Source organism: Carlito syrichta, unplaced genomic scaffold (genome assembly GCF_000164805.1).
Source record: "Carlito syrichta isolate Samal-C Ts95f unplaced genomic scaffold, Tarsius_syrichta-2.0.1 Scaffold288951, whole genome shotgun sequence".
Lineage (NCBI taxonomy): Eukaryota > Metazoa > Chordata > Mammalia > Primates > Tarsiidae > Carlito > Carlito syrichta.
The window spans coordinates 109330-181042 of record NW_007233047.1 but is presented as its reverse complement, the minus strand read 5'-3'; the positions used below and the strand labels follow the sequence as shown (position 1 = coordinate 181042).

Below are 71713 nucleotides of genomic sequence, written 5' to 3'. Positions count from 1 at the left end.
TGACCCGTTTCACTTAGGGGTCCCTACTTTTTGTCCTGCCCCTGCCTGGGCTGATTCTGGGGGAAAAAATTGTCCAACAGGTCAGATGCATCATCACCTGTGGCATCTTCCTTCCCTGTTGCCTCTGGTCCCCAGGCTGACTCCTGACCTGACAAGTCCCAACCTAAGTTGAAGCCAGCCCCCATTCCCAGACTGATGTGACTGTGTTAAATCCATCGCTCCCCCACGCCATTAGATTGGGACTAACACTTGAGTCCCATTCACAGTTTGCCACCTATGTTTAATCCAGAGGAATGGGGGCATATCTGGGATTCACCATGCCTGGAGGCAGGGAAGATGGGGGCAGAGGACCGGAATCCCCACAGCACCTTCTGTCTGCTTATAAGTGAAGCTTTCACACACAGTCACTCTCGTACTTGGAACCATCTCAACTTTGAGCAGCTGGGCTCAGCACCGATAAGTGCCCTGGCACAGTGGCCAGCGAGGGGTGTCAAGAGGGCTCTGTCTTCCTCTCCATATGCCTTCCTGGAGACCTTGAATCCCACTCAGGCTGCACCAGCTCTGCCCCCGCCTTCCCCAACTTGTTCTTGACCTGCGCGCTGGGGAGGATTACAAATTACCTTCCAGTGTCAGCCCCTGGGAGAAAACAATGTTTCAGTGAAAGGATGGCTGTTTTGGAAAGGCAATGAACAGTGGGACCCTGTGATCTGTTAGGAAGGGAGAGGAGATGGAAGATGCCTCTTCTGGGGGTGAGTTTTCCAAGGATTAAGGAATGGAGAGTGAAAGAAGAAAATGAATTCCATGTGTATTGTCTGGAGGAATAAAACTGAGATTCACTTATCTAAAGCTCTTGATTCCCTTTCTTAGAAAATGAGACTTTTAATGTGGTGGTCTCGGAGGTCCCATCCTGCCTAAGGACTTATATACCATGAAGCGAGGGCAGGGCTTGCTTTGAGGGGATTTGTCTGAGACACACGTCTCTTTTCCTAAGTGATTATTTTCAAAAGTTCTATTTCTGACTCTCTTGCTTTCATTCAGCTGGGGCTGAATGAGAAAAGGAAATGGAGAAAGATAAGTTCTCTGCGAAACACCCAGAGAGTCCTGCCTGGCAGCCAAAAAGTAAATTCAAATTCTAAGTCGGGAATTGGCAGGGGCTTTGGTAAAACAACCCCTAATTAACCCCTGCAGCCTCCCAAGTTTTACAGTCAATCGAACTAAGTTGTAAGCTAAAATCTTCCTCTGATTGTTTCTTGGGCTTTCATCTTGAATGTAACCTCCATGAGGGGGTGTGAGGCATCACTGTCTTGCCCACCACAGTGTCCCCAGAACTGGGCACACTGAAGGCATTCAATAAACATCTGCTGGATAGATATCCTTCCCAAGTCTGTCAAAGCGGTGTTCACACACAGCATCCTTGGGCGAGGCTGAAACTCACAGAGCCTTAGGACAGGAAGGGAGCATAGGGCTCCCCATATAGAAACCTCCCCTTTTTTATGGAGTAAATCTGACACTGAAGAGTAACATCACTTATCCAAGATCACACCCTGGCTGGTTAAAGTCAGGCCAGGCTTGCACAGGTCTCCTCTTTTATAGCTTAAGTGCTTTAGTTCCCAATAGCCATAAAGGAATTACAGAACTCTGGTAAAAGAAGAGGCAACTAGTAATGATAACAATAGCAATCATGACACTGATGAAGGTGATTGTGATGGTTAGCATTTACTGAGCACTTGCTGTAAGCCAAGAGCTGTTCCAAGTGCTTTGTGTGTGGGCACCTTTCATTCTCATGGCAGCCCTGTAGTTGCTTTCTGGTAGCACTGAGAACTTCTATTTGTTGAGCTCTGTGCCAGACGCTATGCGAACCAGTTTGAAGCACCGAAGTCCTCCCAGGTAGGTACTGTTGCTGTCCTCAGTCTGCCGATGAGGAAACTGAGGCTTGGTGAGGTTGTATAACTTGCTAGTGACAAAGCAAGTGCTTGACCCTAGCTGTGTGTGAAGCCAAAACCCATGCTCCTGACCCTTATGCTAGACTGTCCTGTTCTCTGAATTATTTCCTCCCCAGCGCTAATATTAGGGAATGGGTTTTTTCTAACTCGTTTTGGGGTTCTTTCAAAGACCCCAAGTGTTCCTAAGATCCTGGCCTGGCTTTAGTTCCCCCTAAGTAGTTTACAAAGAGGGAGGGTAAATGAAGGGGACTTGGAATTCATCTCCCCAAAATGTCCTACTGATCCGCCAAGTTCAGTGTCATGCCAGAGAACAAAATGATATTAATCTCTATCGGCCACACAAGGTCACCAGCCATGGGTATGAGAATCCCAGACTCTTAGGCAGAGCCTTGGACTAATGCTTCTGGAGGAGGGAAAGCTCCCATTCCATTGAAAACTTGAATCTGATGTCAATCGAATGGGCCTTCCTTGACCCTACATGCCCCATAACTGGAATCCAGGCATCTGAAACAGGGATGAGAGCAAAGAGATATTTAACAACTGACATCAACCTGTTAGAATGGACATCAGACTGATCAGAACTGATGCCATCCAGTGTACTGTGGCTAGGGGTCCTAGTGGACCCCAGCCAAATATCAGGCCCTTTCTGGGAAAGTACTAAACAAGAAGGGACTTGCCCTGCTCATTAGCTATGACCAGATCATAAGCAGGCAGCAACTACAGGCATCAGATGAGAGTGAGGTGAGGTGTGCTGTTTAGTGGATGAACGCAGGTGGATGGGAAAGAAAATGACCTTGAGCAGCTGCAGTCCAGGCGCTCTGTGAGGACCTGACACGTTTGCTCAAGGCGATGCAATTTTTTTAAAATGCCCATTCTTCTCCCAGTCCTGGTGTACTTCACTCAAGTATAAACATGATTGGAGGATAAAACAGGAGTGAAAGAAGGTCTGGTTTTAACTCACTTGCTCCAAGTCCTAGTTGCCAACTGTTCCTAGCATCAAATTTAAATTGTAAATAGATATCCCTCTTAGAAACCAATTCACCACTCAGGGCCTCTTTCCCCTTGTTAAGCGGGGTTGCTAGGTTTTAAAACTGTTTTAGGTTTTACAAACTGAAAATGTTGTAGATTGCAAATTATAAATACTTCTTAGAGAGAGGGGATTCTAGAAAGGCTCCCGTCGCTTTTAGCAGGGCATACAAAGCTATGCACCATCTGGCCCTTGCCCCTCTCTCCATATTTCCTGGGCCTAGTCATTCTGTAGTTCTTGTCATTCCCCCAGAATGTACTGTGATTTCATACCCCTGTGCCTTTGCACATGCCATTCCTCCTTTCCAGAAAACCCTCTTTGCACACGCTATCCTTTCTGCTGTTGTCCCCACTCTTCCCAGGTCCTCCCTTGCTCTAACTGCTATCTCCTCCTTCAAGGATAAGGTCTGGTATTGCCTCCTTTGCAAAGCATTCCCAGACCCCATCCCTTCCTCAGACAGTCTGGGTTAGTCGCCCCGCCTGCCTGCATCCCTAGCACCCCAAGCTTCTTGCCAGCATCCTAGGAGGACAGATTCCACAATTATGTTTGACTTCTCCTTCGTCCATACCCCCTAGTGACACATGTACGGTTTAGTAAATGAAGCCCAGGAAATGGTCTTTTTTTAAATGAACCAACCCAGGCTTGGGATATGTCAAAAAAAAGCAACCAGCCTCTCTGCCTCCAAAGGAACGTGCTATTCTAATAACAATTAAGCACCCTCCTCTTGGCCTGAATGCCCACTGCTTTTCCCATGTGTCTAGTATGGAGGGCACAGCCCAGTGAAGGGCACAGTCTGGCTGTGACATTACTCATTGTCACAGAATGTTGGGACCAATGGAAACACAGGCCCCTGTCTAGTTTGTAAAAGTGATGGATCCAGTAATGTGTTCGCTCACTGCCAGTTCAGATGAAAAGCAAAGATCCAGAGCCCAGACTGCAAGCTTCTGCCTGCTCGAGTCTCCAGAGAGCGCCTTTTAGCCCTCCACTACCATGGTGTTGCTGTGGCTGCCTCCACCCTGACTGACAAGGGTGAGCCAGCTCTTTCTACCTGTATCTCCTTCAGGGTTTCCATACAGGCACTGAGACAGACCAGAAACTTGGGGAAGGAAGCTTCCCCAGGATGGGTGTTGGAAAGTGAGTGTGTGAAACACTGAGAGGGCGAGAAATGTGAGGGCAGGTTGGTGTGTGTCATTGCCAAGGTTTTCTTGTCAAGCACTTTGAAGTAGTGATTTTATTTTAAAGCACTGGTTAAACCAGGGAATCGTGGGGATGGGTCAAGACTTGGGGCAGCTGCATGGACTCTCAACTAGCTCAGGAGTCTCCTCTCTCAGCTGTCTCCAGCCAGGATGAGTTGGAAAGACAGATGGAAAGATACGGCAAAAACCACGGGGAGGGACACCAGCAGGAACACCACCAGCCGGGAGAGTCAGGTGACTGTCTCCTGCCAAGGCGTGGGGCAGACTCATCTCCTGGAGAAGCACCCTGGGGTGAGGCACTGCCCCTGTGGCTGGCTGACTGCCATCTGGGACTCACTTTCTGTCTCTCTGGTGCTGAGTCTTGTCCTTAAGTGTTGAGATTAGTCACTCTCCTGGGTGGCAGCTGGGCTGGTTTTAAATTCTCCCCAGTCTCCTGCAATTCGTCACCCGGCTAGGAAGCCGCCCGATGTCCTGACGGGACCTGTTTGTCCCCGTGTTTTCTCAGCTTCTGCTGTCACTGACTTCACGGTGGCACAGAGGGAATGGTTCCAACTGGGGAGAGAGCAGTGGCCCCGACTTGACATGTGTCACACGCTGGCAGCCCTGCAGCTCCTCTGACACTTTCTAACACTAGGGATGGGTATTTGCTCCCTTGGGAATCCAGTGCCTGCCTAGCCATGTGGTTGTGCCTTTGAGTTTCCAAACTGCTCTGCAAGCATGGGGCTCTGTCAAATGGTTCCCCAGAACTTTTTTGTTGTTACTGGAGGCACACAGAGGCACCCAACTCTGTTTCCTGGGCCCTTTTTAAGGCTCAGGGCAATAATTCCTCCTCCTCCTCATCCTCCTCCTCCTCCTCCTCCTCGTCCTCCTCCTCCTCCTCTTCCTCCTCTAGCCTCTTAGTTGATGGCAGGAGGATGAAAGGGCCCCTAGGTCAGTGGTTCCCAAATGCTGAACCACAGATGGGTGGTGATCCAAAGGGGAAAGAAAAGAAAAAAAAAAACAAGCACAATGTAGCCATGATTATTAATAATTTCAAGTTGCCAGCTGTTGTTGCCTGAGAAGAACTCTTCCATTTTCTGAAATGATGTTCCTCTTTTCTCTGGGGTACTAATATGTCCTTTCTTTTACAAAAGAAGGTGGTGGGAGCTGTAATGTTCTTCCTTAGCTGAAGAGGTTGGTCACCCCATGACTGACTCCCCAACCCCAATTTCTTGGAATTGTTACTGGCCCTTAAAATCTAATAGTCTGAGGTCTGCGTCCTCAAGGTACGTGGAGGGGCTCACTTCAGGAAATAGCCTCACTCCTCACGTGTTTTCCTCCCTCCTTGGATGTGATGCCAGTAAAGAATAACAAGAAGTCATTGTGTGTGTGTGTATGTGTGTGTGTGTGTGTGTGTCTCTTCTGTGTGCTAAAGTATATTCTCAGCACTTTAGTTATATTCACACCTATTATCTACCCAGTCATCCAATGAGATCTTTGTTATTATCATACTCATTTTACAGATTAGGAAACTGAGGTCTCAGCAGTTAAATAACTCGACTAAAGACACACAGCTAGTCAGGTACATAGCTGGGATTTGAACCCAGGCTCCAGGGAGAACTGTCCAACACCGATGCACTACATGACATCTAGTGGGGAAAATATGTGTGCTCGTGTTTTCAAGGGATAAGCCTTGGAAACACAAAGGTGTGTGGGAGAGAGAAACCTGGGATGCAGCAGAGCTGAAGGAACCTTAGGGGACAGCATGTTGGAGCCCAGGCCATAATGGGATATGGCAGCCAGAAAGATCAATACAATTTAGGGTTGCCAGCTCTAAAATACTTCAGTATGGAGTGAGGATGGGGGGACACACCGCCTCCCCTCATTTCCTCGCTCCTACCCAGTCTCATTAGAGTGGCTCTGGAGCATGGCATTTGTTTGACCATCTCATTACGAGAGAGAGAGACAGAGAGACAGACTGAGGAAAGAGAAAAACAACACCAATGATTAGTGCCTAGAGGAGTTTTCTTCTGGGGAAAGACAGAAGGGTTGGTGCTGTCAGCTCCCCCAGGCTGGTGGGGCCGGGCAGGGGAGGGAGGGAGGGAAGGAAGGAGGGAGGGAGAGAGGGAGGGAGAATAACCTGCAGGGAGTAACAAGGCTTAATACAGGGAGATGTTGCATCCTAGGGAGCCCCATTTCATCCAGGAAACACTGGAGCTCACAGAGGTCATCTCCCTCAATCCTCCCAACCACACTGTTTGCCCATTTGCAGGTAAGGAAACGGAAGATCAGAGTGGTTCCAGGATTTGCTAAGGTCACACAGCTAGTAAGTGAGAAACTGGGATTCCAACCGGGTTTGCCGACTGCATGGACCACCTGCTCTTAGCTGCTTCTCTGCACAGGAGTTACCTGGCTGGCTGCCCCCACTCCTCTCACTCCATCTCCCACCCTGGGCCTCCTACACTCTATCCCATTCTCTCATACTGAGAGCTTATAAAGGGATGCTGGGAAATTTTGAGACTATAGCAGAGGCACATTGATGTCACATGGCCTCCCAAATGCATTGGCAGCCATCACCCCTGGAGACAACATTTCAGCAAATGCTAAGGAAAGGACAGACACCCCCAGACTCTGCCCAGCAAGGTGTATGTGCTTGGTGTTAGGTTTCCCCAGCTCTAATTTCAAGAACAAGAATATTGGCTGCACTCAGAGGAGTGATACCTGGATTATTTCTCACCTTCTTTCTTGGTAAAGGCCAACATAGCTTAAATAATGAAGGTGGGAGGCGTACAATGTCCAGAGAAAATGAGCTGGTAAGTTGATAGGGCAGGTGACTTATTTTTTACCATTTTCCTGTAGGCAGTGAAGGCCCTCCTACTGTGCCTTGCAAGGTTCCCAGAATTTGGGGCTTGCCTTTAAGTAGACTCTGGATGGTGCCCAAAAGGTACCCTAATGAAAATGTTTAGTTCCCAAAAGAAGCAAAGAGAAGGGCAAGAGGAAAACTTCAGTGGTGTTTCATCCCAGTCCAGGCAGGAAGCCTCCTTGGCTGCTGGACATGAGGGCCTACAGCTTGGGTTACAGACGGTCTCCTGAAGAGAGCCCATGATGGCCCAGCCCTGGTGGTAGAGCCAGTAAAGGCTCTGCATTCTCTCCACAGCCTGCCTGAGCTGCCTGCCATCACTCAAGCCCCCAGCAGGGTGTCAGAATGACTCTTCTAGGTCTTTACCAGGCACCTCTCCCAGCTGCCTACCTGGGCCTTACTTTTATCCTATTTCTAAGGACTGGCAAGTTCTCTCCCTGCTGGACTCATGGTTTACGATTTGGGACATCAGGCCCCACATTTGGAGCAGCTGAGAGCTACTCGTGAAAGATTTAGGCTCCAGTCCCCAGTGGAATATTTACTACCTGTGTGACCTCAGGCAAGTGACCTCACCTCTGTGAGCCTTGGTTTCCTAATCTGTATAATGGAGTTACTGATATCCAACTCAGTGTTCTGTGTATTAAATAAAGTGCAGATGATAGGAGTGTAAAATGGTGCCACCACTGTGGAAAACAATATGATGGTGTCTCAATACAATTAACACAGAGTTGCCATATGACCCAGAAGTTCTACTTCCAAAAGAAAATGGGTGCCTGTCCCAAAGAATTGAATGTGTCTGTTGGGTATATATCCAGAAGAATTGAAAGCAGGGACTCAAACGGGTATCTGGTACACCCTTGTTCATGGTAGAATTATTTTCAATAGCCTAAAGGTGGAAGCACCAAGCGTCTATCAGCTGGCAAGTGGATAAACACAATGTGATCTATCCATACAATGGAATTTTATTTAGCCCTAAAAGGGAAGGAAATGTTGGCACAGACTACAACATGGATGAACCTTGAGGATATTAAGCTAGATGAAATAAGCCAGTCACAAAAGGACAAATACTGTACAATTCCACTTACATGAGGTGCTTAAAGTGATCAGATTCATAGAAAGTAGAATGGTGGTTGCCAGGGGCTGGGGGAGGGGGAATGGGGAGTTATTGTTTGATGTGTATAAAGTTTCAGTTGTACACAAATAAAAGAGTTCTGGAGACACATGGTGATAAGAGTTGCAGAACAATATGAATGAACTTAACGCCACTGAACTATACACTTAAAAATAGTTAAGATGGTAAATATTATGTTATGTATATTTTACCACAATCTAAACACACACACACAGATACAAATGAATGAAAGCAGCCAGAAGATTGCCTGGCAATGCTCAAGGCATGCTGATTTGTTTTAAGGGCACAGTTGCGATTATAAACAAAGCAACATCAATATGAGTATTATTTAATTTCAAAAATAATATAGTGTCAAAAAGCAGGTAGGGAGGAAATGGAGGTAGAGAAAGAGGGTGGGAAAGAGACACAGAAGAAGACAAACCATGACTTTGTTTATGTTTGGATATGCTACTGAAAGTGGCCCAAACACCCAACACCAGGGATTTGGGATTGTGGAAAATGCAAACATCCTCTTTTTGTGTCCACTCTGAGTACTTGTTGGCCAGCATGTCTAAGTTCAGCAGAGGGGCCTGTAAGGTTTTATAAGAGCCTGGGTTGCATGGAGGGCACAGAGCCATGGGATAGGGAGGTCAAGACAGCCTAGGCACCCCCTTCCTCCTACATCCAGCTTCCTAGCAGTCCCTCTCTTTATCATCTACCTGAACAGTGTTTTTGGCTCAAGGGTGTTAGGTACAGAGGGTCTGGAGGGGGCACAGCACCAGTAACCAGAGATTGTAGTAACACAAAGATTTGCAACACAAAGAGGTGAAGAAAGAAAAGATTTATTTAGAAGAGATCATTTCCCACATGTGGCCGTCTAGGGTGCGATCTGCTGCCTCATGGAAGATGCAAAGAATTGCACCGAGGTTAGATTTAAAAATACAGTTTATTTAAAAGAAAATTAGAGAAAGAGAAAGGAGAGAGAAGATTCACCTCCCCAAGGTGGGGAAGGGAGCCAAAGCCAGGAAGCATGGTGACAGCCATAGATTGAAGAGCACATGGCCACACCAGAGTCTAGCAAGGCATGACCAGTGGCTGCTTGTGGTTGAGTCCTTTTAACCATTCCCCTTGATGGGGGAAGATCATTAAGGTGATTGGGTGGTGGTCTGCTCCATATCATTATGAAGGGGCAGGTAAGCGCAGGTACTAATGTCAGATGATGGACAGCAGGTAGATGGGAGGGTTAGTCGCGTGATTGCTGCCATGGTTGGGTCTGTCTGAGTCACATAGGTCACAAAGGGCTGAGTAGGTTAACTTAGAGGGGGGGTTGGGCCCGGAGGGATTTTTCCTGCAAGAGACTTGTCAGACATTTGCAATCCACAAACTCCAAAGGTGGCCGTATTATCACTTTTATCGCTTTGGCCAGCCAAAGGGTGATCTTTGACTGTCTGCCTGGATAAGAAACCTAAAAGTTTATTAGAGATTACTATGCTAAACCATGAATTGAAAGGTTGGGCTCGGTGGCTCAGCCTGTAATCCCGTGCCTTGGAGGCTGAGGTGAGTGGATTGCCTGAGCTCACGGGTTCGAGACTCACCTGGGCCACTTGTTGAGACCTCATCTCTACAATAAATTTAAAAAGAAAAACTAGCCAGGTGTGTAGTGCACACCTGTAGTTCCAGCTACTTGGAAGGCTGAGGCGGAAGGATCGCTGGAGCCCAGCAGGTCGAGACTGCGGTGGCCGGGAGCGGCCACTGCACTCCAGTCTGGGCGACGGAGTGAGACTCCAACTCAAAAAAAAAAAAAAGAAAGGTTGAGCTGTCCTGGTCTTGCATCTGAGGGAGATTTGCCGAGGGGGGTGGGATAGGCTGCCACTTGGCCTACAGTAGAATGTCTGAGTGCTTTCTAATGGTTATGCTGAGGCAAAAAGACTAAACCGAGAATACGCTAAGTTTCTATAGGTACCACCTTTCAAAGGGTGAACCTGAAAGAGCCACAAAATGCAATCCTGAGATTGGGCTCCTGCTGGGCTGTCTCCTCCCTTTTAGGCTCAAGCCACACAATTCCTATAAGACAGCAGGAATGACCAGGAGGCTTGAAGTGCTGAAACTGGTTTTCGAACTTGAGAGAACATCAGACTTCTAGGTCTACCTCGAGGTTTCTGACTTAGCAGGTCTAGGGTGGGACCTGGGAATTTGCATCTCTAACAAGTTCTGGCTGATGCTGGTACTGCTGGCCCTTCTCAGTATGACACTTTGAGAACCACTGGGCCTTGTTACTCAAAGTGGGGCTCTCAGACCAGCAACACGGGTGTCATCTGGAGGTTTGGTAGAAATGCAGCATCTCAGGACTTACCCCAGACCCAGACCTGCTGAATCTAAATCTGCACCCTAACGAGACCACAGGAAATGTGTATTCACACTCTGCTTTTGGGAATGATTGGTTTCTCTGCCCTCTGCAGAGCCCTTGCCCTAGGCCCATTACACCAGAAGAAACTTGTCAGAGTGTCTCCATTGCCTATCAGAGAGCTGGCTTAGAGTGACCATCAAATTGATGTCAGAAAAATGAATAATTATTCTTATTACAACCACTTGTTGGATGCCTGTGTGTAGGCCAGGAGCTTTTAATACATTGTGTCACACATTTCTAATAAAACCCCTGCAAAACCCATTTTATGGATAGGTAAACTGAGACTCAGGTAAAGTAACTGCTCAGTAAGTAGAAAAAAAAACTTGAACTTTATCAAGGTTTAGCTTGATGAAGTTTTCCTGGGTGCCAAGGGTTTATCCATGTGGACTAGCCCACTTCTATTCCTTTGTTCTCCCAAATGAGGCTCAAGGCCTGAGGTGAGGTGATGAGAAGAAATCTTAACCAAAGTTTGAACTGATTTATTAAATGAGGCAAAGGAGGCTCAGTATGTCCAGAGACAGTCTTGACGTAGGACTGGAGCACTTGAAGGAAATTTCTAGAGAAGCTGGATGGCCAAGCACTCGTCAGCTATGTCATTAAGCCCTCTAATGAGCTTGGCCAGGATGTGATCACAAGGCAAACAGCCCCACTTCACAGTTGGCACATGCAGTAACAGGTCCCTGGAGTTCTGGGGTTCCTGACTGGATTTGGTGGTCTGCCCGGCCTGCAGTCTAATTCCAGGCTTCAGTCACAGTTGTAAAAGGCAGAGGAGTGGAGAGGGGAGGCCTCTAGGGGTGATAAGGCAAGCAGAGGGGCGCTTTTGAAAACCAATCTGCTCTTCCAGATAAAGAGAGCCTCCAGGCAGGCTGGAAGCCAAGAATTTAATTGTATTTATTTTTGCCATTACCTTCTATTTAGGGCAAGGGATATTGGTATTCTATTTTGGGTAGTGATATAAAGATTCCTTTGGTGATAAATTCATTTACGTTTTTAAGTGAGTCAATTTAAAGAAAAGTATTAAGTCAATAAAGTCTAGTTAACAAAACACATGAAGGTAGACGGGGAAGTATTTGAAGTTTATGCAGTGACGGGCCAGCCTTTCTTCTTTGCCGTGGCCATTATCGGCCTGAAGGTAGCAAAGCCATGACAACTCCTTGCAGAACATCTCTACAGAGCCCAGCGAGTTAATCCTCTAGAAAGTACCTACTTACAGAAGCCATTTATCACTGTATTTGGAAATCGCCCACCACACCACAAAAGAATCCTTGAATGAAACAATCTTATGAATGATTTAAACAGTGTGCGCCAACAGTCCTCTGAGAGAGAGTGGTCCCACCAAGAGGAGAGGATGCTTCAGATCCAAGGACCCTTGACCCCTGCAACAGCTCTAGCTTAGACCCTCAACCCACAGCCCCCAGGAGCCTGCTGCTTCTCTTTGGCATCTCTCCACACACTTTGTATTTGCTGCATGGTGTCTTTCCTGCCTGCTGGCTTGAGCCCCATGAAGACTAGGGGCATTTTCGGCTTGGACTCTGGTGTGCCTCCACCTGCTTGCCCAGGACCTGGTAGAGAGTAGGGGCTTGTTTAGAGAATGAAGGAAAGGAAGGAGAGAGGGCAGGAAGAGAAGTGAGTTCGTTGCTTGAGGGAGGCTCCTCATTGATCATCTAGTATCATTTATGTATTTCTACCCATGGCCAAAGGAGAGAAAATGTGGGAGAGGCTATGTTAGCTGAGTAACTGATTTGAAATCCACTGAGCTCCGTCTTACATATTGATGAAACCCACTGTCCTTTTTGCCCCCCATCCCACGAAGAAAGACCAGAACACAGTTTAAGTAAGTATTCCCGACAGGCAAATTCAGTTCTATCTAGGCTCCGTGGCCTCCTATACAGAGAACTGGAGGAATGTGGCTAGAATTGGGAATCAGGCGAGCTGGCTCCTGGCAGGCTGAGATCAAGCTGATAACAAGGAGATTAATAAGGGTCTACAACCTTCTCAATCCTGCAGTGGGGAGGAGGGTTTTCAAATCAATACTGGTCCGGCTGGCTTAATGGTACCTAATCTTACCTTTTGAAGTTCAAACATTTGGTAGTTAAGATCAATTGAGATAAAATAAAGTGAAATCTGTTGACTTTGGGATTTTTAGTCTTCATCAGAGTTCCATTGTGTATGTCATGTTGTTTTTATTTTCTGCCTTGGAAATAGCAGAGATTAGCCACTGGAGAGCGTTGTTCTGTTTGGACTAGGTGGTGATGTATTTACTTTTTATTTAATGTTTTTCCACTAGATGATTCTTCATGTGGGATGGACTCCTTTCTGTCCTGTTCTGTCCTGTTCATCTCCATCTACCCAGTTTGTGACACTTGGTAAATGCTCAATAACTATTTCTCATAGGCAGCAATGCAGGGTCACCAGACTCTGTTCCATGAGCTCATCTGCTGGAAAAGCCAGTCTGCTCATGGTTAGGTACAGAAACAGCAGCCTTACAAGGCACTCACGGTGCCCCTGGAGACAAGTGTCAGGATAGCTTCTTGGTACCTGGTTTCTGTCACGGTTGCCAGGAGCTCTGTGTAGTCATCACAAAGTTGCATGTGATCAAAATGCATCCGACTCATTCTACACGGGTGCTTACAAGCCCTGGGCTGGATCTTGTGACATGCAAGATGAATAGAGCACAGAGAAGGCACTCATGAGTCTGTGGTCTGGAAGGGTGGAAAGAGAGGTCCTATGTGGTGATGAAGAACATGTCTGGAGGTGAGAGTTTGGGTCTAGGCTTCGGCTGTGGATTTGCCACCAGTGGGCCATTGCCCTGACCTTTTGGGGCTTCAGTTTCCCTATCTGTAAAATGTGGTTTAGATGAACCCACAGGTCTTCACTAGTTCCAGAGCAATAGAACTGGACAGCTGTCTCAGTGAGTTTTCCTGTGAGGTGGAGTTTAGCCCCACTGGAAATAGCAAACCCTTTTGCTGTGCCTCTAAATTACTTGCCCTGGAATTTTAGAGTAGGGCAATAAATAGAGGCTAGTGTATTTTCACCTACCATCTTCTCTTCATTTTTTACAAAAAGCCTCTGTAGACCAGCCTGGGCAACTTGGTGAGACCTCATCTCTACAATAAATCAAAAATTAGCCAGACATGTTGGCGTGTGCCTATAGTTCCAGCTACTTGGTATTGGAAGGCTGAGGTGGAAGGATCACCTGAGGCCAGTAGGTAAAGGCTGTAATGGCTGTGAGTGTGCCACTGCACTCCAGCCTGGGTGACAGAGTGAGACCCCAACTCAAAAAAAAAGGCCTCTGTAAAGAAAGAGAAAGACACTAACACATTGGGCATTTGCTCCATGCCCGACACTGCATGTGACACTTTCACATCTCAGTGAAACTGTTTGATATACTTGCGGGATGGGGGTCAGTGGCATCGTCCTTCCCCCACCTCTCAGTTCCACTTGGAGAATCATTACATCACGACAGGATTAGTTAAATGGTGCTCTATATGCCATGTTTTAGAGACGTACATGAGTGTTTGTAACAGGATGCGGAAAAGCTATTTTCAAGCACAGTTAAATTTGGTAATTTTGGAAGCCTTCTTCATCTGGCTGTCAGGAAAATTCATTATCACCAACAAACATCTGTGTGTGTCGTATATCAGCCTAGTTGCCATCCCTGTCCTCCAGGGTGAGCCCTGCCATGTAATAAAAACAAAAAGACAATATTGCACTTGTGGTGCTGATGATTCTTAGTATAAGGGATCCAAAGGGGAGGTTCCCACCAAAGACTACGGGCTGCAGAGACACTCCGGAGAAGGCAAGACCAAAGGGACTTGAAGGAAGGGCCCAAGGACCAAGCTTGAGAAAGAGCGATGTTAGTGACCTAGATGGGGAGAACGGCCAGAACCAAGGAAGTCACTGGTGTACACCGAGGAGCTGTTCTCATGCTCAGGACGTGGCTGGAGCAGAGGCTGTGACAGGGCCTCATGACAGAGGAAAGTAAGGGATGACAGAGGGTCAGAGCCAGACTGTCAAGGGCTGAGGAACTCAGACCTGATTCCTTGGGGGTTTCTTTGGTTTAACCTGGGGTCCAGAGACCTCTAAAGAGTTTGTGATGGGGTTCAGGAGATCCATGAACCCCTTGAAAATTGAGATCCAATTTCAAAGGATTTTCAAAGGAACCCATCAAAGCCTAAGAGGAGGTGCTATGGACAACTGGGAACCTTGAAGTGCTTAGAGCAAGATATGTGAAGATGATGTGTAGGTTGCTTGAAGAGGGCAGGTGCTGAGAAGCCCACCAAGGCCACCCATGGGAGCAGTGTTAAGGGCTGGACTGGGGTGCTTTAAATGGAAAGGGAGAGAAAGTTAGGTGTGGTAGTTACAGAGGAGAAGTGACAGCACTCCAACATTCCCCTAGGAGAATGACTGAGCTTTCTGTAGGTGTGGGAACCCAGAGGGGAAGCTGGGTCCTATGGTCCTACGGTGAGTGTGATTTTAAACATAGTGATTTTAAGAGGATGAGTCCATCTGTGTGGAAATGAAGACATTGAAACATCACTGACTCACCAATTATTACAGGAACTAGGGACACAAGAGACCAGCCTGCCCACCACCTTCTATTTTACAGGCACAGCAACTGAGGTCCTGGGATGGAAAGTGACTTGTCCACATCACCTAGGTGGTGGGTAACTGGGAACCAATTAATAAAAGGAGAACATTTAGGAGAGATGTCAGGGCTGGAGATGGAGATGCAAAGTCATTTTGTTGGGGGATGGAGTTGAAGCTATTAGTGCAGATGAAATCCCTAAAGTACAAATATCCCAGAATTAAGTTTGGGCCTTTGCCCTGATTTAGAGTTGGAAACAGCAAAGGCTGCGGAGAAGGGAGGTCAGAGAGGTAAGGGAAAACCAAGAGACCAAACAAAGCAGGGTCAAGAGAGGGGAGTGCTCCTGGCAGATGGGCTCTCAGGGCAGAGAATGCTTAAGGTCTCTGGGCTGGTCAAAGCCAGGCCCCTGGGGACATTCGAGACACCTCTTTCCTTGGAATGGTGGGTAAAACGATTCCAAAAAGAGGGGTCCCTGATAGAAGGGGGAGAACAGACTGGCCTGGCTTGGAGGTCTGAAAAGGAAGGAAAACAGGTCAGGGGTGGAGACTGGCAAGAGGAGTCTATAAATAAAAGAGTATATTTGTAAAAATAAGCTAAAGAAGCAATGAAGAGAGAGAACAAAAGGGGGAGAAGTTCTAGGATAAGGCCACGCTCTTGAGGTGAAAATGGGACCAGTCTACTGGGATGGGACAGGAAGAGAAGGCATGAAGGTTCAGACCATCTGGTGCTGTGAGAAGGGCCCAGAAACAACATGAACTTCAAAGGAAGGAAGACTGGGGTTTGCTAACCCGTCAGGCTCTTTCAAGAGCCCTCTACTTGATACTCTTCTGACAACCTTTTGCAAGACTGGCTCCCCTCATTTTTTAGGGTTCTGATAAGAGCCATCTCCCAGAATAGCCCTTCCCCACCCACTCCCGAGTATACATACAGTCTCTGATGTTCTGCCATTGGTTTTCATGTTTTCCTCTCTGTATCACCCAGAGCACTGGTAGGTGTTTATAGCTGTTTCTTTGCTGGTGTGCGTTGTATTTCATATCTCCAAATTTAGATGTTAAGCTCCTCCAAACTGGAGACTCTGTCCCCATCCCCACTGTGACTCCAGAGCCCCGCTCAGTGCCCGTCACATAGTAGGTGCTCAATCCATGTTAATGGGACAAAAAGAACGGGAGGCCAAGGAACTCAGACACAACCTGCTTCCTTCTCAGAGACAGTCTAATAAGAGCAACAATAAAAACAAAATTAAGATAAAAACAGCATCCACCAGGCTGTTTATATGCTTTTGTTACCTATTTCACTCTTCACAGTTGACTCATTTGAAGGGTGAGGAAACTCAGTTTTGAATACTCTGCTAGTTAAGGCAGAGCGAAGATTCACACCAAAGCATGTTCTTTTTTGCTGCCTCTTTTTTAAAAAAACATTATTGTGTAAAGAGGTATTTTTTTTTTCAAGAAAACAGAGAGGCTGGATCTCGTTTCCTCCTTTCCTGTGCCAGGAATGAACGGTTTCTTTGCATCCTCACTCCATGCTTGTGAGAAGCGTGCCCCGTTCCAGATGTGCACATGTGACACCCTTCACATGCCAGGGTGTCTGACAAGAGCACACGTTCCATCCAGGAAGAAAGCACAGACTCTCCCGTCACTTGTCAGTCCACTGCGGCCATGTGGAGAAGTCAGCAGGTAAAGAATTCTCTTTGACTTCAAATTATTCTAAATTCCAAAGACTAGCAGACTCGCCCTCCTTCACCCCAGCCTTCTTTTTTGAAATTATCTATAGGAAATTGTTGACAAAAGATGCAGGGAGAGAATGAAGCTCTGAGGCGTGCCCCCTTCCCGGTGACATCTTGAGCCATTGTCCCCAGGGCACTGTCTACAACCACCAGCCCGGACTCTGGGGGCTAACAGGTTTGTGATGTTGACTCCTCGTCCGGGTGCAGCCCACCCTGGGAGTCTGTGTTGATACTCAGGGCAATGGGAAAAGCCAAGGAGGGGGTACCTGTTAATTCCATCTTTACACCTCTCCCCTGTGGCTGTTCAGAACAGAAACCAGCCTCCCAGCCTCTTACACAGCCTGAACTTCCTGTCAGAATCTGCTGGAAACACTCCAAGCACAGGGCCAGAACCGCCAAGAAGAAGGGCGTAGGAATAAAGTCTTGGGGGTTGACCCTAGGTCCCTGCACATACTCCTGTCACCCTGACTTGACTTCAGACTCCTCCTCTTAGCTCTATTGGGTGAAGCGCTGGCATCCATCTGGCGTCAGGAGTGGGGACCCAGGTACGCTGACTGCCTGGCCCACCCTCTCCTGTCAGTTTCTTCCTGTTACGCAGTCCCTCTTTTGACTCAGCTCTGGTTCGGACCACCTTCCTCCATGCCACCTTCACCTATGCACCCGATTCCCAATTTGGAGATGAGCTGTCAGACCAAGCTGGGTTCAAGTCCTGCCTCTGTCTCCCTCTTCACTGTCAATCTTTGGCTACAACATTTCATATCTAAGTGAAACGGGAGGCATACAAATGCCCAGTTCACAGGGTTGGGATGGGGATGCAAGGAGTAAATCCACAGCAAGGACCCAAGCAGTGTTCACTCTGGTGAGAATTACTCTTTTTGACACTGTCCACCCAAGCAAAGTTCCGCTCAAGTCCCCTTCAGACACCTGATTTCAGCATCAGCATGGCCACAGCCTTGGAGGCCACCATCCTCTCTGTGCCCATTACCACCCCACTCCCCACCCCCACCAGCGACAGTGACATTGAACAGGTGCAGTCATTTTCCATGCCCCAAATCAGCATGTCTGGATTTCGTTGGTCGTTTCATTGACCCTGAGTGCCCCCTCTGGGCTTCCCCCAAGGTAATTGTGAAGCGGCTCCCAGGGAGAACCAAAGGAGCAGAGCCCCTTCCCCACCCCCATGCTCCCCCAGGCTTTGGGTTCCTATAGAACATTGGAGTGGGAGGAATGGGGATGGCGTTCATGGCTGACACCTGAGAACATCTGAGGCTGAGTAGCCTTTCAGAGGCCAGGTTGGTTTCCTCTTACTATTCGATCAGTTAGTCAATCAGCATGCTCCAGAAAACAGCCTTGCTTCATGTCTTAAGAAGGACAGAGCTCCCAGATTGCCTTTTCTAGCATTTTTTTTTTTTTTCTGAACATTACGGGGGTGGGAGGAGAAGGATTGTGTCCCTGGGTGTTTCTTCTTCTGTTTATGCTTTATTTGATCAGTAAGCTTCTTGTCAATTTTCCCTGGGAAGAAACAAGAAACTAGCACACCTGCTACCTCCCTAAGTCTTACAGGCCTGCAATACCTGGCGTAAGAGAGGCTTCTGACTCAGGGGAGTTTGTGGAAAAGGTGACCTGAGCTAAGATTTGTTACTTGATAGGAAGATGAGTCTAGGGATCTCAAACTCAAATGCCTTCAAGGTCCAGGCAGGTCACATACAATAGTGAAGCAGCTCAGTGTAAGGCAAAAGGGAGTAGTGTGGACTGTGGGAAAATATAACATATACCCACTAACCAGAGGACATTGCTGCTTCTCAACTCCAGTAATTACTATGGTTCAGTGTTGTCAGATTTTCTGATTTTTCAAAAGAAGCCAGAAATTAGGATATTTTATAATGACTGGTCTCTTGAGTTTTAAAACAGCCTCTGATTATGCAAGCCCCCAAATACATATTTAGGCCAGATAGGACTTAGGGCTGGTAGTTTATAGACTCTGACTTCAGCAAACAAAAAATAGAATAAGGGATTCCTGAGAGACAGCATAATATTTAAAGGTACAACCTTGTGAACTGACTCACACATTCCAGAAACTGCCCCTTGCTCTGCGGAGTCAGGTGGTAGATGTGTGGGAAAGTAGGAGATAGGGACAGAGGAGCCACTCAGCAAAGATATCCATGCTCTTCTAAGGAATCTGAACTTGATTTTGAAAGCTATGGGGCTCTGTGAGGGACCCTGAAGAGTCTGAAGGAGGGAGAGACATGTTGCACTCTGCACCTCAGAAAGCTGGGTTTTACATGGGAGGGGTTAGCAGAGGAGCAGTCTCTGCACACAGGGAGATAAAACGGAGGCCACAGCAGTGATCCAGGGCATAGGGATGATGACACTGGTACCTGCTCTCCTTGGGGAGATGAGTTCAAATCTGAAGTCCAGGGGACCCTCGAAGGGAGGACATCCTGAGGAGGAATGGGGAGTGTAGACCCTGCCCTGATTCTGAATGAACTGGCTGGGACTGCAGTTCCCTGCATGAACACTGGGATAGAAGGGGTGGGAGAGCAGTGGGGCGGGTGTGAAATGTGCCCAGATAGCCAGGATGTGCGGGATTCAGGAGCCAGGAGTGAGGCCCACCACAGGCAGATCAGGGAGTCATGGACATAGACAACAGAAGTCGGGGTTTGGACAGGTGGCCTGTGATAAGGGTGTGTTCTCAGCAACCCTGACATCCTGGGGAAGGGCTGGGAGGGAGACTGGGAAAGAGAAGTTCAAAGAAAACCTGGAGAAAGTGTTGCCACAGATGAAGGAGGAGGGAGTCGGTGGCCTAAGGGATACTTAGGGTCATGCTCAGTTCACCGGCGAAGCAGAGATCAGACATCAGCCCACGTGTGGTTGGGCCTGCTCAGGGAAGAACCATGCCGCACGGCAAAGCTCTCCACACAAGGGTCCAGTCCTGCACGGCCCTGTGGACTGTGGGCATACCTCTGCTGGTTCTCAGCCTTGTGACCTTCATCTGTGTCTCTCAGACTGAAGAAAAGAAAACGCACAAGTTTAATCTCCAGCAGACCTCCCCTCTGGATGGGCCCCAGCACACCATCCGTGAAAGTCACAGCAGCCACTGCAGGAAGCATGGTGCTACCAAGCCAGTGGAGTTCCAGGTCACTCCACTTTCTTTCAGTCCTTGTTGCTTTTCCCTAATCTACTGCACTGTTGAAAAGCAACTTCCCTGAGGACGGTTATTCCAAGGGGACTTGTCAGACTCCACAGGCAGCACCTGGTTGGTTCTGTTCCGAAGGGCAGCAGCCATCCCCTTCAACAATACTGCAGTGAACATCCACAGCTGTTCAGTGCTTCTTGTTTTAATCCTGCAGCAGAACCCCAATTGACAGAGGAGGGCATCAAGGCCTAGAGAGGTCCAGAGCTGCAAAACTAGAACCCACCAGAACCAGAACTCTAGTCTCCTCCCTGGCGGTTTCGTGCGTCCTCCTTCCATCTGACACTGAGGCTTCCTGAGCGGTGGCCACCACAGTCGCTGGAGCAGAGGGAGTGGCCATCTCTCTAGAACTGGGCAGGGTGGGGAAGGGGGCACATCAAATGCCTAGAAGAAAAGTGACTTCAAAGTCCTCTCCAACCTGAGTGCCTTCCAGGAATTTTCTCATGAAAAGGCTGCAGCTGACATCTGTAGGATGCTGTGTTGTGTCTGAATGCAGTCCCATCAAGGAGGGAACAAAAGAGGGAAGAAAGCCAGGTTGAAGGCAGAGGTCTTTCAAGCCTCCTTGAGGCGGGCTCAGGAGCAAAGTGTGGCAGGTTGGATGGGCGTTCTGCTTCTCTTTAAAGAGCACAGATTTATCCATACCATGCGACATGAATGAAATGAGAAGTTTTCAGGGCTGCCAACCCCTTGGTTAAGGTTTTACAGTAGTATATTTTCTCTACAATAAAAAGGAAAAAATGACAGCAAGGTTAACAATGTTTCTGCAGCACATGGCCTGGTGACTGTCAAAAATGGACGCTAAATACCTGGACAATGGAGGAGTGAATGAATTTTTGTATAAAACCCTTTCTACACCTACCTTTTAATGACTGGGTCACCTTTTATCCTTATTGGTGTGAGTGGAGAGTCTCTCTTGAATATTTTCACAGTTAGACTATTTGTTGAGTCACCTTTGCTTCCTCTTAATTCTCTGGCACCTCCTGGACTGTGTATTAAAACTGGGTGTGCAGGAGGTGGAGGGTAAGATGCATGGGACCACTTCCTGAAGACACATGAGGTTTGGCTACGTGCAGACCACGATCCAATCCCTGCTCTGTTGGTTTACTTGCTGGATAGTCCTGGGCAAATCACTTCACCTTCTTGAGCCTGCATGTCTTATTTCTAAATCCAAGTAAGAAATAAGAAAGTTAATATGCCTCTCTGACAGTGCCTGGGACATTGAGGGGCTCCAGTAAATACAGTTCATAGTATTTTTAATTGATCTCTTAGAATCTGCGTCCTCATCTAAGGAAGTATTTTGTTAACATACTTGTCAGGGACAAGAATTGTCACCAGGATGGTGGAGGCATCACTCTCAGGGAGTAAACTTTGGTGGGGAGAGAGAGGCTGTTGAGTTTGGAAAAATGTGTGTGTGTGTGTGTGTGTGTGTGTGTGTGTGTGTGTCTAATGATGCATTTGAACATTTTATAAAACTGTCATTTTGTAAAAACAACAAAAACAAAAACAAACTAAAAAGTAATGCTGAGCAAAATCTTGTTGGGTGTGAACATCGAGAGAAATCACGATTTTTTAACTGGGGCAGCTCTGCCAGGGGAACAGTAGGATCAAGAAAGGATTTTATGTCATTGTAAATGGAACCTTAAAATGTGTTGTGAGGCAGTGATTTAAAATAATGAATTTTCTGTGCCAGAAAGATCTTTAAACATGCCCTGAGGACTCTAACCCATCCCTTCACTTGGGATCATTTATCATGTCACTTCCCAACATGTTTCCTCTAGAGGGCGCCCACAGGGGACAGTTGCCTCCCAGATCCCAAAGAAGAGAGGTGGGAGATGTCCAGGGCCACCGAGTGAGCCAGGCTGAAGCTGGGTACCAGAGCCAGGAGGCCCCGGATTCGCCTATCCAAGAAGGAGGAAGTAGCCACCCTTGTCAAATGCTGATTGGGTTTGAGTCATATGGAGCCTGGGAAATCCCATAGCAAGGCGGTCATACAAGAGCTCTATTGATAGAGTGGTGGGGACACAAGCCATATTGGAGGGGAAGAAGCAGAGAGTAGAGTACAGAAGCAGAGACAGCTAGTATAGACAAGTCTGGAGAAGTTTGCAAAGTTTGTAATGTGCTACTGAGATAAACAGCTAAAGGGAATATGGAATTAAAGTAGGTTTTTTTTTTTTACTTAAGATGAGAACAGCAAATGTATATTTAAATGCTACTAGGGGTGAGCTGACTGGGCTCTTTAGGACTTGGGCTCTTTAGCAAGCCTACTGGGCTGAAATCCTGATGTCCCTCCTCAATAGCTGTGTGGCCCAGGCAAGTGTTTTGCTTTCTCTGTACCACAGTTTCTCCTCATGCAGAAATGAATACTCAGTGTTATTCCATAGGGCTATTGTGGAGGCTTAACTAAACTAATATGAAAATTTGTGGAACAGAGCCCAAAATACAAGAGGTCCAAGATAAATATCAGAATTATCACATGACTGAATGAAACAGTTGCATACACGGAAGAGAGAAGACTGAGTTGATTGAAGAGTCTCTAAGGGCAGGAAGGAATGCAATGCAGAAGACGGGTGAAGGCACTGGTTTGGATAAGAGGACAGCTGGCTCCTCATCATCACAAGAGGAAGGGAGGAGGCTGTTTCCAAGTGTCCTTCTGTATCCAATTGACTCCCTGGCTGTCCAGGCACTGTGCCCAACACCAGATGCAGAAGCCAAGAGGGCAGACGCCCACTTCCTCCACGGAGCTGATATTCTCATGGCAGAGTCAGATAGTACATTTAATATATAAAATGGCAAGAGGAGATGAGGGTCCAGCGGTGGGGGGATGGAGGGATATCATAGGAGGCTGGGGCAGGGGAGAGAAGATGCTATTTTAAGTGGTTGTTCAGGGAAGGCCTTTTCTACAAGGGTGACATTGTACAAAGATTTTAAGCCACAGGGAATATTTATCCCAGGGAGAGGAACAGCCAGCACACAGGCCCTGGACCTGGTGTATGCCGGGTGGGTGTGGGTAGGAAGCCACTGGAAGTATGAAACGTTTCCTCCTTTCTCCCCAAGCCATGCTTTTAGGAGGCTGTGTCATCGTCTTCTCTACAGAGGAGGGACACCTTCAGCTTTTTTGACTCATCTTTTCATTCAGGAGTCCTTTCCAGAGCACACTGTATGTGCAGGAAACACACTTCCTTTGGCAATACAGAGATGAGCTGGACCCCGGACACATGCCTGGCTATGGTCTGGGGGTTGGCGCTAAATACATGGAGACAATGGTAGCTGGGTTCAGCGTGCACTCCACCACAGGTATGTCCAGGATGCAGGACAAAAGGCCCAGGTTCACTATGCAGCAGGAGGATTCAGGATGGAGGTGGGCAACTCAGAAAAGGCTCTATAGCCACCCATGAACACTGTATAGAAGTCTGCTCTGTCCATGACTTTTCACCAGGTCCTGCCCAACAAACAGCATCATGTATCACCCAGGGTTTTACTGCCCCAGTTTCTGGGTTTTTAAGTGTAGGGATTTCAGAATGCAGCGTTATCTTAGAAGTCTCTATTTGAAAGTCTGTCTCTTTTGTAAGATGGGTGTAGATTGAAGAACAAGCCCTGCCTGAGTTGGTAGTCCCTGTTTATGAATCCTCTCTGGCTGGTGCCTCCATTCATTCTGAGAGGGCTCTGGTTCGACTGATGTTATGTTTTCCCCTGTGGCTATAGGTGACCCACAGTTTCATTACGAGAAAGAGGAAGAATCAGGAATAAGCATGAGGTGGGAAATGTTTGGCATCTGTGTGACTTGTTTACTTGCATTTTGATGTGTAGATGCCTCTAAGTCTTTTATAGAAAGACCAGGGAATTTGGCTGGAACATAATCAAAGCCCCTAAGTTCTCAGGGATGTTTTCTGAAGTTTGGTAAAATAGAGCTAAGAGTGAGCTGGTACCTTTTTGTATACCTATGAAAGCTGATTAACAAGCGAAAGTTTGCTGAAATCAAAGCAAATGGATAATTCCAATCAAGCTAAAAGTGGGGGCAAAAGAGATGGCAAAAAAAAGAGCTGAGCAGTCGATGAGGAGAGATCAGGGGCATAAAAAGAGAGATGCTCAGAGAGATGCCCATGATTTTCCCGTTGGCTCCTGCAGCACCCTTGGAAGCCCTGTGGGAGCCCAGAGATCTCCACTGTCATGGAAACGCCACCATCAAGGTTGAGACCTACATGACCTCGAGAGCTGCCCTGTGGTGTCTAAGAATCTGGGAGGTTCAAGCACTTTGGTATAAGGCTAACACTCACTATCTAGGAAGAGTATCTCGAAGCCCGTTAATACAGCCGTAAAACGACCTGATGAACAAGAAGCTGTGTGTGTATACCTAGAGGGAGGTAACAGACTGGCAGTAGACATGAATTTAAATTTGAGTTTAAATCTAAATTTGGTGGAAAGACCACATTAGAAGTACCGCCTGCAGATCTGAGGCTGCTTCAGGGGACCCCGGACTGTCACTCTGGGTCTTGGCTGGCAACCCAAAAGTAGCTGGCCAGTTCTGGCTTTCAGCACAATCCGTGGTAGTTTTCACACTAGTCATGAGCTAGTAGTGCTGGAGTTCGTGGTTTTCCCTGTTGGAGCTGTGACCTCAGAAAAGCCTTTCCTCACCGAAGGATGTCATTGGGGGAAATATGGCAAAGACGCCTCCAGTGTAAGAAAGGGGATATTTTGTTCCTCGTTCTTAGAGCCTGGATCAGCAAACTTTGGTACACAAGTCAAATCCAGTCAGTTCCCTTCTGTCACATAGCCCTCAAGCCGAGAATGGAAAAAAGTCAAAGAATAGCATTCATATCGAGTGTTTGACAATATGCTGTGCGCCATTCTAAATCTTTGAATGTATTAGCTCATGTAATTTTTACAACAAACCCCTGAGATAGATACTATTACTCATTCTATAGATGAGAAAACAAATGGAAACTTCTAGATAGGTTAAGTAATAATCAAAGGTCACGCAGCTAATGATTATCCCAGCTAGATTTCAGACCCAGGGAATCTTAGCTCAGAGCTTGCTCTCCTAACCTGCTTCTTCATATGAAAAGTTCCCCAACACTTATGCTCTATAAGTGTAGAGCATAAATTCCAAAAGAAAGATTCAGGTAACATGTTTTGGTGCATTCACAAGAGGGAAGATAACAGTGTCTCAAAGATGCAAGGGAAGACTTTGTAGTAGAAAGTGGTTACCTTTCCATGTTGCCAAAGTAACCTCATTTGAACACTAACTTTTAACCTCAATTAAGCAAAGTCTTAAACTCCCCAAAAGAATTTTATTTTTCTCATTAGTTGACTTGATGAAATTCGTTTAGTACAAAAAAAGTTCTCAGCTATTATATTTTTTAATTTTGTCAGTTAAAAAACGTGGAAATTTATTTCCTCTCTTATTACTTAAGTACCTGCATACAATATTTAATTTCTCCTCTTGCCCCATAAAGCTTAAATATTTACTGTCTGATCTTTTAAAGGAAAAATTTGCTGACTCCTACAGAATGGAGACTGTTGGGAGTTGCTATGGAATGTCATGAGAAAGGCTGGCTACACTTATAAGGCAATGAATGGCATGGGCAGTAGCCTCTAGTTCTTAGAGTTTAGGAGCTATGACCTTGAACTTCAGATATCCTGATGACCTCTGCAGTTACATCACTTCTGACCAGCTGGTGGGAGAGTACAAGTCCTTCATCAAGGACTACCCAATGGTGTCTACTGAAGACACCTTAGATCAGGATGACTGAGAAGCTTGGAAGAAGCAAGTCTTATACAGGTCATAAGGGATCAGCTCACTGCACCAAACCCAAAATGAATTACCAAGGTTATAGACAAGGACTCATGCAACTTCCTCTTAAAGTTAATATTTTAAGAATATATAGAGATCCCATGAGGGAGTCTTTTCAGGAGTGCAAAGTGGCCTAGGCCAAAGGATGGGGTGCCATGTTTTCCACTGTGCTGGGGCAACTGAAGATTCTTTCATTGTCAGCTTTGTGGTGAGGATGTGCACTGGGTCAACCAAGGCAGCGGGGCCTTGACCATCTGAGCACTTGACCAAGTGTAGCCAGCTCTTCAGATGGAGGAGAAGATGGGCAACAAAGCTCAACTCGCCGGCAACAAATTCAGGAAGCTTCCAGTCAGCAAGCTCTGCTGCTCAAGCACTGGTCAGCTGGTGGGACCTCTGCTTCTGTTCTAATCACAGGTGCTCACGGGTTCAGCTGCTGCCACCTTGGAGGGGCCTTTCCTTGTCGTGTCTCTGTGATCCTCTGCCTTCTTAGTACTGTTGCATTAAATGCCAACCTTTCAATGCATGCTACTACCTGAATAAACCTTGAAAACATTATACTAAGTAAATGAAGCCAGACGCAAAAGGACAAATATTGTACGATTCTACTTTCATAGAATTTCTAGAATAGGCAAATTCATAGAAAGTAGAATAGCACTTACAGAGAAAGCTTATGAAAGGGGAAATGTTTGCTTGATGGGTACAGAGTTTCTGTTTGGGTGATAAAAAAGTTCCAGAGATGGGTGGTGGTGATGGCTGTACAACATTATGAATGTGTTTAATACCACTGAACTGTACACTTAAAAATGGTTAAGATGGTGTCTTAGCTCATTTTGTGTGCTGCTGGAACCGAATACCACAGACTGGGTAATTTATAAAGAACAAATTTGTTGCCGGGTTCGGTGGCTCGGCCTGTAATCCCGTGCCTTTGGGAGGCTGAGATGAGTGGATTGCCTGAGCCCGTGGGTTCGAGACCTGCCTGGGCAGCGAGACCTCATCTACAATAAATCAAAAAATCAGCCGGGCATGGTAGTGCATGCCTGTAATTCCAGCTACTCGGAAGGCTGAGGCAGAAGGATTGCCGGAGCCCGGCAGGTCGAGGCTGCAGTGGCCGGGAGCGGCCACTGCACTCCAGTCTGGGCGACAGAGTGAGACTCCAACTCAAAAAACAAAACAAAACAAAACAAAATTTGTTTCTCACAGTTCTGAAGAAAGCCGAGAAGTCCCAGATCAAGACACAGGCCGGGGTAGGGCTAGGTCTCTTTGCTTCCAGGATGGTGCCTTGAACACTGTGTCCTCACATAGCAGAAGACAGTAAACCCACTCCTGAAGCACCCTCTCCCTCCTTTTTTTAGAGACCGTGTCACTCTCTGTAATCCAGACTGGAGTGCAGTGGCACAATCGTAGCTCATTGCAGTCTTGAATTCCTGGGCTCAAGACTTCTCCTGCCTCAGTCTTCAGAGTAGCCAAAAGTCCTTTTTATAGTGGCATTAATCCATTCATGATGGCAGAGTCCTTAAACCTACACACCTTCCGTTAGATCCCACTGCTCAACACTGTTGCATTGGACACCAAGTTTCCAATACGTACATGAACAATTAAAGGGGAAGAAAGCATCCAAGCATAGCAGATGGTAAATTTCATGTTATGTGTATTTTACCACAATAAAATATTAGGGCGGAGAACCTCTTAAAACAAAGCAAAAACCCTTTACCGCTGTTGAAAACCCTAGCTTTTGTCATGTGACCAATCCCAAATCATCCTTTTCCTTGCTTTTCTCCTGACCATGTGTCTGTGGGACCATATACTTATAGTGTGTTCCTGAGGTGTCAGCAGGCAGAAACCCCAGTGGTTTTAATGTGCAAATCGAAAAAAAGCATTTAGTATCCTCCTAAAAATGTGCAGGAAGAACCATCTGCAAATCCATGAATTGTGCTTTAGTTTAATCTTCTATTCTCAAGACTAGCCAACTGTTTAAGTTGGGTCCAGACTCTTAATTAAAGTTGTCAGTTCCTGAAAGTTCATTCTGAGCCTGACTCTCCCGTGAGAAACTGTAGACATGGGAAATACTAACATAGCTAGGAGATCCCAACACTGGACAGTACCTTACCTATAAACTAATGGGCTTGGTGTATATATCATATCAGTGTACTCTGTAAATATATACAACTATGGATTGCCAATTAAAAATAATAACCAAAAATAAATTAATTAAACAATTGGGCTTGGATCAAGAGGCTAAACAGAAATGTGGTCTTCAGATTTGCTGATTGCTTTTCACTAAAATAGAGTCAACTATGCATGGTTTTGTTTTTTAACATACTTTTTAATTTATTGTCTTAGTTTATTGTATATACTCTGCTAGGAGATACTCTCATGTTTGCACTGGGAAAAAAAATTGAAAATCTGAAATGTAGGCCTTTAAAGTCAACCTCTATCCTCATGATGACTGAGAATATTGTAGCAAGGTCAAATGGACATTTGGTATAACTATACGGGGGTGCCAAAAAAAGTGTGTACACACTTTAAGTGCTGTTATTGGTGTATTACTTTCGAAGTTGAATTAAATTACGATAGCAACATGTAGTATGACATTTTTTCAACCATGCTTCTGCCATTTTCTTTGACTGTTCTGCCTGTCACATGGTGACGCTAACATCCATTTGATTCATGCCATCTCTTGAGTGAATGTTATGCTTAAACTGTGTATACATTTTTTTGGCAACCCTGTATTGTCTTGTTTTATTGCATTCTTGGTAGTGTGCAAAGTGTATTCCCATGTATTTTCTCATTTGGTCTAAGTATTTATGACTCTATGATTTTGGCCCTATGTGAATTATCTTTAGCAAATTTTCCTCCCCTATCTTCTCCTATCACTCAACCAAGCAGGTATCAGCAGTCCCCTATCACAAAGAATGTAAGCTTGTTTTAAAAACATTTGGAGCATATCTAATTAGAACAAAAATGAATCACTTGTCAATTCATGTGATTTATTCTAGAGTCAGACATCTGCAACCCAAGTTTCTTTGAATGATGGTCTGCCCCATCCTGTGAACAACTGAGAGGTGGTGAGGTGTCTTGTACAGATATAAATATTATGCGGGAACATGGCCCATAAACTGCAGCAAAGACTCAAAGAAAAGACCCATTTAATGGTTGGAGTTTGATTTGATTCACTGAGAGCCCCAGTTGGGCAAGACACCGTGTGAGACAGGATGAATGAGACAGGGCTCTACCCTGTTTTAATACAGGTTTTTCTATTATTTAGGTATGTTCAGGCCATCAGATCAGGAGATGACTGCCATTAAAAAGACAGTATGTTATAGTCACATCATGGGGCTCCACATGAGAAAGCCCTGGGCTTGGTCTCTTGAGTTATATTCTTCCTTCACTGGAGGGAATGGGTAAGGCAGAGTCAGCGGGTTTAGGATTCGTTCATTTGAATCATTTTGGCAGGCTCTGGGGCATAGGAGCTAACCCTAGTTGTCTGGTGCCTGTCCCAGGGTAATTGGGGCAGGAGAATATTGGCCCTGAGTGTGACAGCCCAATAAACAGGGGAGGGGGGAGCGGGGATGTCGACTCTGGCTTGGTAGGTTTGTATTTGACAGGCGCATTCCCAGGCAAGTTGTTTGCTGTCTCTGGGATCTGGCTAACCCTGGGAGGGGCAGTCCCTCCAGGGTTATCAGAGCCCCAGACATCAAAGCATCAGAATATAGGAAATAAAAGACGTGGTTAATACACACTCTGCTGGCCTTACTTCAGTGAAGCCAGCAACCGAGGAAGCCAAACCTGGGACACAAACCCCCATGTCCCGGTCTCTTCAACTGTAAGAGGATAAGTTCAGATTGTACACATGACAAGATTTCCTTAAAGCCTCCCAGCTGTGATTCTGTGAAGTAATTAAATATGAGAAGAAGGTGACAAATGCTGTAACAGAATCGAGTGCTCTGGGAAAAGAAGGAGAAGGTGGCTGAGAATTGAAAATTGGGATGGTCTGAAGGGAGACACAGATGTTGGTTTAGGGGTTCCTATGGAAAAGTGATACAGATGGGCTGGCTGGTAAAGGTAGGGGTGGGAAGTGGGAGGATTCATCTTCTGAGAGGCACCAGGCAAAAAAACAAGAATTTGAACAGATTCTCAACTGGAAGCAATTTTGTCCCCCTACTCCAGGGAACACTTGGCGATATCTCCGGACATTTTTGGTTGTCACAGCTTGGGGGGTGGGAGGAGGACTGCTGCTGGCATCCAGTGAGTGGAAAGGGACGCTGCCAAACATCCTGCAGTGCACAGATGGCTGGCCGCCCCCCTCCCAACCCACCAACACAGAGATACCCTGACCAAAATGTCAACAGAGCCCAGGTTGGCATGCTCTGAGTTCGAGAAAGTATGGTTATGAAAAAGTACATGGATTTGTAGTACTTCAAGTCAGCAGGACTCGATGTTGTCCAGGAGCCGGCCTAGATGAGGAAGAGAAAAACTGGGAACCACTTGTTGCAAAGCAGTAGGTCTTCTCTGAACCTGGCAGTCAGGGATTAGGGACAGGGGAAGTGGAGAGAGGAGATATTGGGCAAAGGGGACCAAGTTTCAGTCAGGATGAATAAGTTCTGGAGAGTTATTGCACTGCATGATTACTATAGTGAGTAACAATGTATCACATTCTTAAAAATTGCTAAGATAGTAGATTTTGTATGTTTTCACCACACACAAAAAATGCTAAGTATGTAGGGCGATGGATAGGTTATGATTTAATCATTTCACAATGTATATATACCAATATATAAAAACATCATGTTGTATATTGTAATTCCTATTTGTCACTTATACGTTAATAATGCTGATGAGAAGTTTTGGACTTGGCAGGGTAAAAAAGGAAGTATTAATTGCTTCTGTTGTCTCTTGAGCTATGCTCCATGAGGGTAGGGACTGTATATGCCTAGCTTGGCAAAGCCCAAGGTATAATATTACTCAATAAATTTCTGTTGAATGAATAAGAAAAAAATAAATTAGCTATAGTGCTGTCATCATCCAGAGCCTTTTTAGATTTTATGAAGGAAAGAAACTGGGTTTGTTGAGGTTTGCTTTTTGTGTAAGCAGAGTTTTGGGCTTTTATAAAATCAAATCTGTCTACATTTTCTCATATGACTTCTTCTTATCCTTCTGAATTTAAAAAGCCCCTCGCATGAGCTTCTCAGCCTTCACCAAAGATCTGATAAATATTCTCTTGCATTTTCTCACCAGTTTCTTATGGTTTGCCTTCTTTAAATATTTAACTGTTTAATTCTGTCTTTCCCAGAGGGTGGTGCAAGTGCTCCTAGTGTTCTCTGTGATAATATAAGACGGTTTTAGGAATTCTACTGATAAATATTATTGTGTTAATGGCTTTGTGGTTTTTTAAAAATAAATATGTAATCAGGATATCAAATCCATATTTCACAGATGGTATTGCTTAGGGTAAGGGAAAGTTTTTAAAGCTGAGTCAATTTTAAAATTTAAGTGGATAATAGTGTGTGGGAGTGATAAATATGACAAACTGGCTATACAGAGCTGAGAATTACTACAGTTTGGGAAACACTGGCTAAATCCATGTGAAATTTGTTTTGTTGTTTGGAGTAGGGTAACACTCAACTATTTTTCCTCCAACTCACCCCCAGATTGTTAACCTATGGCTCCAAATCATTTATGAAATTTCTCTTTGATAGTGATTTTTTAAAATCATACATCAGTTCTTATATACAACATTTCTGGACAATCTCTTTTGTTCTATTAACCCTTCATTAGTCTTGAGCTATTAATCTGCTTTAAATTACTGTGCTTGACTTAATTCCTGGCCCAGTGGATCTTCCCGCCCCTCCTCCCCCCCCCACCACCACACAAGGAAGGCTGATTTTGAGGAATGGGGTCTGGATGGGGGCATGTGAGAAGACAGTGGCACATGGGACACAGCATGCCCAGCAATGCCCTTGAGGTTTGGTGGACATCAGTTATGGGGCGAAGCTAGCTGGACATTCCTAGACCCCAGCTTGGAAGTACGAGAGCTCTGCTATCCAGAGGCAAATGGGAAGGAACAAAAAAATAAATATTAGGCATTAACTTAAAATGAGAAGAACCAATGATACGCTGTGTAATTAAGAACTAGACTTGTAGTGATGAAACTTGGGTCCCACAGGGAGACCTAGGATGAGACACTAGGTAAGTGACAACACCTTTCCTGCTGTCTGGTCATCTGGCCGTGTGGCAGGGGAATATTGGCTTTTGATAAATAATGTTGAAAAGACATTTTAATCCATCAGGAAGAGACATGTACCCATAGACATATACTCACAAATACACATACAATGGTATATAAAGTATGATAATCCTAAGGAAATCAGATGGAAAAATCCAGACTTAAAACCAGTGTGAGGACAGGCATTAACTTCCCCTGAAGAGTTATCATTTAATGAGAAGTTTCATTCCAGTACACAGCTTCCCCAAGGACTTTGTTTCTTTGGAGTGCACCAACACTTTGACTGAGAGGCTTAATAGAACTTTAAACATTGAGGATGTATTCAGTACCTCCCCAAATCACATTTAGGGTACACATAACCTATACATTTTAAATTAATTTTTATTCAAAAAAAATAATTCTCATATACAACTTTTCTAAAACACCCATGACAAAAAGTAGGGTACCATCTTCTAGTCTAGTGTGACAGCGAAGGATGAAATTATGTGGCCAGACAGAATGGATTATGATAGCTGAATAGACAGTGGGGCTGGAGTGGGACTTAGAATTCTTTTACTTCAAAAGCCTATTCTCCAAAGAAAGGAGCAAAGGCCCCCCCATGACTCACCCGCTCCTTCCCCATTTCCTGGCAAAGTGACACCACTTAATGTTTCTTCTGCTACCAGAAAGTCAGTCGTTGCCACATTTAGTTGGAGGCACTGTTGAGTTAATATTGCTTTCTCTGTTGAACTTCTGGTGTCTCAAGGTTGGAGAGAACATGAAGAACAACATCTCACTGCATGTGAATGAAAGCAAGAGAAAACAGCCAGCAGGTGCTGAGTCATGCTAAAGCAGATGCTGAGTCATGCTGAATTATGCTATCCTGTGTGATGACTCTTAAGGGGGGTTGTTTCCAGTCTTAAATGGGTGTCTCAAGTAAGAACTTGGGTGCTAATTGAAACAATGTTCAAGTGGGGAGCAGGGGAGGATTCTGGAGGTCCACTTCCCAGTAAGACGCTTGGGCTGCAGCTGGGACCAGGACATTGCCCATTCTGCAGAGTCCAGAGTGAGAGCTCTTCCTCCCTCTGTAGTTCTCCAGGTGGGCTGTGGGATCTCCTGGCAATTGAAGAGGGCTTTGCAAAGATGAGCTGGGTTTATAAATAATGCATTTCCTTTGTCTTGCAGGAATTCTGGAGGCAGAGGTACAATCAGATCAGCTGTGAACAGCTTACATAGCAAATCTAATAGGTTTGTAAATTAGATTTTGTGTTCATTTGTTTTTGCTGTAAGGCAGCTATTAATCTGCTTCTCCTCTTTGCTGGATGTGTCCTTCTTACTTAGCAAATAGATCTGTTTCGTTTCACTTTGGTTTTGCATTTCCCTAATAACTTTTGGGGGGACCTGTCAATGGAAGATCACATGAAATGGCCCAAGGTCTAGAGGCTGCAGAGATGGAAGATGCAGATGGATGAGAGTCACTTTCTGGAAAAGAGCCCACCCACGTTATAAAGCTTGGGCCACCCATGAACTTACTTATGTATTTCCTTACTTACGTATTTGTTGAGCAATGGAGAGCCTGAAGGGAACCAGGGCTTTCACCCAATTTCATTGTGCTAGATGGCTTATCTAGGAGGTTAAGAAGGAAAATAAAGCATTCAGGAGCTTTGCTGAGACTTCTTAAAATATTTAGGGAGTCAAGACAGTAATGTTACACTTTAGTATTGAATGTACACTCCAATTTCTGAAAGACTATTAGGACTTCATATGATGGGACCTGACTGGGAGAGTTTGGGACAGTCCTTGGCTTGGGGACAGCTTGATGCAGGGGAACATGCAAATGCTTTGCAAGCCAGCATATCTAGGCTTGCCATCATTAGTGGCTGCACCATGCTTCCAAGTCCCCATTCTCCATCAGTGACAAGTGTCCCCATACCTGTGGCCTGTAGTTTTAGAAGCCTGAGCTTAAGAAGCATTGAAAGTAAGGACCACATTATCTGACATAAGCAAAGGCCACTACTCAAGATGAAGGCCTTGTTTTGCTCTCTAAATATCCTGTGTTGATCAGTCTGGAAGTGAGCAGTCTTTATTATTTGAAGTCTATTACTTGCCCTTCCACATTTTTTAGATCTCTTGACCATAAGAGAATTATCAAGTATGTCTTTTCCTGACCCTGCATGACTGAGTTGAGAGACTGTCCCCTCTGCCCCAACATCATTGCTTCTAGATCTCTAATGACCTTTAGCCACCTTGGAGCTGCAAATGAAGCTTATGTTATGCCTGAATATAGCAGAAACAAAGCAGAAGGCCGTGTATCCCTAAGTCCCTCTCTGTTCTATTGTGAAAATATGCCCCTTTTTGGAGAAAGATGATCCTCTGGTAACTTGGGGTGGTACACTCTCACAGGAATCAAGAAAGGGAAGTGGAAAGAACCATTCTGAGAGCCAGGCAGTCCTGGGCTCAGCCACAATGCTTGCTAGCCAGACTTGGGCAAGCAATTTCACCCCTCGGAGCCTTGGCTTACTTATTCAATTGGATTAATTCATGTGTCTTCTTTAAAGGGTGTTTCAGGACTGGAACTACCAAATAGAAAGGTCTATCCAGGACCTGATATGTTAGAGGCCCTCAGCTTATACATGTTACCATCACTGTAGATGTGTCATGGCATTAGAAGATGGTCACTGAGGGTGAAGTTCAAGAGTTGGGAGGCGAAGCCATTTAAGGCTAAAATGCATCCCTGTTTGGGAGACTGGAGACAGGAGGACATAGTCACTGTAAAGGAACATCTCAACTCACCAATCTAACATGTGCGCGCAACACAGAGCATGTAAAACCTGCTAACCAAGTTGGTACCTGAGATTATGTGATCCATCCTCTTTATTTTACAGTTAAGAAGGCAGAGGCCAGAGTCCTCAAGTGACTTCCCCGAGTCCCCCAGCTAGATAGTGACAGAGCCAGAGATAAAGCCCAGTAAGACCACAGCTGACCTTATAGGATCCTATCCAAGGTAATGCTAGGAAGTGGGGACAGAAATGGAATTTTACCACTATCTGTGCCAGCATTTATCTCTGTCCCTTCTCTACCTCTGTCACTTTGTATCCAAGAGAAGCCTGGACATGTTTTCTGGAGTTTTCTGAGCAGGTCTCCTCTGTCAGCATCCGTGATAGAATACTTCTACAGACCCTTCCTTCCTGAGAGAGCCTGTGTCATCCAGGGTGTCCCAGTTTTTGAGGAGTATCACCCTAGACTGAATCTGAATCTGTGTTAACCCATGAGGTGCCAGGACCCAGCCACTGATTCCTGATGAGAACATCAGCTGGCCTCTTTGGACGACAACTCCTTATTACAAACACTAAAGCTTTCTATCATGAGTGACTACTGAGGAGGGCTGCAGTGAATCTTGGGTGTGGAAGCCAAGGTGGTCCTGAGGTTTCTGCTCCTGCCTATGACCTACACAGAAGTAGGCAGTACCAGAGGGGTGCAGTCATACTAGCTCCTACTGGAGTCCCACAAGACTGCAGCCAACAGTACATGCTGGGTGGTCCTTCTAGAATCCTAGAACTTCAGAGATGGATGTTTACCTCTTCCACACACACACTTTCTTGTTTTTTGTTTTTAATTTATTTTTTCAGTGACAAGGTCTTAGATAGATTGCTCAGGCTGGTATTGAACTCCTGGGCTCTAGCATTCCTCCTGCTTTGGCCTCCCAAAGGATTATAAGTGTAAGCCACCACACCAGGCCTATACCCACTTTCTATAAAGAAAGGTAAAGTTATTGACTCACAGTTACACAACTTATGAACTCTTTCCACTACCCTCTGCTCCTTGCAAGAAAACAGTAAAAATTCTAAAGGGTCAGGGCTTCTGTTTCCTCTCACACTCTCCCTGCTTTGCCTGCGTGCCAGGAGGAGCCTTACTCAAAACTCTTTGATTTTCTATCCTCTGCAAAGTTACATATGTTTGAATCCAAGACAAGTGATATCAGCCAAAAGGAGTCAGAAATATCGAGAAACAGAGGTGGGTGGGTGGGGGGAATGTGTGAGACAACTGTGCCTCTAAGTGAATCCCTTCTCTACCTGCAAAAGTCAAAATAGAGCTTTGGATTTGAACCTAGCTAACAGGATTCCATCTTTTAAAAAAAAAACTTGACTGTTTCAAGATCAATGCAGAGGACATAGATGTTGGGTTTGAACTCTTTAAAGCTTTGGAATTTGGCATCACAAATCCACTTATCATTCTAACTGGGAGAATCTGCTGTCACCACAGACAAAAAGAACTTAGATGTGACCCACATGCATCTGCGTGCATCCAGCAGAAAGCAGCCTGGCTCTCACACTGCCTTTAAAGGTATCATTGTAACCTAGTTTCTTAGAAACCTACTAGCATACATTTCAAGCCTCTGAATTCAAGCTGGTCCTGTAATGCCTGGTGTTCCTGAGTCAAGTGGATCCCAGCGTCGGGATCTGCCAGGAGTACAAAGCCAGCCACCTCCTTCATCCACCCCAAGCTTCCCCAGTATCAATTTCAAACTCAAATTCAACAAATACTTATTTATGGAGCACCTGCTATATTAGACCACTAGAGAATATAAAAATAAGTGAGGGAGATCCCCTGCTTATAGTCTAGGAGGAGAGAAAGACACGACACAGATAATTCTGTAACAAGGCCCACGTTTCAAGGGACATCTCAGAGCAGAGTTACCCGCAAGACAGTGATGGAACCACTGGGAAGGAGGAAGAAGCTACAGGCTACAATCACATAGTTGTGGAACGAGTTTTTGTTTTCTCTTTAAGTCTATAAGCCCATTATTTGATACTTTGCTCTGATACATCTGCTCCTTGTGGAGTTTCTTATCAATAGCTTGACTAAGAAATATTACTATTCTGACAGTGACTGTCAGGAAACAGTGGGGAGAGAAAAGTTGTTTTATCACCCCCCTTTCTACCTCCGAGAATGTATGTAGGTTATACCTGAGGGAGAGAGTTTGTGCATTCTAGAAGATAAATAGACTTCCTTCTCTTCTCAGGTAATAACTGCAATTTCACCCTTCTAAAGAAGTTTACATTCAAGCCCGTGCAAAAACAAAACTATCAGGCTTGTCATCAGCATGCTAACACATCATGTCTACCCTCTCCATTTTTTTTTCTTCCAGAGCTGAAGTTGTAATAAACGGCTCCTCATCACCAGCTATTGTTGACAGAAGTAATGAAAGCGTCAAACACAACATCCAGCCAGCCTCGTCCACATGGAGGCACAACCAGACGCTCTCTCTTAGGATCAGGTACTAGTAATTACCTATAGGACAAGAGGTAGATTTGGCCTTTTTCAGCACATGCCAGCAAATTACCACGCTTCATCATCTAAAGAAGTCAGAATAGAAATCAAATGTTTATCTCCTGTTGAGGCAGATTTCATCTGTAAGTGATCAATTGAAAATAGAAACCCCAGTCAAGTGCAGCCGCCCAGCCTGTGTGCAGGAAGTCAGGCCAGGAGGTAGCTGGACCATTCTGCTGGGGTCCTGGGCTTGGAGGGAGGGAGGTTCAGGTCAGCAGTGGAGGAGACCTGGGCGATGGAGACCTTTTCTTCCCTGGCGTAAGGAGCCCTTTCTTGTCTGAGTCTGCCTGGCGTCCACATCTGGTTTTGGTGACAGCCCTCCAATTTGTCCTCAGAGAACTGCTCTCCCCACAGTCCTTATGGCCTGTGTAGGCTTCCCCTCTCCCACAACATAAAAATGAAAAACTATAACTCTATGGGCATTGGGAGACCCAGAAACTGACATGACACCTGACCCTGAAGGGAGAGGTCTGCTTAGCCAGAGAGCAGTGATATCTTCAGAGCACTTCAGTCATCGTTAGGTGGCGGCAGTGGGGAACTGTGGAGAAGGAATGACAATTTCAGCATTTTGGACACTTACTTCGATGTAACCATGATCTGCCTAGCAAATATTGGTCAGCGTAATCCAGCTACTCAGTTCCAGGCACTGAGCTGCAGACAGTTCACATGACTCAGACATGCTAGGCAGGGAAGCCCAAACATAAGCAAAGACAGAACAGCGCAGCGTGGTATCTACATTAAGTGGCATTGCATCTTACAAGTACATGGAAATAAAGAGGCCATACTAAGGAGAGAGTCATTCATTTTGTAAGAGGACTGGTCAGGGAAGGCTGACCAAGAGCATTGGGTTTTGGATGAACTTCAGCACTGGGTTAGGCGTTTGCCAGGCACACCAAGTTACACTGTGCATGCACAGAGTCAGATCTGGTGTTTGTGCACAGTGCTGCAGAAGCAAGAAGCAGAAGGTGGGGAATGGGGGGGATGAGGTTGGACTGATAGCCAGGGCCAGATGGGGAGACCATATCATGGAGTGGGAGAGGAGAATGGCTACCAGAAGTGTCACTGCACAGAGCAGGGAGCTGCCCCCTCTAGTAGGCTAACACAATGCACATGCGCCCTCCCCTAGCTCCTGAGGCTTCATGTGGGACATGCACAGGTGTGAGGAATAGAAAGGCATGAGATCTGGAGACCTGGCACCTGAGAACTGCCCAAAGGAGCTGCCTCTGGACTCCACCATGCTGCCACCCTCCACTCCTTACTCAAGGTCTCATTGGAGGCCTCCTGGTGTGCTCTCTATCCCATCATGCGGCCCTAACATCTGCCCTCTCTGATCAAGGGCACCGTGGAGTTGGTGAGACCCCCCCTGCATTAGTTCCCTAAGGCTGCTGTACCAAATTAACACCAACTTGATGGCCTAAATCAACAAATTTATTCTTGCGCAGTTCCAGAGGCCAGAATTCTGAGCACTCCCTTGAAGCCTCCTGGGGAGAACCCGTCCTCTTGCCTCTTCCAGCTTCAGGTGGCTACAAGCATTCCTAGTGGCCACAGCACTCCAATCTCTGCTCTGTCTTCGCATGGCCTGCTCCTCTGTGTATGAAGGAGGACCAAAAAAATACCACAATTATTTTTTTAGGATGGCGGGCCCCTTGTAGTACAGGTTGCTCCCAATAGGTAAGTGTTCTAGGTACCCATCGGCATCAGTATACCAGCTAGCATTGTTGTGAGAGGCTGCATTCGGCTTCAGTGGATTTTTTTTTTTAAGATTCTTTGAATGCATTTGCCCATTTCTTGATGGGTGATTTACAAGTGCACCTGAGTGTTCAGCAATTTTTTGACCAAAAAACAGCATGATCCTGTATCCCACCCTCCCTATTCACCCAATCTCACCTTGAGTGACTTTTTTGTTTGTTTCCCCGGATATAAAAAGTCCTCAAAGGGAGACATTTTGCCGATGTGGAAGAGGTGAAACAAAGAAACAGCAGAAGTACTAAAAGGCATCAAAAGGATGAGTTCGAAAACTGTTTTGAGTGGTGGATAAAGTGTCTTGATAAGTGAAGTTAAACTGAAGTTTAAACATGTAAGAATAAATACACCAATTAATATAAATAAATTAATGGTTTTGGGGGTCCCTCCTCATATTATCCTATTCTGTCTCTTATAGGGATTTGTCATTGAATTTAATGCTCACCTGGGTAGTTGAGGATGAATCCTCTCCAGATTCTTAATTTAATTACATCTGCAAAGGTGCTTTTTCCAAATAAGGTCATATTCACAGGTTCCAGGGTTAGGACCTAGACATATATTTCAGGGGGCCACTGTTCACCCCACGACACCACCTGTGGAAGAAATCTTCCTGCCAGCACAGGCCCACACACAGTCCCCACTAGCGTTTTCTCTCCCATTTGAAGACCAGGCTGTGGCCTTTGCAAGGAGCCTGTAAACAATCATCTCGGCAGGAACAACATGCCTTCACCCAGAGGGAAAAAGAATTTCCTCAACTTCAGTCAATTAATCACCAGAATTATTCATAATAAAAGATTCTGCGAGTGATTTGAAATGATGCTTAATAATTGATGGTAATTCCTCATAATTAGTTAGAAATGAATTCACTCACAGAGGTGTTTATTTATGGGCTTTCTAGAGGCTCCCTTTGCTTTTAAATACTTTTGGGTAAGTAATTGCAAGGGTTTTCGCAATTTCCAAACCATATCAGTTTGTCAAGTCATATGATGCTTGTTAAAGCATAGTAAATAAAAACAATGCATCTGTTTTCCATCAAGAGATACGAGTTATTCAGCAAGGGTGGTTCCCCTGTGTGATATAGTAAGAGACGCTGGTCATTAATAAGGAAAGACAAATGGAAGGAAAGCATCTTACTTAGTGTTCTAGCTGCCCCCAGCTGCAGCAGAGGCCCTGGAACCTGGACACACATTAAGAGTCCCCGGGGGTGTGGGGGGGGTGGGCAGTGCTTTGGAAGGTGTGCTGAGACCTGGGCCACTCTCTGAATCAGGATTTCTCAGGCATCCGCCCAGAGCTTCCAAATTCTTCAAAAGTTCCCCTAGTGATTGAATGTGCAGCCCACTGGGATATATACCAAGTGTTGTGAACGTCTCAAATCTGTCAGGCTCTCAGGCCTCAGTGTTACCATCTGTGCAATGGCACAGCCATCCTGCAGAGTTTCACATTTGCAAAGGAAGTGAAAATTCTGCATCTCCCAGACTCTGGAGACAAAGACCACCATCTTTGTAGCTGTTCTAAACACAATGTTAATTTCATTTGCTGCCAAAAATGAAATAAACGTTGGATAATCTAGGTACCCAGTTTCTTTCTCTTTATGACTTGAATCATTTCTAAAAATCACTTGGGTCATTCTTTAAGTAAAACTCCCAGCTAGGATCCTCAGGCTCCTGGAGGAGGCTGTGTGTTTTAAGGAAAACTATTTTGGCAAGTCCAAGAGGACACCCATTCCCTTCCTGACCCCACCTCATCTCTTCTGTATGCTTTGCTAGATGATTCGAGAACTTTGCCTCTAAATCCAAGCTACCCTGGGGCCTAGAGAGTATCCAAATATTGACCAGGGAGGTGTCAATATTTACAAGTCCCTCCCCCCCACACACACACACACTAGACAGCAACTAAGGGAATAGCAGGGGGACACACTCCACAAAGTGGACAAGCTCCCAGGATGGCAGACATCCTCTCAGTGTCTCAGAGGTAGAAGTGTAGAGATATACCTCACAGGATTCCATTCACCCCTGAGCCACCCCTTTGCCCAGAAAAACCTTCCATGGGAGCTGATGGGTCCGTGAGGAATGAGAGAGATGTATCATCCTGGCTTCTGTTCCTAGTGCAGGACTCCCAGTCAGAGAATGGCCTGAATCTCTCTAAGAGACAGGGATGTGATATAGGGTGACCAGATATCTGAATTTGACCAAGACTGAGGGTTCTTCAGGGATGTGGAATTCTTAGTGCTTAAATCAGGCCATTCTGAGCAAACCAGGACAGTGGGGGCGTCCTTCCTTCTAAAGCCTTCTGTGAGGAGCTCACCTCCAATCCTAATGGAGTGGTATCCCAGAGCAGTTTTCACCTCTCGTAGGAAGAGGGCATAACCATGGCAACTCCCACATTGGTCACCACCAGAGTTGCCTTTGCACCACTTCTGGCCACCCCAGTCTGGATCCCTCTCTCAAGGGCATCCAAACTCAGTGTGTTCCACATGAGTTTGGAGGCTTCAGCCACTCTGCAGGGTGACACAGGTTGGGAAAAGCTGAGTCGGCACAGAGTTGCCAACAACACAGAGACCTTCCTCATGCGTGTCTGGTTTTCACAGGAAGCAAATTCTAAAGTTCTTGGATGCCGAAAAGGATATTTCCGTCCTCAAGGGGACCCTGAAGCCCGGAGACATTATTCATTACATCTTTGACAGAGACAGCACGATGAATGTGTCCCAGAACCTCTATGAGCTCCTCCCCAGAACCTCACCGCTGAAGAACAAGCATTTCCGGACTTGCGCCATCGTGGGCAACTCGGGTGTCCTGCTGAACAGCGGCTGTGGGCAGGAGATCGACGCACACAGCTTTGTCATCAGGTAACCAACCGAAGCAGGTGCTCTGGGCCCAAAGCAGCCAGCAGACCATGTATAAGCTGAGCATTGCCAGTGTTCCCAGGAGACCAAAACAAGATGCATTGGTCGAGTTAGCCACTGTCCTCAGCCCTGACTGCTCATCAGAATCACTTGGGGATCCTTGTCCCCAGTGTCTAGAATGTACCTTAAATCAATCAAAACAATGAAGAAGAGGAGAAAAGGGGAGCGTAGCAGGGATGTGAGCCACCCCAGGAGGCCAGGGGATCCTGATGTACAGCCAAGGTTGAGAATCACTGACCCATGAAGGAGGTGAGCAAATGATGGCCCATGGCCTGCTTCTGTAAATAAAGTTTGGTGAGAACACAGCCATGCCATTCTTATACCGTCAATGGCTGCTGGTTCAATATAAAGCAGAGCAGATCATTGAGCAGTTAGGTCTGCAGAGCCAAATTTTTTTATTATCTGGCCCTTTACTGAAAAAGTTTGCCAACCCTCTAGAGGTAGAACCTGGTACAAAAGGTTGGTCACAAAATCTCCTGGGCTGGCCAGCAGTTGATCCAAATGTCATAGAAGGCAGTGCTCTGTGAGTAACTGTGTTATTCTGTTGGCAAAACCTGGGGAGCAAGGGGGTAACAGAGAAATTTGGATTTTGTACCCAGCACACCATTTTCTCTAAAACATCGGCTCTCACTTTTCAGGCGCCTGGGACATTTGGACATGGTTACCCATGGCCCTGACACCTGACCCTCAACCCATAAAGACTTGGAAACAAGGCATTGCTGTCCCCTGGTCAAAAGTAGGGCACACAGAGCCTCAAGTTTCATTCTGAGTGCCACCCCAGCCCTGGCGGACCTGCATATCAAGTCTCATGTTTCTATGGGGACTGTCCCAATGCAAAAAGAGCCTTGTCCTGGGACTTTGGGGAGCAACCTTGTCACAGAGTTCCCTGAACCTCAAGACATGGGAAGAAATGGTGTCCTTCCTCCTGCCTCTCTCGGGATTGAAGAGCCCCAGTGGCCCAGCAGCCAAGGTCATTTAGCTTTGTTATCCTCTGCCAGTTCTGTTTGAGCCTGGCATATCCCATGGCTCAGTTTGTTTTCGAAGCCCTTCAGTCTAAAGATTAGCAGAGAGAGTTTGAGGGGACAGGAGAGGGAGAAAAGAAGTATGGTAGGTTTGTCTGATTGGAAACGAGAGAAAGAGTGAGGGTTGGGCAGGGTGTGTATTAAAGGTGAGGGTATGGAGGCCAAGGTCTCCTCCCAGGGGGCTCAGATCACCTCCAGGGATGCTGGGCAGTGTCCAGGAAGACCTTTCTGACCTAGGGTCACACATGCAAGCCATGCCTCTTTCTTTGTCATAAGTCATGAATTTCTAAAGAGAGCTTCCCATACTCCCAAGGGGCCCTGCCCCAGGAATTTCCAGAGGCAGTCATAGATTTTGGCAAACAGTTTCCTTTCTGACCACTTTATTTCCTTTTTTCCTTTTTATTTTAAAGATGTGGGGTACAAGTGAGAATTAGGTACATAAGTGGTCTATGTGTAGGTGAAGTTTAGGCCTCCCACTGGTCCTCACTTCCCCGGTTTAGGATCGGGTATCCTTAGTGATGTTATGTACACCCTCCTTCCCCTGGCAGTGTACCACTAAAACAACTGCCAATCCCTCTCTTGTAGTATTGTGATTAATGTTCAGGACCCACTTATGAGTGAGAATATGTGGTATTCGGTTCTGTGTTTCTGTGACAGATCACTGAGTATGACAGCTTTTTGGACACTTTCACAGCAAAGACAGCAGTGTGGTGTCCAGGGCCCAACCTTGGCTCTGCTACCCATTTGTCACGTGGCTTGGAGCATGTCATTCCCCCTTTCTAGGCCTCAGTTTCATCATCTGTAAGATGAGCAGGGTGAACTGGCTGGCTTTGAGGTCCTTTCATCATGAATATTGTCTGTGCACTAGCCCAGACAAAGCTTAACGTGTACACAGGTCACCTGGGCTTATTAAAGAACAGCATCATCAGGTCTGGGGTGGAGCCAGGGACTCTGCATTTCCAAGAAGCACCCAGAGGATGCCTCTGTTGCTGGTGTGTGGACTTCCCTTAGAGAAGCATGGTTGTAGCGTGCTGTCCTCACTCCTGAGAGTCATGTCCACACCGTTCCACACATACTTGTAAAATAGGAACCTGACATGCCAAGGAGAGCCACTCCAAAAAAATACAGGAGTCCTTCATCCCTTGGGTCTGTGCACGTGACTCTCAAAGTTCTGCTTCTCTCTGGGATTGACATGAGGGGTGTTTTAGGACAAGCTTATGCAATCCCTCTGTGGACAGGCCTCACATTTGATGCCAGAGACACAGCGACCCATGGCAGCTCTGGCTCCTTCACCCCACCAGGGCCACTCCCCTGGGTTCTTCCCATCAAAGGGGTCATTCTGTGCCCTCCACTTGGAGATATCCATGCTATAGGCCAAAACCCCACACACAGAGTAGAGAGAGATGATATTCTGAGTCTCAGGTGAGACGGCGCCTGTGAATGTACCCAGAACAGGGTCTCCCATACAGCAGGGCACACTATGTGCTCTTTGTGGTCTCTGCATCTCCGCTCCACCCACCTCACCCCTAGAAGATGAGTAGCTCCAAAGCATGGTGTCTGTGTCCATATCTGGATCTGCAGTCCAAGGCTGTGCCCAGCACAGAGGAGGGGCTCCGTGTGGCTCAACTGGGAGGACAGAAGCTGTGAAGCTCCTGGTGGAGAGATGTCTCTGTCCCTGTCAGTTCAAGTCTTCAGTCAGTTCACCCTGCCTCCTCTTGTGCAAGACAGAGACAGGCAAGACCTCACCCCTTCTCAGAAAACCCTGTATGGGGAACATGAGTCTGTGAGTCCTGGTGGGGCCCACTGCACACAGTGAGAACCCACCCGAGCTTGCCAAGGTTCAGGGAAGGCTTCTTGAAGAAGTGCTGGAGTGTGTCTTGATTTTGACCAATGAACATGGTGAGGAGGAGGAAACAGCATGAAGAAAGGCACAGGAGCCAGAAGGCAAAGTCACAGATCAGGGAGGCCACTGCTGTAGCAAGCAAGGCTGCACGGGGGGATCCTGGGGATGGAGGATGGGCAGGGGCTGTGGGGGGCTGAGGGCTTGTCCCAAGAGAGCCCCGTGAGCCTGCAGTGCCAGGCTGCAGGGACTGCTCCTATCTGTGACCACGTGTGCAGAGTAAGCTCCCAGATGTTTGGGGATCAAAACCTCATTGTGTACACACACATACACACACACACACACACACACACACACACACACACACACCCCTTCTATAGGGAGAATCTGATGAACAAATGTCTTTTCACGGATAAATCATCATCAACATCATTGTCCTCGTCCCCTAACATTTATTGGGCACTCAGCATGGGCCAGGTGTGATTCAATGCACTTCTCATTTATTAACTCACTTAATTCTCACAACTCCCCTGTAAGAAATGTCCTATTTTTATTCCAGCTTTACAGTGAGGAAATTGAAGTACAGAGAGCCAGAAGTCACACAGCTGGCAGGGGCCAGAGCCAGGCGGTTGACTGGGCAGTCTGCTTAGAACCCATACATGCTGCCTCCCACCCTGCAAGGTACCCCGCTTTGGGTACCTGTGGAGATAGTGTTTTCTGGAAGGGAGTGAGTCCTTTCCTGCCCAGAGTCCATCCCATCCAGGTAATGCAGCCCAACCACAGGCCACCCCGAATTCGCTCTGGGAGGCCTGGCCTCCAGGCAAAGGAGAGCCTAGCTCAGGCTGAACCCCTTCCTGAGCCCCCTTCACCCCTAAATGAAGCAATTCACAACCAGTGGGGAAGGAGGATGTCTAGAGTTCACTCAGGGCAGAGCTGCACTTCCCTGTCCCCGGCACCCTCACTGAGACAGGGTCACCGGAAAAGCCTAGACTTCACAACCCTCCCTGCCTCCCTCTTGTGCCTCCGAGCTTAAGGCATGAGGCCCCGCTGGGAGTGGGGTTCTGTGCCGAATGAGGGCCGGGGTCTGCCCCCAGGAAGTGCATAGCGCACAGCATCTTCCAATAGGTGGCATCCCAGACTGGCAGACATGGGAGTCGGGCATGTGCTCACCTTCCCCAGCCACCCTGGCAGGCCTACCAAGGCCTGGCTCTGCACCTGCTTTGTTCTTTACCTCTCCCACGGTCCCTCCCGCCCATGGTGGGCCCCAGCATGTCTGAACTGCAGGACCAGGAGGTTGTCCTGAGGAGGCCTCAGGCCTGCAGAAAGGCCTTGGAAGCCTGGCTAAGCCAGGTTTCTGGGCAGCAGGGGTCACTGAGACCTGGGTAGCCCCAGACTATCTGCTGTGCTGGTAGAAACACCCCAATCTCTGAGGACTGTAGCAGGGACCCCCACAAGGGAATTGTCCTGAGGCCAGTCTGTTCCTTTGCAATGTTAGCCACAGTCAGAGATCACAGGGAGTGGGAATGGGGAGAGTGGATATTTTGGGGGGTTTGGTCTGAAATAGCAAACAGGCTTTTTGAGTCAGATACACATGAACTTGGGTCCTGGTTGGTTCCCTTACCAGTTCCAGGACTTCGGGAAAGTTCATTCTCACACTCTGAGCCTCAGTTTTCCTCATTCATAAGATGAGGGTGATTAAAACTGGGTCACAATAAAATGAGCTGGCCTGTGTTAAAGGACCAGTCAAATGGCTGGCGCACACCAGGGGCTCAATGAATGTCCGTTTTTCTTTCTCATTAGCCTACTTTTTCTCCCCAGTCATTGAAGAAGGAACGTCCTTCTTTAAAGGGAGGGTAAGCAGGGTCTGTCTGGATTTAATGGTTTGGTAGTGGCATGTGTCCTGGGCTTCATATCTCCAGCTCCTGCTTTATACATGCTTATTCTGATTTCTCTGACTTATTTCCAGTGGTCCAAGGGCTTTTCCACCCTCAAATCCTCCATGCCAGACAACAACCAGGTCTCCCCAGGGGCCCCCGTCTGCTGCCATACCAGTCCTAGACACAGGCAGGTATGCACACCCAGACCAGACTGCTCACAAGGAAGTCCTCAGGTTTAATAGCAGAGGCTGCCCACCTAAGCAACCTGACTGGTTCAGCAAGAGATTGCAATAGCCTGTTAGTTTTCCTTCGATTTCCAACTTCATCCCCTCCAATTTATACTGCAACTTCATCTTACTGTTGTCTAACTGTTGCCTAAAATGCATATCTGTTCACGTCACTCTCCTGCTCAAGAACCTTCCGTGGCTCCCCATTGTTCTCAGAACCAAGTCCCTGACAGACAGGCCTTTTGATATCACACTCTGCTTGCTTCCCCAGTCCCGTCTTCTCCTTGCAATATGCCCCAGTCAGATCAAATCACTTGCCTTCTCCTAAACACCCATTCTGTGTCACACCTCTCTGCCCTTGGATACATTTCTGGTGCCTAAAATGTCATAGCATGATGATTCCTAAACTACTTGGTTACAATACTGCCTGAAGAAGAAGAGCTTGCAAAATAAATAGCAGTTCTTAGGCTCACCTGCTGAATCTGAACCTCCAGGTGAGAGGCCTATGGGATCTGCATTTTTAACAAGTGCCTGAGGTGATTCTTCTGATTTGGCAAACTGGAAAGCACTCTCTTCCTGTACCTTGTCCACTAATGAACTTCTGCTTATCCATCCTTCTAGGCTTCCCTACGTGGTCACCACCTCGGGGAAGACCACCTGCTAATCCTTCCCACAAGAATGATGACAATAGCTAACATTCATCAAGTTCTTGTCATGGACCCACAGTGTTCTCAGTCCTGGGTGTGTGGTGGCTCCTTTTGTCCTTGGGAGGGGTGCTGTTGCGATCTCTATCATAGCTAAAGCCATGGAGGCTCTCAGGAAGCACAGAGCATTTGAGCTAGTTGTCCAGAATCACACAGGTAGAAAGTGTCAGAGCTGAACTTTGAACCTGGGAGTCTGCTTCAGAGCCCTCACTCTGTCACATAAGGGACCAGGTCACTGTTGCCAAGAGCATCGTCATCTTAGCAGCTGAGGATTGGAATATTTTCCTCCTCTCCTAGATCCTGAACTCCAGGAGGCAGGCATTCACATCCCTAGGGGCCTAGCAAAGGTCCAGGCAGGTGTTAGGAGCTCAGTAAACATTTGCAGAGGGAGAAAGAGGAGGAAAAATGACAAGAGGAGCCACTGTGTGTGGAGAAATGCCCTGGATCTTTGTTTGGGGATGAGGAGGAAGCAAGGAGAGACAAAAGGTGGAATCAAGTTAAATATAAGAATGGGTCTCAACCGGGCTCGGTGGCTCAGCCTGTAATCCCGTGCCTTTGGGAGGCTGAGGTGAGTGCATTGCCTGAGCCCACGGGTTCGAGACCTGCCTGGGCAACTTGGCAAGACCTCATCTCTACAATAAATCAAAAAATTAGCCGGGCATGGTAGCGTGCGCCTATAGTTCCAGCTACTCGGAAGGCAGATGTGGACAGATCGCCGGAGCCCAGTAGGTCAAGGCTGTGGTGGCTGGGAGCGTGCCACTGCCCTCCAGCCTGGGCGACAGAGTGAGACTCCAACGCAAAAAAAAAAAAAAAGAGAATGGGTCTCAGGGCTGGGTGCAGTGACTCACCTGTAATCCCAGCACTTCAGGAGGCCAGGTTGGGAGGATTGCTTGAGCCCAGTAGTTTGAGACCAGCCTGGGCAACACAGCAAGACCCTACCACCACACAAAAGAAAAATTGAAAAATTAGTTTGGCATCGTGGCATGCGCCTATAGTCCCAATATATGGGAGAATGAGGCAGGAGGATTGCCTGAGCCCAGGAGTTTGAGGCTGTAGTGAGCCATGATTGTGCTGTGGCACTCCAGCCTGGGCGACAGAGGGAGACTCCAACTCAAAAATAAAAAAGGATGAGGTCCGCGGTTTTCCCGTAAGACATGTTGCCTTTCTCCTGGCAGGTGCAACCTAGCCCCAGTGCAGGAGTATGCCCGGGACGTGGGGCTCAAGACAGACCTGGTGACCATGAACCCCTCTGTCATCCAACGTGCCTTTGAAGACTTGGTCAATGCCACATGGCGGGAAAAGCTGCTGCAGCGTCTACACAGCCTCAACGGCAGCATCCTGTGGATCCCTGCCTTCATGGCCAGGGGTGGCAAGGAGCGCGTGGAGTGGGTCAACGAGCTCATCCTGAAGCACCGTGTCAACGTGCGGACTGCATATCCCTCGCTGCGCCTGCTGCATGCTGTCCGCGGGTGAGCAGCCTCCCACGGGGCAGGGGATCATTGCTGAGTATGGGAGGTCCTTGGTAGAACATGTCCCTTTCCCGGGTGCGCTTCGGTACCTTCAACCCAGACTTTCACCCACTCACTGGATGACCTCAGCAAGTCACCTGGCCTTTCTGGGCCTCCATTCCTTGGGAAATGAGGGGAGTTGCACGTGGTTTCATCTGGCATGCCAATTTTGACCGATGGGTAGTGCCTACCTGGACAGCTGTATTGAGAATAATCCTGGAGCTGTACCAAGGCTCAGTGGGAATAGATACTATGAACACAAGAGAAGACACAGTGACTGGCATGTCACATATCAGCCATCCCACATAGGTAACTTTCAAGAAAATCTGGATCAGGTGCACTTGACTTCGAATATGTCAACTTTATCTCTCGAAACTGTAGTTGCGTCTATCAGTAAAATAGGTGTGGGGATGGTAGTATTGGAATATTAACTCATGATATGAAGACTACATGAGCTAATATATGTGAAATAGTAGAATGAGTGAAATATTAATAGGCAGTGTTGCCATCAACATCATCATCATTGCCATCATCATCTCTTCTAGGTGTAATATTCTCTAACCCTACAGGGCACATCGTGTGGATTGGGCTAAGAGATATCCAAAGAAATGTCTGAGAGGATGTGCTTTTGTCCACAAGGTTCTGTCCTTGAGATGGTAGAGAAACTTTACCCAGGGAATGTGAGAGAGATAGGAACACAGCAATGGAATCCACTCTCTTTTAGAAGAATTTTGATATGATCAATGAGGCAAGGAGTTCTCCTGGTTAGATCTTGATCTCTAATTCTACAAAAGGGATTCCAAGAATTAAGGAAAACGAGTAGGGCATGTTGAGGCGGTTCTGAACTGTTCCTACTAAGAAGTCCAGGTCAATCCAGATGAGGTTCTTCAACAGCCTTAGCCAAACAAGCAGTAATTCCCAATCTCTCTTGGTTTCCTCACAACCATGTGACCCGTGTAGACCTCTCAGCACTTGGACCAGTAAATTGTCAAGGGATAATACTGTTGTTCATTGTAGCAGCCACCAGGGACTAGATGAATATTAAACACTCATTCCCTCTGTTCCAGTTATTTATTGTAGTACACTAAATCACCTCAACATTTAGTGACTTCAAAAACAATACTTTTATTTATTTATTTATTTTTTACTATTTCTGTTGGTCAGGAAATTGGGAAGGGCTCAGCTGGATGGTTGTAAGTCAGGGTCTCTCATGCAGTAGTCACACCGGCTGGAGGTTGAACAATGGAAGTGGAATAGCTAGGGTTGTCCATTCTCTCTCTCTCTCTCTCTCTCTCTCTCTCTCTCTCTCTCTCTCTCTCTCTCTCTCTCTCTAAGTTGTCTTAGAGCTTCTCCACATGATCTCTCTGCATGGGCTAGATTTGGCTTCCTCACAGTAAAGTAGCCTTGGAGTAGTCAGACTGCACACATGGTGGCTCAAGCTCCAGCACAAGTGGTCCAGACACCAAGGCAGAAGCAGCATCACCTTTTTTAAGACCACATGACACTTCTGTCATTATTTGCTAACTAACTAGTCACTAAGGTGGCCCAGAATCAAGGCGAGTGGACATAGATTCTGCCTCTCAATGGGGGAGTGCTACTTCGTGGACATGTTTAAAAATCTGCACACATTCCTCAAACAAATAATTATTGAGTGCTTACTATGTGCAAGGCTCTTTCCTAGACATTGTGATACAGTAGTGAATAAAGCCAAGATCTCATTAGCACTTCCATTTTCTTGTTAGGGGAAGATAAATTACAGGTAAATAAATCAATAAGATACTTTCAAATTGTGTTGTCAAGGAAGTCTTCTCTGGAAAGAAGTTGGTTTAAGCTAAGTCTCAAGAAGGTTCCAGGCATGTGCAGATCTGAGGGAGGGTAAGAAGATTCCAGGCATGTGCAGATCTGAGGGAGGAACCTTCCACATGAGGGAACCTCAAATATAAAGGCCCCAAGGTGGGAGCATGTGTTCAAGGATCAGTAAAGAGACAAGTGTGGTTGGTTAGGAGATGACGTTGGTGAGAGGGGCAGTTGCTAGAATGGTCTTGTGGGCCATGGTAAGTATTTTGGATTTGAGTATAAGATTTAGAGGCAGTCATGGATGTGAGGGAGAAGATCTGAATTATGTCTTTAAGAGACCCCTCTGGTAAGAATTAAAGCTGAAATATTTGTTGGGAAACTGTTGCAATAGCTAAGACAGGAAATATCGATGGCTTAAAGCTGGATGGTGGCACGGGATACATAACAGTTTGGTCAGAATTGCTATAAAATTTGGAGGTTAAGGCAGCAGGATTTGCTGGTGAATTCTATTTAAGATCCATAAGGTTTGAGAGAAAGAGGAAAATTCAGGTTGACTCTTAGCATTAGTACTTGAGCAAACAGATGGACAGTGGTGCCATATTCTGTACTAGGAGAGCCTGGAGCAGCCCGTCTGTGTTTGGAGGTGTTGAGTTCTTTCTTGGGCATGTTAAGTTTGAGATGTGTGTGTGGCCAGCCATGGTGTCTAACACCTATAATCCCAGCACTTTGGGAAGCCAAGGCAGGAGGGTTTCTTGAATCCAGGCGTTTGAGACCAGCCCAGGCAACACGAGACCTCATCTCTACAAAAAATAAATAAATAAGTAGCCAGGTGTAGTGGTCTATACCTATAGTTCCAGCTAATAAAGAGACTGAGGCAGAAGGATCACCTGAGCCCAGGAGGTCGAGGCTGCAGTGAGTTGTGGCCATGCCACTGCATTCCATCCTAGACAACAGAGTCAGACCCTGACTCAATAAGTTTGAGATGCCTGTTACAGATATTTAGGTCACTACATTCCCTGCCTCTCAGTTTGGGGCTAGGTCCTGTATCCAGTCACCCACCCAACCAAATGTCAGATAACAGTCCTGCTCCAGGGCATAAGAAAGCCCAGTGTAAGCCGGACTTGGTGGCTCAGCCTGTAATCCCGTGCCTTGGGAGGCTGAGGTGAGTGGATTGCCTGAGCCCACGGGTTCGAGACCCACCTGGGCAACTTGGTGAGACCTCATCTCTACAATAAATAAAAAAAATTAGCCAAGTGTGGTAGCGCACACCTGTAGTTCCAGCTACTTGGAAGGCTGAGGCGGAGGGATCGCCGGAGCCCAGCGGGTCGAGGCTGCAGTGGCCGGGAGCGGCCACTGCACTCCAGTCTGGGCAACAGAGTGAGACTCCAACTCAAAAACAAACAAACAAACAAAAAAGCCCAGTGTAGAGGTTCCCTGCTATCCAAGGGGCATTGGGATGTTCTTCCTTGAGCCCTCAGCATAACTCAATGTGACCTGGAAAGTCCTTTAAGACATCCATAAATGACTCATGTCCTCATAAAAGTGACTCCCAAGGTCAATGAACTCTGGCCTCATTATGGTGGGTACCAACATGGGAAACCCATTGACCCCAAGAAACACTTGGAGAGACATTCAGAAAGAGGTGGCCACATTTGTGGCTGATGGAGCCAGAGTGATGGCCACTGGGCTCACTGGGGCCACATCCCTCATCCTGGAGTTTGACCTATCAGGGAACCTATCAGAGGACCTTCCAGCATCTTTTCACTTCACCCCTGTCACAGAGTGGGTCTGCAGCAGCAACCTCTATCTCATGACTTTCAGCTCCATGCCTTAAATGTTGCTCCTTCCTGGAAGGAGGACACTCTTGGGATGGCTTAGAAGTCTGAAGGGATAAAAGAAAGAGAAAGACTGCCCTTTGGTAAAGACAGAAAGTCCCTTAGATGGGGAATGGGTAACCATCTGGAAGAAACCTATGCAGCTAGAGCTATTTCCAGCTATAATTGACTCGCTTTCATCTGTCAAAATAGCATTAAGCAACAGTAATAAACCCTTTAAACAAACAGGCTGCTAATCCTGAGACTGCAACATCTTCAGTTGTGGGAACTCCCGGGAGGAAATACTACAGGAGAGACTAGCCTCTGCCTTTAGCAAGAGGAAAAGGTGGGGAAAGGGGGACTTTGGAGCCTTGGAGTGGATTTCTGCCAATGACCCTGTCCTTCTGTGGGGACCCCTGCAGGGTCCAATAGGGCATCAGTGAAAAGGTAGACATTGTGTGTCATAAGCCTCTGCCTTGGTGAGACCTTAGCTGGTGTTTGCTGCAAATGGAGGAATGGGCTGGTGGGTGATGCAGAACCAAGCTGCAAGAGAAAAGACCAAGGGATCATAGACAAGAAGGCTGAGGAGGAAGCTGGCCAAGAGGCATTGTGGCCCAGTGCCAAAAACACAGGCTTTGGATGTAGGAACTTGTTTAGTCATGTCGCCTGTCTTTCCCTGGTGCCCGCAGGGGAGGCATGCAATCAGTCGAACGTGGTTACTGCAATCATGGCAGCTGCCACCTGCTACTTGGAGAGCTACCACGTGGGAAAGGGATTAGACTTGCCCTGTGGACTCAAGAGCTCCAGAGAGAGAAATCACAAGGAGGAAACTCCATTTAGGCTCAGTTCAATATAGGACTCTGTAGTAATTAGAGCAATGAACTAAGTCAAAGTAGTCACTCATAAGCTCTTTACCTTGAAGTTCCAGTAATGGACTATAACTTGATAAATAATCTTGTTTCCTAACTTAAAAATATGTTGCCCAGCAAACCCCCTGTTTATAGAGTGTATGAGGGTGGGAAAAAACCGTATGCATCATGAGAAACTGTACATAACATAGCACTTACCATTTTAGCCATTTTCAAGTATAAATTTCACTTAGAAGAAATCTACTCTTAGAATCACTCTTAGAAATCTTCATCACCTTGGGTTGGACAGTGGTCTCTTAATTATGACACCAGTAGCTCAGGCAACACAAAAAAGATAAGTTGTACTATATAGAAATTAGAATATTTGTGTATCAAATGACAATCTATCAAGAGAGTGAAAAGACAGCTCATAGAATGGGAGAATTTATAAATAACATTTCTGATGAGGGAGTGGCATCCACAATATGTAAATAACCCAATAGAAAAAAATAAATAAACCCATCAAAATGGATGAAGTACTTGAGTAGACCTTTCTCCATACAAATGACCAATAAGTACAAGACAAGATGGTTCACTAATCATCGTGGAAATACAAATCAACACCAACATGACCTATCACTTCATACCCACTAGCATGGCTGTTATCCAAAACATGCAAAATGTGTTGGTGAGGATGAAGAGAAATTAGAGCCTTTGTGCTTTGCTGGTGGGAATTTCATATAAAAACTTTTGAGGCACCCTCATATCTTCCTTTTGCAAATGAGCAACTTAATGCTTGGATAAGTTTGGTGATTTGTACAAGGTCACCCAGGCAACTAAGTGGCACAACCAGGAACTGAACCACATTATCTCACTCTCATGCAGTGCACCAGATTTTTAGCAGCAGATCTACTAATTCCAGATTGAGGGTGGGGGATGGTCAATGAGCTCAGTGGGATGGGAGCTGCCACCCTCAAGAAATGGAGTAGACCCCATTGGGTGCGGCATATCCAGACTCCATGTGTGCATGGCAGTTGTTTGGAGCACAGGGCAGTGTCTTACCAGGCAGAACAAGCAGAAAGGTTAGAACACCTTGTCAGGGACCCAACAAGCACCTGTCAGCACCTAGGGTATGACACAGTCATATTGAAATTCCAATTGAGGTTCTCAATGCCACTTGCCCTTGACTGTGCCTTTGGCTCCGCCCTCCACATGCAAGACACCTTTCAGAAGAAAAGCAGACATTCTCAGGTGGTAACTGCTCAGTCACTTACTTTTTTTTTTTTTTTGAGAGTCTTGCTCTGTCACTCAGGTTGGGATACAGTGGTGTGATCATAGCTCACTGTAGCATTGAACTCCTGGGCTCAAGGGATCCTCCCTCCTCAGCCTCTTGAGTAGCTAGGACTACAGGTATGCACCATGCACTACACTGCCCAGCTAATTTTTTGTGTGTGTGTGTGAAGACAAGGACAAGATCTCTCTATGTTGTCTGGGCCAGCCTCAGGCTCCTAGACTCAAGTGATCCTCTCGTCTCAACCTCTCATAGTGCTGGGATTATAGGTGTGAGCCCCTGCACCTGGCCCCAATCACACATTCTGAATGCTGCTCTGGGAGGCTTATAACATGACACATACTAGGAAAATAGATAAGGAGCACACATTACCATAGTGAACACTCATATGCCAACACCATGCTAAACATTATTTCATGTAATAAAAGAACCACTACCATTATCCTCATTTTCAAAATAAGAAACTGAGCTCAAGGATAATTTGCACCAGATCCTATAGCTGGTAAGGGACAGACACAGGACTCATCCCTGCTCCTGATCACCACCCATCTGCTCCTGTTGCATATAACTAGCATGTAGCAACAGGACCCTAGAAGAGTCACACCAGGAAGACCAAAGCAGAATGGGTTTGAGCTTACGAAAATATTAAGAAAAACAAAAAGGGCTTTTTATGTTTCAAGTAAGAAGAGCCAAAAGGATAGAGGCAGGTAGCGTAGAGGCTACAAAAGAGGTAACACACCCCCCAACCCGACTCTCATGTGCTTTCTTAGCAAAGATGGGTCTTTTACCTAGACAGGAGAAGAGGGCCTTTGGTGTCTTTACTGACAGTCCCACTTTCCTGCTCTAAATTCGTGGTGCTCAACATGGTCCTCAGACCAGCTCCCTGGGAACTTGTTGGAAATACAAATTCTCAGGCCCTCTCCAGACCTACTGAATCAGAAACTCCAGAAGTGGAGCCCAACAGGTTGTACTGTAACAGCACTCCAGGTGATTCAGATGCATGACATAGTTGGAGAACCACTGCTATCAACAAAATCAAGACCAACGAACATGCCAGGGGAAAACTTGCAGTCAGACCACTGAACAGCTGGCCATGATCTTCTCCAAATTGTGCAGAACTGGAGAAGGATGAGCTGGGACAGACAATCTTTGCCCCAATTTTTAAAACACGGGGAAATGATGGATACCAGTGAGCTTGATGTCAGCACCGAGCCAGAATTTCAAAAAAATTGTCAATACAATGGCCCATGAACAATTTAACATGGAGAAGTAAATCATGGAGAACAAGATGACACACTGGAAAATACTCAGACACCCTGTCCTGGCGCTACTTTGTGAGAAGGGCGGCAGATAGGTAGACCTGGGGCCAGCACAGTCATTTTGCATGTAAGTCAGATGGACAAAGCATTTCATGGGCAACTTTGGAAGGAAGCGAGTGTTAACTCCTCAGAATAACCTTATAAGAAAGGTACTAGTTTCATCCTCTTTTACTCCTAAGGAAACAGACTGGGAAACATTAGAATACTCATGTATAAGCTTCAAAGGTCTCTCTTCTTTCCACTGCCATCCCCTTCTTATATCCTTGGCAGGTAGATTAACCACTATCTGTTGACCACTGACCCAAGGGATACTAATTAACTGGATTAATGTTGACCTCATGGAGACCTCATGTCACCAGGCTCTATCCCTGTCCTCCCGCCTCGTTTTTACCAGTGACTTAATTAGAGCATTGATGGTCTGCTTAGCACATTCACTGATGACATGACATTTGGGGGATTCTCAATATTTGGGGTTTCAGAATAAAATCAATTGAAGATGAAGAAAATTAATATGGACAAATGTAAGATTCTGTATTTGGGTTCAAAACATTTATACAAGTACAGAGGGATGAGGAGTACCAACCATCAGTGGTTGTGTGGTTGCTCAAAAGGATAACATGATCTTAGGTCACGGCAATGGATGTACCGCATCTTTGAGAATCAGGGAGGTCAGTGACGACTTTGCTTAGTCTGCGTTGTCAAATCCCTCTTGGAGAACCACATTTAGTTTGGGGTACCAGGCTGGAGAGAGACCACAGGGAAATCCAAAAGTTGAAAGGTTTTGAAAGAGAAGACTCCATGGAGTATGACAGCCATCTTCCTTCATTCAGTAAATAGTCATTAGGCACCTAAAGGTTCCAGGCCTGTGCTAGGGGAATAAAAAAAATCAATAAAATAAAGTTCTTGCCTTTGTGGGGCTCATAGATCTGGTGTGTGAGTCTTCAAGTATAGAACCTGGGTTGAGGGAGGAAGCCAGAGTCCATCTGGACACTGGGAAGAACGTTTCAACAAATAAGATCATCTGAAATGAGTTTGGCTACCTCTTAGGAGATGTTTACGTAGCAGCGAAGCCCCCTTACTGGGGCCATGGAGAGGGAAGTCAGTGTCACACAGAGCTGGAGTATTAGTTTGCTAATTAGGGTTGCCATAACAACATCCCACAGACTGAGTGTCTTAAACAACAAAAATGTATTGTCTCAGTTTTGGAGACTGAATCTCAGTTTTGGAGGTTGAAAATCCAAAATTAATGGTCAGCATGGTTGGTTCCTTCTTACAGCTGTAAGGGCAGGCTCTATACCAGGCCTCTCTCCTTGGCTCATAGATGGCTGACTTCTTGTTCACATGGCATTCTGCCTATATGCCTGTCTCCAAATTTCCCACTTATAAGGACATCAGTCATTGGATTAAGATCCACCCTAATGATCTGGTTTTAATTTGATTACCTCTGTGAAAACCCTGTCTCCAAATAAGGTCACATTCCAAAGTACTGGGGGTTAGCACTTCAATATATGAATTTGTGGGGGGTGGGGCAGGCAACGTAATTCAACTCATAACAGCCCATGGGTTAGATGGTCTCCCCTGCCAGTCTGAGATTCTTTGATTCAACACATCTGTGCCAGAAGAGTCTCTGACCTACAGTGAACTTACAGGATTCCTGCCCATCTGAGGCAGCTAACAGGGAGAGGAGAACATGTTGCAGAAACCCAAGTAGGAGGCCTGCCCTTCCAGTGTCACCAGCCGCTGGCAGGGCCTGGCCTCTGGTGCCCCAGCCTGAGCTCTGTCCCAGGAGTGGCACTGCGCCTGGTTGGCCGTTGGCTAGGAAGGTGAGCAGCAGAGAGGAAGGACACCAAAGCAATTGAGAATGACTGCAGGCAGCGGGTGGTGAATGGCTGTAATTTAATTACAACAGCGGGGGAGGCTGTGACCCACAGAGAGGGTGGCCCCTCGGGCAAGAAAGCAGCCTGCTGGCCTCTTCAGCTACCGAGCTCACTGGCCCAGTGCACACAAGTCCTGTGAATTGGTGCTTAATTAGGCACCAGGAGTGCTGAGCTTGGGCCTTAAGATGGCGCTGATGTAGTTGCTCTTCCTGGGGCCAGAGGGAACAGATCAGCAAAGCAAGCCCTGATGGATGGACAGGGAGTAGAGACATGAGGGACAAGGGGGAAGAGTAGGCAAGGTGCAAAAATAAAGGGAGCAGCCAGCACAGGTTGGAGGGGGTCTCAAACCAGAAAGCACATCTCTAGGGAGCTGGTCCCTTCCCCTCACTGGTCCCACTCTCCTCCAGTGGACGGGAAGAGAGATAAACTAGACTCGCCTATCTGGAAGTGTGTTCCATGGAGAAGGAAAAGAGGGAGTACTGTGGTATTAAGGCACAGATGGCCATTGGCACTTGTTTATCTTCACTGGATTCTCTTTGTTTTAAAATAGCAATGCACATAGTAAAAAGAAAAATCCAAATTGGATAAAAGGATTTAAAATGAAAAACAAGCTCCACCCCACACCCTGGTTCTCTTCCACAGAGGCAACCTGTTAACCTGGTTTTCTGTGTGTGCATTTTTTTTTTATGGAAATATCCCTTCTTTCACATAATTGAACATGTTGAGCACTGCACCTTGCTAAAATCTGGAAATTATTCCATATCAACACACACCACCTCATTCTCCCTCGCAGCTGCCTGGCAGTTCACTGTGTGTCTAGACCATAATTTATGTATACAGAAGCCATTGGTGGGCATTGAGAGTGTTTCCAATCTTTTACCAGTATAATCAATGTTACATCGATCACCTATGAGCCGATATCAGCAAACATAGGCACATCTATAGGCTTGCTTTTTAGAAGTATCTTTACTAATTTGCATTGTTAATTTTCATAGACTCTGCCAATTGCCTTCCCTAGAGGTAGGTACCAATTTATACCCTCACCTACACTTATCTAAAGTACTTCTTTTCTCATAACCTCACCAACAGATGTATTATCAACATTTGTTATATTTGCCAATCCAGTGAAAAATGGTATCTGATTGTTGCTTGAAATGGGATTCTTTGGTTATGAATGAGATTGGATATAATTTTGTCTGTTTGTTTGCTTGGCATGGCATCAGTTTAAACTCCAGAATCCCGCCAGCAGGCCTAAGCCCCCAAGAAAAGGTCTGGCTGGGCCCCTGACGGGCCTTTGGGGACAGAGGTGAAGCCTGGGCACAAAGAGCAGTCTCTCCACTCCTGAGGGGCCCACTTGTAGCAGGGGGAACCCCTCAAATGACCAGTAGCATGCTTTTCCTTCTTTCTTCTGGCAACTTTCTGTCCAGGGTGGTGCCAGCCTTCCTTTCTCATGTACAGACCTGGTGACTGCCTAGAAGAGCTTAGAATGAAGCTGGGCTCTCACCTTTCCTGACAATGTCCCAAAAGAGAGCCACTATGCCCTGTTTTCTGGCTTTCATTCACTGCTTTATGAAAGATGTGTGAAGTATCCACATTATGCATGTTCTATGCTAGGATCTGGAGTTATCCAGAAACAAGAAATCAGTCCACTTGCTCACAGAACTTTGAATTGTGGGGAAGGAAAAGAAAACAAGTGTAGCTCGATAGGTGCAGTGATGGGGAAGAACAACAAACAGAACGCAAAACCATTCAGGGAGGTCCAGGAGGCTTCATGCAGGAAGCGGCACTGGAGCTAAGACCATGAGAAAGGACTGCAGACTGGGAGCACATGGGAAGTGTCCTGGAAGAAACCAAGACACTCCTTGGTTTGCAGTGTGACTGTGTATACTGAGTACTGGGAGAGATTTGCAGACTCAGATCTCAAGGGAGTCACAAACCCCGCCAAAGCCATTGGATTTAATCCTCTGAACTCCAGGAGTCATTGAAGAGTTTTTGCTGGCTGGGTCATATCTGTGGCTAGCCTGGCTTCCATGAGCTAGAGTACTGGCTTGGGAGCCGTGGAGGCCTGGGAATCAAGAATTGGCCTCTGGTATCCCCATGGCATGGCCCACTCTTCACAACAGCCCCAGATTCTGAGATAATCACCCCGGCTTTCCAATTCCAGAGTTGAGCAGCCTCATCCGGAGATATCCTGCAGCACACGAAAGCCCTAAATTGTGCTTCCTAGGAAAGAATAGTGATGGGCTTTGGGGCCCTAGATCAGGGTAGTGGCTGCCACTGCGGAGGACAAGAGACCAGGAGCCTACGAGTTCTATCCCCAGCTTTGCTGCTGATACGCAGTAGTGTTTCTTGGCAACCACCAGTAAGGCATTCCTGCTCCTTGCAGACATTATGAGCTCTGTCCCACAGTGTTTTTAGCTCCTTGGAGAAAGCCCTCTCGGTCCTTTTTTCCAACAGTGACATCCACTATTCTTGCCATGAACCCTGCCCAGGAATCCGGAGAAGGGCAAATGTACTTTGGAGATGATTTTGGTGATCCTCATTGACTGCTGTCCGTGCTCATAAAATACGGGGCTTAATCGTCATGGCAATTGGGGGAGCCAATTTGAAAAATAATTACTGCCTTCTTTGAGATTACACTGCCTTCTAATTAAAATCTCAAGACTGGGATATTAAAGGTGCATTGTCAATACAACGTCCCGGATGCACCCAGCTAACCTCATTTGGGAAGGCAAAATTAATTAGTTTGTGTTTTAACACCCAGCTGTTATCCTAAGGAAAGAAATAGTCTACAAGTCGGCCATGCACACAGTCTCTAAATTGGCCACAGCAACTGAGGAGATAGAAAGGAAATCAAGAGTGATTTGTTCCCATATAACTCAGTTTCTATTACAAGCTGCTCATTAAATGGCACTCCCATGTCCCTGTCAGACATCGCTCAGGAGTTCTTGTTTACCCATGGAGACAGAATGGGAAATCAGTTGGTCCCTCCATGCTACTGAGCTCTCAGTTCATTCTGGAGTTTCATTTGTTGTTAACACCTTTCCCAGCTAGCGATTCTAGGTGAAAAGCCCAACCCCAGACCTGAAAGGCTGGGCGTTTCTATTCCTGTCCCAACTGGCCACAGTTACAAAACTGCATGCACTGTTAGCTTCCCCCTTTCTTCTTTCCTTCGTCTTTCCATTTTTCAATTCCATTTGAGTCAAACATTTGCTGAGCACAATAAAAGTCAGGATAATCAATTCTAGGCTATGCTACAGTAACACACCCAGAGACACCACAGCTTTAGCACAACAGAAGTTTATTTCTCATTCTGGCAAAGTGGGATGTGAGTTGGCAGGGACTCTCTTCCAATCAGTGACTCAGGGATCTAGGATTCTTCCATCTTAGGTTGACAGTATCTTAACAGGAGGCTGTGAAGTTCTCCAAAATAGGGGAAAAGAAAGTGGGAGAACCTGCTTTTGAAGAGTATCGCCAAGAAAGGACACTTTTTTTGTTGTTGTCGCAGCCTATTGGCCAGAACTGGTTGCATGACCCCATCTCGATGACAAAGGATGCTGGGAGATATAGACGAATGCATGGGGTATTTGTTGAGTACTACTGTCTCGGCCAGAGTGCTTTGGGTATAGCACACACCAAGTCAGATCCTTTTAATCCTCCCATAAAGGAATGTGAAGTGTGGCCCTTGCTCTTGGGAAACCACAGTACAGTTTTGTGTTCCTCTTCTGGAAAGCATCCCTTCCCATTCCAAAATGACTATTCACTTCTTCAGCGATCATTAGCTCTTAAGTACCTCAGTACAAAGACAGCATGACAGACAATCCTCCAGGAGTCCACAGCTCAGCAGGAAAGGCACATGTGCACACCACAATTCTATGAGACTGTAGCCCAGAGAAGAGACCAGTGCATGGGTGACCATGGGTGCCCAGAGGGACACAGTACAGCCTGGAGACAGGGCAAAAGTGTGAAGGGTCTTGATCTGAACCTTGATAAGAAGAGGCGCTAAGAAGTAGTACAGTGATGAATCATCAGCCTGGGTTGCTATGCACAGTAAGAGAAATAGAAACAAAGTTCATGATAATCAGGTGGAGGTGGTAGATCAGTCTGTGCTGAGGAGGAGAGGATAGAACAAAGGGAATATTTCCAGGAGGATACGGTGTGTGTGCTTAGTTGTTTTTTTTTTTAAGGGGTGGGGAGGGTTCATCAAAGAGACACATGGCACCCAGAGGAAGGGCCCAGCATGTCTGTGTAACTTCAAAACCACCTATGAACTACCTGGACATCTCACCACTGATTAAATTCTTATCTTCCTCTTTCTGGGCATAGTAATGACAGCCTGGAAAAAAATTCATTTCTGAAAGCCTTCCCCTACTAAGGCCTTACTATTAGAAAATAAACAAACCATTGTTTACTTGGCTAGTGTTAGGGCTTGTATTCGCTCAGGGAGTATCAGTTAGATGGTCACATGCAGGGACACCCCTGGTGGCTCGAGTGTCCTTGGGTAATGTCAAGCCCACAGCTGTAGCCAGCTCACTTCCAGCCCTAACCCTCCTAGAATCACTAAATGCCCAAGAGCCAGGAGTCTCAGGAGGCTGCACTTTATCCAAGCTCTGTCTAACCAGCTGCATGAGAAGCTTGTCTCCTCCCAAGCAAGTCACCTTGAACTCCTACATCTTCCTCTGTAAAATGAAAGAAGACAAGCTCAATCTAGGAGGCCCATGGATTAGCCACACAGACGTGGCCTGTTTGATTCACCCAATAAGGCTTCACATGGTGTTTTTAAAATGTTTTTAATTAGCTGCCAACATTTTAAAATTTGGAGAATTTGTATAAAAATCCAGATTTCTAATACGTAACAAAATTAGAAAATCTGGGACCACCGTACTGGACAACAATAAAACTAGCTGCTCATTGAAATGCTCTGGTCCCCACCACTCCCTATTGTCTTGGCAACACCAAGACCAGGTGTCAGTTTTCCTTACACATGTCCCACATTCCAGCTCACGCTATTATTCCCCCTGTCAGGCTGCAGAGCTAGAGGAATACTCCAGGCCCAATTGTCTTTAAAACTCTACAATTATTCCTGACACTCTTTTTTTCCCTCTTATTCTCTATATACGAGAGGGACCTACCCAAAAATGGAATTATCTTTTGGAGAGTGGGCCCCTTGTAACACACTTGGAATTTGTTCCTCCAGATCAAACAGTCAACCAATGTTTCTATCTGGAAGTTTTGAGAAGGTTGCATCACGATTTGTGGAAGAAACATCCTTAGTCATGGCAAACAGGTGACTGGTTCTTCCTCCATGACAATGCACCTGCCCACACCGCACTAAGTGTTCAACTGTTTTTGACCAAACTGATGAACCCCTGTGCCCACCCTCCCTATTCACCCAATTTCACCCTAAGCAACTTTTTTTTATTTCCCCGGATGAAAAAAGTCCTCAAAGGGAAACATTTTGTGGAAGAGGTGAAACAAAAGAGACATCAAAATGGACGAGTTCAAAAACTGTTTTGAGCCGTGATAAAAAAGCGTCTCAATAAGTATATTGCAGCAAATGGAGAGAACTTTGAAGTTGACAGAAGTTTAAACATGTAAGAATAATTACACAATTTTTTGATAAGTAAATTCCAGTTTTGTTGGGTCCCCCCCTTGTATATCTCATTCCTGGGTTCTTTTGACAGAACCACGCAGCAGTCAGAACAAGAGTTCTCAGTCATGGCTGCACATGAGTGACTGGGGGAGGCTGTGAAAATCCCAGTGGCCAGGCTGCACGCGGTAGTGACATCTAGGCATTCCAGCTCCAGATGGTTCCAGCATGCAGCCTGGGTCAAGAACCTCTGTGTTAGGGCTGGAAATGCAATGTACTTGTTTAGGAGGGGTGAGCTCCCCTTTACAGAACATGGTTAAGCCCAGGTGGGTGAGCACTTTGCAGCGATGTTGAAAAGGATCTCAGCATCAGCTGCAGCTCTTCTGGGATTCTTCTCCTCTTTACAGTCCGCTGCCTTCCCCCATCCCCCACCAAACCCAACCTCAGTATCAAGCATCCCCCAGCCAGCACTGTGTCTTCTATGTACTAGCTGATATCTAAGCCAATGGCCACGTAGAATAGGCCCAGGACAATCGCGTTAGACCAGCTGCATTCCCGGCTGCCCCAGGGCTGCATTATGAAGGAGAAAGAACATGGACTTGGAACCAGAAGGCTGAAGGGAAGCCACAGTGCTACCCCTCACCATCTGGCAGCCTTGCTAAATCCTCAGGCCTGGCCTGAGTAGCATGGTTGGGAAGGTTTGGAGAGAGAGAAAGGGGCGTGAGATGGGCCTTTCAAACTAGACATGTAGACCTCACCTAATGCCCAGAGCAGAGCTCAGACATGGGCCAGTTATCTAATAACCCTGATGACAATACAGCCACTTGAAAACACCCAAGGCTGGATATGGTAGCTTATGCCTATAATCCCAGAACTTTGAGAAGCCAAGGCAAGAGGATCACTTGAACCCAGGAGTTTGACACAAGCTTGGACACTACAGTGAGATTCTATCGCCACAAAAAATACAAAAATGTTGTATTTTGTATGGTGGTACCCATCTGTAGTCCCAGCTATTTAGGAGACTGAAGCAGGAGGATTGCTCCAGCCCAGAAGTTCAAGGCTACAGTGAGCTATGATCATACCACTGCATTCCAGTCTGGGTAACAGAGCAAGATCCTGCCTCTTAAAAAAAAAAGAGCCGGGCTCGGTGGCTCAGCCTGTAATCCCAGCACTTTGGGAGGCTGAGGCGAGTGGATTCCCTGAGCCCGCGGGTTCAAGACCCGCCTGGGCAGGTGAGACTTCATCTCTACAATAAATCAAAAAATTAGCCGGGCGTGGTATCACACGCCTGTAGTTCCAGCTACTGGAAGGCTGAGGCGGAAGGATCACCGGAGCCCAGCGGGTCGAGGCTGCGGTGGCCAGGAGCAGCCGCTGCACTCCGGTCTGGGCGACTGAGTGAGACTCCAACTAAAAAAAAAAAAGAGTAAGAAAGGAAAAGAAAAGAAAACACCCAGGTAGCAATGGTTAGTACTTTTAGCATCCTGGGAATTCTTCAGAGTGGCACCAGTTCTCCATCTGTATGGTGGCTCCCCAGGGTCAGGGTCCCAGAAGAGTTCCCTGGTATCAAGCTGGAACCAATCAGCCCACCCCAGGGTTTGTGATCCTGTGTGAACTCAGCCTGACTCATCCCTTCTCTGAGACTGGAAGGCCCAAGAGTATTCTCCCTTAGAGGGACAGGGCAGTGGTGGCAGAAAAAGAATGTCACTACAAGCCCTCCCCCATCCCAGGGACAGGAGCAGATACAGAAGGGAGATACCCTGCTTCTGAGTTCCTTCTAGCTCTGGGCCTCCCTGTGGCCAAGGAGAAAGGACCTCGGGGCCATTTAGAGGCATTGACAGAGCAACAGGAAGTCTGGCCTAGACCCAGCTGGGGCTTCAGTTGGGATGTACCTATGGGCTGCCCCTCAAATTCCTAGAACATTTTCTTGGAGACCAGTACCCCTTCCCACTTTAAAATGACCCTCTATGCCTGCAACTCAGTGGGAAAAGCACACATGTCCTCTGACACCATAGTCCAGGGAAGAGACTGATACACAGGTGACCACGGGTGCCTGGAGGGTCACGCTTGGTAGAGCCTAGAGATAGGGCAAAAGCGCAAAGGAGGCTTGATTTGATAGGAGGAGGTGATATGAAACAGTGTGGTGCCCTGGGAGCTGCGGGTTATGTGTTCTGGAAAGGGCACAGTGTAGGTAGAAGCTGAAGCTAGGGGGTGATCAGGCCAGGCCTTGCAGAGTTCATGTTCTGCACTTTGGAACTTGGATTATATCAGGAGCAGGGTGAGGTATCACAGGAACGCCTATAGGGCTCCTAGGTGGAGGGCAGATGGGTGATGGGCTGTCACCATAGAGAATTTTTGATGGTGTAGGAAAGAAGGAATGAAGATCTCTAGTGTGCTCACAAAGGCTTGCTTCTGTTATTTTTCAATTGCAGTGTGTTTGCAGTCACCAGAGCCATTGTTCTGTTCTCTGCCCTTGTCCCTCCTCTGATTTCTGGCTGGAAAATTTCACTGATGGGAATATTCTTGGCCCAGAAAGGATAAAATCGGAAGGAGTCGAAGGAAGAGGGGTCTTCAAGTGACAGGCATATGAAGCAACCATGGTTGTCTGGGGCCCACCCAGGAGGTTCCTGCTGTGCCCAGGAGAATCTTGTTCACTTGAACTCTGGCCATCTGGGACCACGGCCTCCAACGGCAATGTCAAAGGGGAAATTGAAGTCATCTCGGACTGACAGTCGGGTTGAGGAGGAGTACGAATAGGGATTCTTGAAATGTGTTTTATTTTATCAAATATTTTATGATTTACTGAAATTATATGGGTTTTTAGGAATCTATAACCTTGTCTGATTCAAAGGCTAACACTTCCTCCAAAAGAAAGATTTAAGGCTGACTCTCTGGAATGAATTTTGGGTTCCCTTTTCTGGGCTGCAAAAGGAATCATTTTACAAAAGAAAAGGAGTCTCTGGGCTTTTAGAAAACCTGCTCCTCCCTACCCCAACCTTTTAGCTAAAAGCACTGTGAATAATACAGGACCGTTTCATCTTTCAGCAATATGTAAATGTTTTGTCTGGCATACTTTTACTTCTGGTGTGAATTTAATTGGTGTGTTTGACTATAGTCACATACATCTCCGTGCTGAGGTGTCAACAGAAACTGCACTGGCCTTCACTTTGGCTACAGAGTGGATGTTTCTACAGTAGCAGATTGGAGCATGTAAGATGGGGAAACACAGAGGCTGAGGACAGAAAGACGTAGACTGTGTCTGCTGTAGGGATTTGTGGTAAGGAATTACGTCTTTCCACCAAGGCATGAGCATTGCTTTTGAAGGGATTCAGCCTAGGGTAAGTGGAAGCTTTTACTCGAAATAAAGAGGTTAGACCCCACATCATAATGAGTTCTAAGTCCCAGAAAGAGAAGAACTGTGATGGAAAGCAAGATGATGACAAATAGAACAGATGTTTTCCCACTTCTGGAGAAACTTCTAGCTTATCTTGGAATGTTGGAACTTGGAGGATATCTTGGTGATAGACTGAACTACCTCACTGCATAAATGTGGAAAAATTAGGTTCTGTAGGAAGAAGTGTCTTGCTCAAAGGCACACAGATAGTTGATAACAGAATTGTCACTAAAACTCGGGTCTTCTGAGTCCCTTACCTCCTCCGAGCCTCTGTTTCCTGGACTGTGAATTAGAGACAGTCTCTTCCTCACTGCATTCTTGGCTAAGGCACAGCCTGCTCCCTCTGCTTCCTCGGGCTCCCTCCCATTACCCTTTAACTGGTGCCCTGAGGCAGGAGGCTGGGACTCTGTTTCAGAGGTGGATACGCCAAAATGTAGTGATAGGACTTTAGAAGAAAGAGTGGACAGAACCCAGCCTCGCAAGGTAAACCACTGTATAGTGCCCCCTCAGCTCTCCAGGAGTGTCACCTCTGATTAGAAATAGGCAACCGCAACACAAGGCAGGGGGCCTGTGGCAGGAACGGAAAGAGGCGAGGGTGGAGTCAGGAATAGTGATCCCCAAAGGGAAGTCCAGTGGGACCCCGGAAGGGCAGTGGGCACCATGACAGAGCCTGGGATTCATCAGAGGTCAGCAAACTGCTGCTGAGGGCCAAGCCTGGCCACACCCATGTGTGTTGTCTTTTATTCTACAACACACAGTTGTGGAGTTGCTGCGGTTGCAGCCGTGTGGTCGCAAATCCAAAAATATTTACCATCTAGCCCTTTACAGAAAACATCTGCTGACCCCTGCTTGACCTGTCCACAGGCCTGAGTTCAAGTCAGGGCGCTGCCCTTCTATCTGGTGACCTCAGGCAAGACACTTGTCATCTCCGAGCCCCGTCTCTGCATTTGTACCCCCAGGCAGGCTTGTTTTGAGAATTCCAAGAACTCACGCTTGCAATAGCACTCAGGCTCAGAAGCAATTCCGTTGCTTAATCAATGGTGCTTGTCAGTCCACTAAGGAAGCAACCAGGGATCAGTAATTTGACTGGACCCTATGGTTTCTGGAGTAGCAAGAGGCAGGCTGTGGGCAAGATAAAATTTTCCTCTTCTTGGAAAAGATGATTCACACACTCATGTTTCTTCTTCACTTTTTTTTTTTTTTTTTTTTAGATACTGGCTGACCAACAAAGTTCACATCAAAAGACCCACCACTGGCCTCTTGATGTATACCCTGGCCACACGTTTCTGCAACCAAATCTACCTCTACGGCTTCTGGCCCTTTCCACTGGATCAGAACCAGAACCCAGTCAAGTACCACTATTATGACAGCCTCAAGTATGGCTACACCTCCCAGGCAAGCCCTCATACCATGCCCTTGGAGTTTAAGGCCCTCAAGAGCCTCCATGAGCAGGGTGCTTTGAAACTGACTGTTGGCCAGTGTGATGGGGCCACGTAAGCTGGGCCCCACATGGGACTCAGTGGCTCACATTTCCTGCCAGCTACACCACAGGCAGATGGGAGTCGGGGTGGCACAAAAAAAAAAATAGGACAAGCAGGCTAGTGGTTTTCTTTGTTAAAGTGTAAAACAGTGACCAGAATATATATATCTATACCTGCATATATATATTGACCTGAGTATTTATAACTGTGTGGTGTTCACCTAGCATTAGGCAGATAAGCCACAGGAAGAAGGTGTGGAGAACCCACCTGAACTAGATTGAGACTCAGTCCATCTTTGGAAGCGGAAGGACTTGACATGAAAAGAAGCAAGTCCCATGACTTTGGATGATAAACTGCCTCCTGGTTTGGAGGGATCTTTGGGCTCATGGACGAATGGAGAGCCACCTCTTGTCAGCTGCCCCAAGCCTCTGGGATTGTGGATTCTGGGAGAGTCAAGACCCAGAGAGGATACTTGACGCAGTCTAAAGCGGGTGCTGTTCACGGAGGAGAGGGAGGTTAGAGAGAGTTCAGTCAGGCAAAGGAGCACAAGGAAACCAAGCAGCAAGGGTCCCATCAAAGCTGAGGGCCTTGTTCCACGAACTCAGAGTTTGACTGCCCAAGGGACAGACTACAGTTGACTCACACGTCCCAGAAAGGCCTCCACAGCTATGGAGAGAAGGATAGAGGAGACACAAAGGACAGTTCATATTCTTGCTTAACAAGAACCACAAGAACTCTGGGTGGAGCAGGCAGATGGCACTGCAGACGTGAGGTATTCCAAACTGTGTTTTTGAAAAAGTGAGACCTGCTCAGGATCCACCCCACCACAGGCAGAAGAGCGTCCAAAATATCGTGATTGTGTTGAGTACTCTTTAAAGCAACTTGAGTCTGGTGAGGAGGAAGAGACCCTGGGATTTCACCCTCTGGGTTAGTCTGCATCTCACCCTGTTAGAATGTCACATTAGGGACTCTACGGTCCCCTTCTGCCACCAGGGAAGCCACAACTTGAAAGGGCAATGTCAAGATAAATGTCATCCTTCTTAAAATATATATGATTGCCTTTCTGGGTGTTTCACAGAGCCCAGAGTGTGAGACCTGAAAGAATATTGCACATCTAGCTCCATGTCTCCGCTACCACTCTCTTTGTTTGCTTTCTACATTCTGTGCTCTGTGGGGCCTCTGCAGCTAGACTGCCGTGTCAATGTCACTTTCTTATCACTTTCCTATCCTGATGATCACGCTAGCCCACACGGAGTCCAACATTAAGGTTTTCTACTCTGCAGGGAGAGGTCCCAATGCCCACCCCACACCCACCCTCCCCCACCTTCCCACAGAGACAATAATAATTTTAGAATTTTGAAAAATTCTTTTGTTTTTTACCTTGTTGAAATTAATATTTAAGATTAATTTAATATTTAAAAAAACCCAAAACCAAATGCAGTTCCAAATACTGGACATCATCTCCCTGGGAAATCTGGGCTCAATACCAATAACTTAGGGGCTAGAATTACAGGTCACTCATAGAGAAGCATTAGTCGGCTGGATGTGCTAGATGTATTCCCTCGCCTGATAAATAACAATGTTTTAAAACATATTTGAAAGATAAGTAAAAAACCACTATCTTAAAGGTGAAGGGAGTTAAGAAACGTAATCAAGATCTATTCCTAAGTATATGAGACCGGACATAATTAATCAATGACAATTCAGAACAGGGCACTGGCTCTAAATTAATGGCTGATGGGAAGAGAGTGGGGATGGCAGAACCATTAACCTCACACACGAACACTCTAGCCCAAAACCGCAGTGATGATGATACATCTCTGCATTTCTCCCTTGTTGTTGCTTGAAGTCTGTGAGTTGAGATTTGCCTCATAAAATGAATATTTTAAAAAGCAACAGCCCTAACAGCCTCTGTGGGAACTGAGTGATTTTGGACTCGTCATGAACAGTGGAAATAATTAGTATCATATTTTACATGTCTCCAGAGCCTTTCATCTTGAGGATCTCAAAGGCCCTAAAAGACATTTAATTTCTAAAGCTTGAAGTACCCTGGGGAGCAGGTAGAACTTCTGGCAGGGCCTCAGTGGATTAGCCAAGACCTTGGATTCCAGAATGTTCCATGGTGAGTCCTGTGGAGAGCCAGATGTCAGGTTCTAGAGGTGGCCCTGAGTCCTATCCACCAGGCCAGCACCCCAACCTCCCCTTTCAGGGGAGTCCAAGGGCCAGAACTCTTTGGGAGTCTAGAACATGGTTTTCTTTCTGCCTATCTTTGTCACGGTTCCTTAAACTGAAAATGACAGGAGCTGGAGTAGAAGGAGCCCTTCCAACCTGCCTTCAAGTTCTCTCTGGTTAAAGACTGGAGATCCCAGGACCATCAACATGTATACTATTCCCCAACTTGGCTTGAGTCCAGCACAGCCAAAACACCTTGGCCAGGGATGGTAGGAGATCCAGGGGCCTTGGCTTTCTCTCGCTCCTGGTCCCTCTCCATCAATCTGGGTGCACACAGTCCCAGGACCAGCTGTCCCTCCCTGCCCCTTCAGAGCTCAATTTGAGCGAGGTTTCACTGCAGTCTCTGGCATAGCCCAGCTGGCCTTGGGTGGCCCCAGGAAGTTACGGCCTGGAGCAGGCGCCCTGATCCACTGCCTTGTAACTGCAGGGTCACAGAATCCCCAGGAGAAAGAGACCCTCGGCCTCAGCCAACCTTCACTGCTGACAGGAACCCCTTCTGTCACCTCTTGCCTTCTGTGAGATCCCTGATCCAACTACCATCACCCTTCCTGAGCGTTTCCAACCTCCATCCACCTCAAGCCCCCAAATGATCCCACCATCATTCTCCTCCTTCAGGGAAGAGTTATCTGATTTTGTCTCGAAATCTCTTGATCTCTCCTCTCCCTCCTCACTTTCTGCCTCCTGATTCTGAGGAAGCATCTTCCCCCACTTGCAAGTTATGTTTCCTCGGACACTCTCACCTCTGTCCCCTCTGCACACCAGGATACGCTCACCCCACCCATCCTGGCTCTTCAGTCTCTTTCCCCACCTCCTTCCCCATCAGACCTGGGAAGGGCCTCTAGCACCCACGGCCGCCTTTCCTTTAGACCAGCCATCAGCATGTGTGTTCTGCTTGCTCC

At 46.6% G+C, this 71713-nt stretch overlaps 1 protein-coding gene across 1 annotated transcript; it reads left to right on the top strand.

Annotated features, from left to right (window-relative positions):
* Window positions 1-23242: 23242 nt before the first annotated feature.
* ST8SIA2 (ST8 alpha-N-acetyl-neuraminide alpha-2,8-sialyltransferase 2) lies at window positions 23243-69246 on the top strand. Its single transcript, XM_021710434.1, has 7 exons — window positions 23243-23321; window positions 23730-23781; window positions 33206-33268; window positions 37170-37298; window positions 41682-41939; window positions 48842-49135; window positions 68313-69246. The coding sequence occupies exons 1-7, from the start codon at window positions 23243-23245 to the stop codon at window positions 68596-68598; spliced, it is 1161 nt and encodes a 386-aa protein (XP_021566109.1). The 3' UTR covers window positions 68599-69246.
* The last annotated feature ends 2467 nt before the right edge of the window (window positions 69247-71713 follow it).

Coding starts and splice junctions, on each gene's coding strand:
- ST8SIA2 (XM_021710434.1), top strand. CDS start 23,243: ATGCCTGGCTATGGTCTGGGGGTTGGCGCTAAATACATGGAGACAATG. Junction 23,782..33,205: donor GAATCAGGAATAAGCATGAG/GTGGGAAATGTT, acceptor TTTGTCTTGCAG/GAATTCTGGAGGCAGAGGTA. Junction 33,269..37,169: donor TTACATAGCAAATCTAATAG/GTTTGTAAATTA, acceptor TTTTTCTTCCAG/AGCTGAAGTTGTAATAAACG.